Source organism: Diabrotica virgifera, chromosome 5 (assembly GCF_917563875.1).
Source record: "Diabrotica virgifera virgifera chromosome 5, PGI_DIABVI_V3a".
NCBI classification, from domain to species: domain Eukaryota; kingdom Metazoa; phylum Arthropoda; class Insecta; order Coleoptera; family Chrysomelidae; genus Diabrotica; species Diabrotica virgifera.
In genome coordinates, this window is record NC_065447.1 from 155,670,198 (window position 1) to 155,742,286 (window position 72,089).

At 33.7% G+C, this 72,089-nt stretch overlaps 1 protein-coding gene and 1 long non-coding RNA gene across 2 annotated transcripts; one reads left to right on the forward strand and one right to left on the reverse strand.

The window, feature by feature from the left end:
- Positions 1-7,813: 7,813 nt before the first annotated feature.
- On the reverse strand, positions 7,814-49,198 carry LOC126884520 (chromosome partition protein Smc-like). The gene is made up of 3 exons (XM_050650462.1): positions 48,972-49,198; positions 48,739-48,912; positions 7,814-10,892 (listed from the first exon to the last, which is right to left on the reverse strand). The coding sequence occupies exons 1-3, from the start codon at positions 49,013-49,015 to the stop codon at positions 9,500-9,502; spliced, it is 1,611 nt and encodes a 536-aa protein (XP_050506419.1). The 5' UTR covers positions 49,016-49,198; the 3' UTR covers positions 7,814-9,499.
- Positions 49,199-49,822: 624 nt separating this feature from the next.
- Positions 49,823-51,480, forward strand: LOC126884523 (uncharacterized). Its single transcript, XR_007698080.1, has 2 exons — positions 49,823-50,147; positions 51,038-51,480. It is a non-coding gene; the product is annotated as an uncharacterized LOC126884523 (long non-coding RNA).
- Positions 51,481-72,089: the final 20,609 nt, after the last annotated feature.

Genomic DNA, 72,089 nt, shown 5'->3' on the forward strand with positions numbered 1-72,089 from the left:
TATCCATCTATTTCTCCATTACTCTGAAATACCGATCCCAGGTACTTAAAACTATTGCTTTTTACAATCAGTTCACCATCCAAAGATACCTTGTTATCTGTAGTAACTCCTTCTTTAAATGAACATTGCAAATACTCTGTCTTTGTCCTACTAAGTTTTAAACCTTTTTCCTCCAGAGCTTGTCTCCACTGTTCCAGTTTTTGTTATAAGTCTCTTTGACTATTTCCTACTAACACGACATCATCAGCATACATTAAGCACCATGGAATGTTACCCTGTAGTTTCGCTGTTATCTGGTCCAAAATTAATGAGAATAAATACGGACTAAGCACCGAGCCCTGGTGCAATCCTACTTTCACATGAAATTTATCAGTCTCTCCCACACCTGTCCTAACACTAGTCGTTACTCCCTCATACATATCCCTCACAATCTTTACATATTCACCAGGGACTCCTTTCTTATCGACTGCCCACCACAGAATCTCTCGAGGAACTCTATCATATGCTTTCTCAAGATCAATGAATACCATATGAGCGTTTGTTTCTTTACTCCTGTATTTTCCATCACATGCCTTATAATGAAAATTGCATCTGTTGTTGATCTGCCCTGCATAAAGCCAAACTGATTCTCGGATATTTCGGTCTCTTCACGTATCCGTCTATCAATTATTCTTTCCCATATTTTCATGGTGTGGCTAAGCAGTTTTATAGCCCTGTAGTTTGTACATTGTTGTATATCTCCCTTGTTTTTGTAGACAGGTACTAGTATACTGATTCTCCATTCGTCTGGCATTTGTCCAACTTCCATAATCCTATTAAATAAACCTTCTAGCCACCTTGTTCCTGTCTCTCCCAATGCTCTCCATATTTCCCCAGGAATATCATCTGGTCCTACCGCTTTTCCTTTCTTTATTTTTTGAAGCGCTTGAGCCACTTCCTCGTTTGTTATTTCGGTGACCATTGCTGCTACTGTCTCCGTTGACTCTACAGGCTGTCAGTCAAATTCTTCATTTAATTTTATCTCCTAAACATCTAGCTTGATATTTTGTATCAAGATCAAATTTATCCCAATGGGTCCCAATATCACATAAAGCATCACAAATTTCTGCCAAATTTTTGTACAATCACTTTAATTTAAAGCATAAATTTCTCTGGACCGGTGGCTTGGTGGCTGCATGTCTGTACAAGATTTTTTTTGTGTATGCAGATTGTGTAAATCAATACGTAATGTGCCTTCCTTTGAAGTTGAGTTATACAGGATGGCAAGGTCAGTAAATGGGTAAGTGTTGTTTTGACCGGCGTAAAATTGTTGTAACAACTCTAGTGGCGCCCCTTAATTGCTGGCGCCTGTGTGCGCCGCACACATTGCACATATGGATGGCGCGGCCCTGGTTCTGTGGAAAATATAGGGGTGCATTATACAAATTTGTAAATAACACCAGTACATGGATAATCGCTGAAAGGTTTTTTATTCTAGCATAGGCGGTTCAGATGGTATAAAAAGGGGTTTTTTTTAAGTGTAACAACCTGTAATTAAAAAATTTGCAATTGCCCCTAAATGAAACCTATACCAAAAAATTATCCACTTATTTGTGATTAATTGTTCCAGGGTTTCTTCTTAATTTTCATTACAGTTAGGGAAAAATAATAATTTTTTGTAAAAACATGTTTTTTTAAATTTTTTCAACTTTGGGGCGCCACCCCCGCTGGACGGTGGGTGAGAAACATAAGCTGTCGGGAAATAAATAGGAAATATAGTCTCTCTTCATTTTACTATTAAGTACATTTTTTGCAAAACGTACAGGAAGGGCTATGTTTCACAAAAACCACAAATTACTCCCTTTGAAGGGATGAAAAGGGGGGTTCCGGGGCGAAATTTTTTAAGAAAAAGTTAGTCTCATAATAAGCACGCCTTGATATACCAGAAAAAAATAAAACCGGACTTGTATCCATTTTGCAAGGTTCAACCTCTGTTTCCTACACTAATAACAGCCAAAACATTTCTAGTATCACTTCGTGCCCCCTGTCATCATCTGGCAGTCTTAATTTTACCTTATAACCGACATTACAGGGAGAACTTTCAAGTTTGATGTTTTAAGAATTTTCTTCGCTTGCTTTTTAAGACCTTCCTTTGCAAGTGTCCGTTTGACTGCAACAAAATCTTGCCTCTCTGAAATTTGATTAGAAGGTAGTTCTTCTAGAATCGCATTAGATTCATCCAATGATGGTTGCTCAGGTCCTGGTTCTATTATAAGCTCATTTGGTTTATCCACTTCTGTTTGTTACAGAAACAAACTACCTATGCTTATTTTTTCTTGGATTTTTCCCTTCATAATAAGTTGGAGCAAGTTATATCTATATTAATGCAAACTATAAATTGTTAAGGACTCAAGGGTCGTTCTTAAGCCATGTCGTTTTTTATCTGTCTGTTTGGTAACTTTTAAAGTAAAAGTCCTATAATAGAGTCTTGACACCTAATATATAGGTATATGAACCGTATTGGTCTAAAGAAAAAACCTAATAAATTTTGGGCAAATTTGTCGTTACCTAAGTTACAGATACGGATAGAGTGGATGTAGAACCTGATTTGACGCGAAATGTGGCAACAGCGAAATTTTTACTCGTAAGTATAATTCCTCTGAGCAAGGAAAAACCTTGGTATAATTCCTCTGAGCAAGGAAAAACCTTGGTATAAGAATTTCACCCTCCCTCGCAAATACATATCCACCATCAGTAGAATTAGATTTGGACATGCATGTTATCCTGCACATTTATTTAAAATAAACATATTAGATTCGAATATTTGTCAAGAATGTGAGGTTAAAAGTGACTTGAACCACATATTTTTTGAATGCAAAAAGCATAAACACCTAACCAATCACCTAATTAAAAGAATTATAGACCAGAACATCCCACTCCCTGTAAATATTCTTCTGTCACTGAATAAAAAGAAAATTTTTGACTGTTTGGTATCTTTCTTGTCGGATAGTAAAATATTATTGTAATTAGTTATAAGTATTTGTAAAATATGTTTAAAAAATATAAAAAAAAATAAAAAGAAAAAAAAAATAAAAACATGAAACAAAAAAAATGAATAAAAAAAATTAATAATTAAAAAAAAATACTTAAAAAAAATAAAAATAGAAAAATAAAAAAAATAATAAAAAATTAAAGAAAAAATCACTAAGAGGATTTAAACCTCCGCAGGGATGAACTGGGTTGACATCCTATCGTAGTGACAAAAAAAAAAAAAAATACAAAAAAGAATGCATTTATTTTAATATTAAGATTAATATTTTTATTTGTAAAATGTATACACTATGTGTTCTTGATAAACATTAAGTAGTATAATATATTTATATTTATTATAGTATGTACATTAGCTGTAATGAGTAGGTAAATAAGAAGTTAAAAAATTGTAATAATATTATAATAACCAAGTTTCACTAATTGGCAATATCTTTAATACATTTACTTTTGATTGAGACTGGCTGAATGACCATAGTCCAAGCCAAAAAAAGAAAAAAAAATTCCTCTGAGCCAGACACCTTTTTAAACTAATATACAGCTCCTGGACCAAACCATGGCCGATGATAGAAATCCTGTCTATGTTAGGTGGGTGTACGACCGACGACAGCGTTTGTCACCGGCCATGGTTCATTCCGGGAATTGTATTATCTTTGAAAAATGTCGTTACATACTTTTGGAAAAGTGGAAAAGTATCTGCTTCGAACAATGGTTTATATATTTAATCTATTTTAATTCATACAAAGTATACAATAATTTCATACAATTAATATCACATATTTGGAAAAATTGTTGATATATATATTATATCGAGTATACAAATAAAAATGTGTCTAAATTACATATAGTTAGTACTCCTATTAAATCGAAATTTACAGGTGAAAAAACAAATGTTATATATAGATATGAGATAATCAAAGTTAACAACGAAAATCAAACTTCCGAAATTACCAGAAGAATAAGGTTAGCTTGGACAGGATTTGGAAAACTGAGTTGGATCTTGGAAAGCACTAAAATAGTTTACAATCAGTGTATCCTCTCTTCAGGCCGTTTCTTCTGCCAACCAGAGCCGCTTTTAGAATAATGTCCAATTTGTTATGTAACAGAGAACTAAAATTGGCATTGAGGATCCGCCTACTTCGCTGCTACGTGTTCTCGGTCTTACTTTATGGTGTCGAGTCCTGGACTGCGAATAAAATCAATACAAATCGCCTGAGGCTTTCGAAATGTGGAGCTATAGAAAAATTTTGAAAGTTCCTTGGGTGGAGAAGATTCGAAACTCCACAATACTAGAACGTCTCAACAAGACTCTCTCTCTTGTCGTTTCTCCATTGGTCTCTATCTTCAGCAAGACTACTGAGATTCTAAAAATCATCAAGTAGAGAAAGCTAGAGTATTTCGGACATGTAATGAGAATGAGAGACCCCAAATATAGGTTGCTGCAAAATATTATTGCAAGGCAAAATAGCAGACAAACGCAGTGCAGGACGAAGAAGAACCTCATTGTTGAAGAACTTGCGAGATTGGTATTGTGTTGATACAAGCATGCTATTTAGGGTGGCAGTGAATCAAATTAAGATAGCTATGATGGTAACCAATGTTCTGAAAGGACATGGAACATGAAGAAGTATCCTCCCTATACTCACGTACTTACGTGGACACTCACCAATACCAATATGAATAAAATAGTAAAGGCACAAAGAGCGATGGAAAGATCAATGCTCGGGGTGAGACTTATATACAAACACATATGGATTAGGAGCAAAACCAAAGTTAAAGACGCAGAAGAGCATACTGCCAAATTAAAATTGAGCTTCGCAGGACACAATGCTCGACTGAAGAATAAAAGATGGAATCATGAAATACATAAATGGAGACCATGGCTAGGAAGAAGAAGCAGAGGAAGGCCACAAATGAGATGGACTGATAACATTAAGAAGATTGGAGTTTGGAAGCAATTGGCACAAAATTGAAAACACAGGATTGAATTGGGAGAGCCTGTGTAAAAAGTTGGATTACTTAAGGCTGAATAAGAAAAAGCCTGGAAAAGAAACATCAGTCAGTTAAATGAAAAGTTAATGCTACTAAGTAAGTATTTTGCATAATTTTAAATGTTTTCATAAGTATAACCAATAGGGAACTTGCACATTTTTGTTTTACTTATTACATAATGTTCAGTTTCGTTTAAAAATAAGATTTTCAAAATTTCACGCCTTATAACCTCATAATATCTTAGAAGTACAAATTTAAAATCTTCTATATATTTAAATCACTTCAAACGATCAGCAAAGCGCGAGAACTTTTGTGACGTCACATCGTTGTATTTTTGTACTGACGTTTATAATGTCTCATTACAAATTATACACAATTTTGTTTACTTTGGAGTCACAAATTTTGAAGAGATAGTATTGAATTGTGTGTTTTTATTATGGAAAATAAACGTAAATACTATAAAAGTGTTGTTTAATAACATTGTATTAAAGTAGAACCATTAAAAACCCCAATAACACATTTATTAGATTACCAGTCAATAAGAAACGGAGTTTAATAAAGTGGTTTCAAAGGACATTAAAGACATTTTAGTTCATTCTCAAGGTCTTCATGGATGTGAAGCTAATTTTAATGTAAGTATCTGTTGTTTTAATGTAATATAACATATTATGTTGTCTGATTACTAGTTTTTTTAATCAACATAAATATATTTACAATGGGTAAGTTATCAAAGTGCTCTTTAGAAAAACACTTTCCCGTCATTTTAAAAAAAATGTCTTAACAAAACTACTCAAATATGAAAGATACAGTGATGAGCGCGCTAATGACCGGCAAAATAGCACAAAAGATGGAAAACGTATTAAGTTGTGAGATAAAATGAAATGAAACTAGCCGAGCTGGGAAATTTAGCGATAGTAACCTTTTTATTTACATTATATTGATTGTTTCCAAGCTTTACACGTATCAGAGGAGTATATTAACTAAAAGTGTCACTGTGACAGTGGTATTTGCCAAACTCGTCCGATACGTCTAAAGGTGGGAAACGATCGATATGATGTAAATTAATAGGTTAATATCGCTAAATTTCCTTGCTCGACTAGTTTTATTTCTTTTTATCTCAAAACTTAATAAGTTTTCCATCTTTTATGCTATTTTGCCGGTTATTAGCGCGCTCATCACTGTATAGGTCATAGCAACTATCTCTAATGGTTTATAAATCTGAAATACACCATAAATAGACGGAGAGCTAGAGCCGAAAAATCATCGTCATAAGTAATATCGAGTTTTTCCTGTGAAGTGTGTCCATTGTATATTGACAATTATGACCCCTTTCAGGCTGACACCTCAGTGGATACAGGAAGTAGCAAGAAGGGATGAAAGGGGAAAGTTAGTGCAGTCATTAAAGGTTTTCACCTCCTATTTTGTTAAACCTCCATCGATTTGCATGAAAACTGGTGGCTAGTTAGAGCATACCTCAAGAAACAAAACTGATTTGGTGCCAACTTGCACTTTTACCCTGGTGGTGGATACCACCCCTTCCCGCGGGTGAAAACAATTTTATTAAAAATATCCTCACAAATCTATAGAGGGATTTGTTATGTTATTAAAATAAATCAATACTTTTTGAGTTCTTAAAGATCAAATATTTGTCTATTTAACCCATTTAGCGCCAAAGGTGCGAAAACGCACCATTTTTTTGTAGAATTTTTTTTGACAATTCGTTAATTTTTTTTAAATCTTTTTATTTTTTAAGCAACCAGAAGATATAAGTGTAACTAAATTTAATTTTGTTTAATTTCCAAACTCATGCTTTCATCACAAAAATATTTTCTAAATGTCCGACATTTTCAATCCTTCTACACAACTTTATTTTTACTGTAGTAATTTTATTGGCATAACACTTTTGTGGTCAAATAAATTAAAACATTATTTTTTTAACCTATTTGTACAACAATTGTTATAAAAATACAAAAAAAAATTTTTCTGAGTCCTCAAATCTCGTGTTTGAAAATAATGGTTCGATAACGAACCATTGGCGGAAGTCGACATAATATGTTATATTATAGTTATATATTAACTGTCTGATCAGGAATAAGTTCAAGGTGATGCACAGGCAGTAATTTGTTGGGATATTTCTTTATTATGTGTAAAAACACGTACCCACTATGCTTGCGCTCCGAGCTCCTGCAACTGCTCCACATAGTGGACACGTTTGGCGCTCCCGGACTGTGCAATTGTGCGCACTCTGCCTCGGCGCTCCAATCTGTGGCGGTTTATATGTAAGGGAGCGCATACCGTATCGATTGGAGCAGTTGCAGGGAGCGCGGAGCGCAAGAAGTTCGTGGACATAGTGGATGGTTGGCGCTCTCGGACCATGCAACAGTGTGCGCTCCGCCTCAACGGTCCAATAGGTGGTGGTTTATATGTAGAGGAGCGCATGCAGGTCGATGGAAGCAGTTGCAGGGAGCGCGGAGCGCAAGAGGTTTGTGAACATAGTGAATGGTAGGCACACCCTGACCGTGCAACAGTGCGCGCTCCGCCTTGGCGTTCCAATTTGTGTCGGTTTATATGTAGAGGAGCGCATACCGTATCGATTGGAGCAGTTGCAAGGAACGCGGAGTGCAAGAGGTTCGTGAACATAGTGGATGGTTGGCGCTCCCGGACCGTGCAACAGTGCGCCAACGACCGTGCGGCAGTGCCTCGGTGGTCCAATATTACGAACGTAGTGGATTACTTTAGAACTGTACTGATTACCTAACTGGTACCTTTAGAAAGACGGGTATTCTGGTATTCAGTTTTGTTATAATCTAGGGGGGGGGGGGCTACATAAGGGAGGTTGTGTAGTCTTGTAGACAATGTCGATTTGTCGAATTTATGCAACTGGCACAGAGCAAGATACAGGATTGGAAAGTGTAAACTGGAAATATATAAAATAATTTCTAAAAAAGATAAAGGGCCGTTCGATTTGTTTTTGAGAAAGAAGCTGCAGAAGGTGTAGGCAATGTTCTAACCATACTATTTTTGTTTATCAAAACTTCCACACCATTTAAACTCTAAATGTTTTGAGACTTTTCACAAAAAATAAAATTGTGTATTTTAATTTTTATACCTCATTTCCGCCAAAGGTTCGAAAACGAACCATTTTGTTGTTGTGACACCTGCCATTATCAAAGTGTAAAATAATTTTTTTACGAATGTTTAAGTTTATTTTACTCTAATTAATCAAATATATTACATATTATCGCAGTATTTCTTTGCTTGGCGGTTAATGGGTTAAGAGCATAATATGCGTGAAGTTACAGATGATAAAAAGAACATATTAATTAATTGTATGTTAGTAAAATATTATTTTTATATTATTTCGATGTTTGATTGAATTTTTTCTATCAATATAAACTGAATATGCACAGAAACTGCGAGTGTCCAATAATGGGTACATCGACATATTCGAATACATTTTTGCTAAATTTATAATATCGAAATAATATTTTAGTAACATACAATTAATTAATATGTTCTTTTTATCATCCGTAACTTCACGCATATGTGCTCTTAAACAGACAAGTCTTTGATCTTTAATAACTAAAAAAGTATTGATTCACTTTAATAACATGATATAACAAATTTTACTTATAATTTGTCCCTCTATCGATTTGTGGGGTTATTTTTAATAAAATAGTTTTCACCTTCGAGAAAGGGTGCTATCCACCCCCAGGGTAAAAGTGGAAGTTGGCACCAAATCATGTTTATTTCTTGAGGTATGCTCTAACTAGTCACCAATTTTCATGCAAATCGATGGAGGTTTAACAAAATAGGAGGTGAAAACCTATAAAGACTACACTAACTTTCCCCTTACATCCCTTATTGCTACTTCCTGTATCCACTGAGCTGTCAGCCTGAAAGGGGTCGTAATTATTAATATACAATAGACACATTTCACATGCCAAACTCCATATTACTTATGACGATGATTTTTCGGCTCTAGCTCTTAGACTAAAAATGATTACAAGTAAATGAATATCAATGAACCTAATGCATTAATGGTGCACAGTGTAAACATTATAATCATATGACGTCACGACGCCTTTTCGGCTGGCTGCTATAATGTGAATTTAGAATCGTCTTTAGGGGCCAATCGAAAGTCAAAAACAACTTCCTTTTTCTTTATTTTAAATTATGTTCTGTTGTAATTTATAACATAAACAACATCGAATTAACAATTTTATGCAAGTTCCCTATTCTATTCAACAATTTGTACATGTTATACAATGTGACAATATTATAAAATATAAACAAATATATTTACAATTTACTTTTTTTTAACAACAGTTACATTTTACCTGATGGCTGTAATAATTTGGCCCACCACCATAAATACTTGGGAATGCACTTTATTGCGGAAACAACAAATAAACAAGAAGTTGCGTTGTTACCATTTATTGCAAAATAAATTTCTGTTCCAGCACTTTGCAGCAAAAACTTAAACATCTTTATTTTCTTCGCTTTTCAATTCAGCTTTAATTCCATTTATTATTCTGAATGAAGTGTCTTTGAGATTCTTCGCCAAGACACTTTGTACATCATTAAAATTATCAGAACCATCTTGATCAAGTGAATTTAGTATTGATTGATACATACCATTCATAGATGTTTTCACTAAATCAGACAAAATGTTGATGTGCTGTAAATTTTCTTGATGCAAATCTATTTTTTCTAAATCGCTGTTTTGAACATGCATTTCATGTTCTTTTATCTTGTGGTTTAAATTTGTAATCAATGAATTAGCCTCCATATTTGTAGTCTTCGATTGCTGGTATAAGAGATCCAATTCTTCCAGGGAATTCTTTTGAGTCTCTATCAAATTTTCCAGCTCCAAAATTATTGCTTTGTTTTCTTCTACCTCATTTTTAAAGCGTTCTAGATTAATGACTTTACTATTAGCTTCTAAAAGTTTGGTATTCATTTCTGCAATGGTTTCTTTTAAATGAGAAATTTCTAGTGACTTTTCATCTCGTTTTGAATTGTGAGCAGAATTTTTACTTTCTAGATCATAACATTTTTGTTTATACCTTTGCAATTCTGTTTGTAGATTTTCTGTTCTAAGTTCTAATACTTTTACCTTAGAGCTTAAATTACTTGTGCTCCCTTTATTCTGAGTGTTTAGATTATCTAACTTCTGTGCAATTTGATTCAAGCTACACCTTAGTTCCGAATTTTGAGCTAGAAGTACCGAGTTAAGATCTCCATATGTTGGTTGTGAATAGTAAACTTGTGGCACTGATAGTAAAGGTTTTTGGACAAGTTCAGTGCTTACAGATTCAGGTGGATACTGGATTTCTTCTCGTTCAAACTTTTTCACCTTCCGAAATTTTCTAGTTTTGCTTTCATGACTTTCATTTTCATCTGAAATATCTGATTCTAATATTGGCACTGGTTTGGGCACCACTTGTTGCCCCATTTTAGTTATTCTAGACAAAATATTAGCTTTTCTAGTAGAATCTGAGCTATCAGAATCTGGGTAATTGGAAGAGGTTTCAGGTTTAGGTGTGACTTCTGGTTTATTTACCTTTTTCTCATCTTTGCTGTGATTTAAAGTTTCTAGTAAAATTTGGGCACCATAAAATTTGAGAAGATCGCTAAATTCCAATTGGTGCTCTTGTGTTTCAAATTTGACGAGCCAATTCTGTTGATTATTGTCAATGAATGATGAAAAGTTGTCTTTTCGTTGTTGAAAATAAAGCTGGTCACATATTTTAGCCCTTAAAATAGTATGCGTTTTATGTTTATAGGCTATTATTTCATATACTTTTAATTCATCTGATCCAATAATGGCCAATCCATGTTTGCCCACAGGTTTGAAAGTTTTATTCTCCCTAAAAAATACAAAAATGTATCAAATATATTGAACATAAGAACTAAACATAGACTTTATTTATTTCTTTTTATTTAGCTTAATGCCTAGACAGCTAATGACTATTGGTGTGGTACTGCTGATTTCGCAATCAGGTTGTGTAATATTGTAGTGAGTGTTGAGTAAATGTCTTGTTACTTAGTGACTTCATTGTCTTTACAAAGAGACACTAATTGTATCCGAACTTCTGCAGTCCCTATGGTGAATACCGAACACTCTCTATAACGAACACGGATATTACAAGGTTTCTCTTATAACGAGGTACACTAAATGTATGAGATTCCTATTGAACTATAACACCTCTATAATGAGGCATATTTGGTAATAATGAGGAAAAATGAAATCGAAGAATATGTTTCTTTATTAGCGCAGTAAGTAATAGCGTTGATTGAAATATTAATATGGTAATACGTCATACGCACCCAATACATCAATCAACGGTAATAGCTATAAATCCAACCGTCTGTATATAGAAATGCCCAACATCTGTGTTATTATCGAGGCCAGTGTTGCAATAAACTCCACCACCTGTATTAAACTTCTTTCTCATTATCTATCGACCAATATTGAATATTGTAGAAAATTTACAATTTACGATGGCGAAGTCTTATTGTTCAGGTCGACCATCGACACCTAATAAACTACGTAAGAGGCATCAAAACATTTCAATATTATTGTTGTCTGATATAACGAGGTCCACTTATAACGAGGTAATTAGTCCGCCATTTCAGTTCTCGTTATTGAAGGAGTCTACTGTATTTTCATTTATTAATTCTTAATAAATGAAAAATTTCCTACCCAGCTGAGGTTCAAATACACAACCCTTGGATCCAAACTTGAAAAGAAACAGTTATCGTGGTTCCGCCACTTGGCAAGAATGAGTGAAAGTAGAACTGTAATGAGGATATGGAAAGCTCCATCAGATAAAAAAACAATAGAGTCAGGCCAGCAAGAACACAGAACGCAGACATTGGAAATGCTTTTGCAAAAAGAAATATTGGGTGGAGAAAGGCAGAGAGACTAGCTACTGACCAAAAGGCATGGAGACGGGTGATCTCTCTACTTACCTCAACACCGTAAGGTATAAGAGGATGGCTTAACCCCAAACTACAGACAGGGATGTTTCAGGACATAGACTCTGACATGCAGTATGTCATACCGTTGTATATTCTCCTTTGTTTTCAATATGAATTTGTCTTATATCAGTGTATTTGTTTTTTACATAAACTACAGAATGATTCTTCACACTGCTATAGAATAAAATACTGCTCCAAATAAAATAAACTTTATTTAAAAAAAAATTATGAATGCATGCATATTATTCAAAAAATGGTGGAAGTTCTTACAAAATCCTTTATAGACTGAGTTAAAAAAAAATTAAGTATTGGTACTTAACTCAAAAATAGCAAAATAGTGCCTTCCACTTGAAGGTAGAAGTAGAACAACGTCAATCAAGTACTAAAAAGCCATTACCACCAGAGCCGGATTTAAGGCAGTGGGGGGCCCTGGGCAGAATTGGTTTGGGGCCCTACCTCCTGCCATTAAGAAAATTGTTATTATAACTATGGTATACAGCCAACTATAGGCTTTTCCCTTTTAGAAATTAAAAAAAATGTTGATCTACTTTTATGAATATACCTATTTTTAAATAATAAAAACTACAAGATCTGCATCTTGTTACTTACAGTGAAATATTAAAAATAAACATAGTAAAATGTATGGATAAAGTCCGGGTACTTTTCGAGATTTTTTAACTGAAAATTCCTTGACTATGTCGGACATGTCTATGTAGTTGTTTTAAGACACGTACTTAATACTTATTATAGAAAAATGATTCAAACATTTTTGGCCCATCACAGACCGAAGTCGATTTTTAATTAACTTAAATTTTGAGAATGATCTCTCTCCACTGCATTTAGTTAGCATCAGAAGTTTGTCACCACAACGTCGTTGGGAAACGCATCACTCACATTCGTTTGTTTTAGCAGTCAGTACATTTAATGTTCTTTACTTATATTTGATGAGCAGATTTCCTATTTAAATAATGAATTTAAAAATTCTACAAATTATACCAGTTCGACCCCTGGGTTTTCATCTAAATCATTGCTATAAATGTCGGTAAGATTTCAGTTTCTCAAATATTCCTTAAAAGAATATAAATTCTTTAAGTGATCGAAGTGCCGCCACTCAGCGGCAATATTTAGATCTTTGAGAATACGTGCTATTTGTCCTCTATAACATTTCATTCCAAATGATTGAATAAATTCCTGTTTCCAGTCAACACATTCGATTATACAAATCATTTGCATCACTACGAGTTTTAAATTGTTGCTCATCGTCTTCTGAAATTTTGGATAATGCTTCTTTAATCTGATTATAACATTTAACTAGTTTTTTAAGGCGTCACTTCTACTATAGATGACCATCTAGTAGCATTTACTCTTTTAGGAACAATAATATTGCTGCCATGGTCAGCGTTGCTCTCACTTAAAGACGCTTTTACTTTTTGCCAATTTGTAACACAATACTCTGGGTATTGTGATTTATAAAGAGTAAGAACTTGCAAATTAAAGAAAAGCTGGGAGAGAAGTTATTGAGGAGTGGCTTAGCTCAGAGGAACAAATTTAAACGTCCAGAGAGACAAAATCTCAAGTGAGGATTCGGGCTAGCTTTACTACACTGAAGTTTGGCTTTGAGATAGTAATAAAAGAGATATTGAATATAGAACTATATGAACAATGGAGAAAATGGGACCTTTTAACAACACAAAATTAACAAGTTGTATCTATATGTAGAGGAAGTGAAAAATACATATAGTTCATATACCTAGTCCTTCCAATAAATCAAAGAACGCTATAGCAGCAGGACAACACTCAGCTGTAGCGTTTTTAACTAAATTTAGAGAGTGGGCGGTACAATGAATCCACAACGCCAAGATATTATACTAATTTAATTTTAGGCTGAACACAGTGAACACCATTGTACTTTCCACTCATAACTGACGAGTTATCGCAGGACTGTTCACTGCAGTCTGCAGTTTTTCAAATCGATATCATCTTCTTGCAAGAATGTGATTAGAGCAGGGCTTCCCAAAACTTATTCGTACTGCGACGCCCTTGGGACTTTGCTATTTTTTTGCGACGCCCCTCAACCCAACCCGAAAATTATACTTACAAATTTTAGTACTAGCCTAGTAACAGGTTATAGTTAGGTATAACAAAAACACTATTTGAACATTTATAATTTTTATTAGAAACTAGATGACCCGGTGAACTTCGTTGCACCTTATGAACCTTATGGAATATATCTTTTGGTTCTACATCGTATAAAATGAAAAAAGAACAGTTTGTCCAAAAAAATAAAAATAATTATGGGGGGGGGGGGGCAAGCCCCCTTTTTATAAGTTTGGTCGTACCAACTAAGAAAGTCGGTGTGAGCGGCCGTGGAGTAACGGCATATTCGCTGGCCTCATACGCTAGTGCACGTGGGTTCGAGCCCTGCCAAAGTCAAACCATTTTCATTTCCAATAATGACACGAGCCGTCTCACCGTGCCTCGGAGAGCACGTAAAGCCGTCAGTCCACCTGGTCTAGTGTACATCGGCACTAGTTACTTGAAACAGGGTTAAAGATGTGAATGGCGCCGGAACTGTCCGAAAGGATTTCTCTGGCAAAAATGCCATACGATATTATTATTATAGATAGTCGGCGTTTAGTAAATTTCAATTTCCGACTTATTTCGTATGCTTTAAATGATGACGCACGGGTAAAGACTCGCGGACTCAACTGCACATACAAATATTCATTTTTATTTATATAGAAGAGGTAATATTTAGATAGCTGTTAAAAAATAACGGTTGGTGATAGAAAAGTGAAAATTTAGGGTTGAATGTATGTTTTAGTTCTACATCATATAAAATTAAAAAAGAACAGTTTGTCCAAAAAAAATAAAAAATAATTATGGGGGGCAAGCCCCCTTTTTACTTAGTTTGGTCGTACCAACTCAGAAACCTTCCCAGGTTCATGTACAACAACTTTCATTAAGGTCATCATATGATCAAATGTATAGTCTGCGAGTCTATAAGGTACATACATACATACAAACATTCATTTTTATTTATATATATTAAGAACGAAATCAAAACATAGGCACAAAAATAAAAAGGGATATTTATTTATGTACCTAACTGGCTGGATATGTTTGCTTTTTTGAGCACAGCTTATGAAACCGGGGCTTCAGTTTGGAAATTGCCACTCTCATTTCTTTTTCTACGTTTATGTTTGACCTGTACTGATAATAAAACCTTTAATGCAGAAGTACTGATGACATGATATTCATGGGAAACTGAGCTCCAAAAGCATTAGGCTAGAATCACAGGACAATTCTGTCAATTGTTCTTCTTCCTCTGTTGAAAGTGTCGATTGTGTGGATGACTGGAAAGGGTTTCTGACCCAGTCATATTGCTCCAGATCTTCGGGAAAATGTTTCTCAAAGTGTTCGCTCAATGAAGACATTTGTTGCGTCAACATATTTTTTAAAAAGGGATCGAGGATTTCTATCGATTTTTCTTGTAGAATACCTTGTAAATCAGGGAAACAGTCAATTTCTTGATACTCTAATTTTCTCTTCCATAGGAGCAACTTCTTCTAAAACTAAAACCCAGTAATTTTATCTGCCAATTGTAGGATATGAGTATTGTTTCCCTGCAAATACTTATTAAGATCAGTTAATTTCTTAAATATGTCCACAGGTATGCTAATTTATTATAAACTCTGAATTAATAAAGTTTTGCGCAATATTATGCGATTCTGTATGTAGATACTTGTAAAATTAATTGAGAGTTGTATTAGTAAATTAAAGGCATTTCTTCACAAAGTTCTTGAAAAGTCTTGATTTCACGGATCGTGTATAGTTCACCACTTTAATAATGCTATCCATCACAACACTTAATTCAGGTGTAATTTCTTTGCTGCTAAGGCCTCTCTATGTATGAAAAATGTGTCCATTTTACACTTGGAACCTTGGTTTTGATGAGAGCTTGTAGTCCTTTATACTGTCCAGGCATCGCTGTGGCACCATCCGTCCACACGCCTACACAGTTATCCCAGTTAATATTATTTTTAGTCACATATCAGTTTAAAATATCGAATAAAAGTCAGCGCTGACACGCGACGCCCCAGGGCGTCGCGACGCACAGTTTGGGAAGCCCTGGATTAGAGAATTAAATACAATAATATCTTCTGCTTTATGACAATGATTTGGCAAAAATACATTTTCAACCGGAGAGAAACCTTCCATGTAAGGAAATATCACAGTTAATTGATTGACAAAAATTATTCTATGTGAATGATGTGCTGATTTTTTTAAGTGTTGGGCTTTGTGGGGGCCCCCCGGAATGTGGGGGCCCCGGGCAGCTGCCCAGCCTGCCCCCCCTTAAATCCGGCCCTGATTACAACTGTTCTACGTTGAACTAAAACAATCCGAGAATAACAAAGATATATATGAGATCGATTCATTGTTGAACTATAGAGTAATTTTTGAACCGAAACATAAAAAGCGTGTTGTACCTCAGTGCATAAAATTCCAACTCTACGGCCACACCAAAAATGTTTGCTACCTTTCTTCAAGATGTGATAAATGCGCGGGTAACCACAGATCTGATCAGTGCTCTTACAAAGAAAGAAACAACCAGGTGAAATGCGCGCTGTGTGAAGGAAATCACCCAGCAAACTATCGTGGGTGCTTAGTCCACAATGAGCTGCAAAAAAGAGCATTTCCACAACTGAGAAGCAAACCAACAAGTCAACCTGTCCAATCAAACCAACACTTAGTAGTCCCGAATGCAACCTATTGCTCAGGTAGCAACCGCTGGTAATCAAATACCATCAAATATAGCTCTCAGTCCTCAACAATCCACTGACATGCTCGAACTTAAAAATATGATCAAACAATTGGTAGAACAAATGAGCACAATGTTAAACCTCTTAACCGCTCTCATTGCTAAAAAACCCTAAGATGGCAGCGTTTCTAAAACTAGCTTCATGGAACGCCAATGGCTTATCACAACATACACAGGAAATCAAATACTTTCTACACCTTCATAAAATAGATATACTGCTAGTATCCGAAACTCACTTTACACAAAAAAGTTACCTTAAAATTCCAAATTATACTATATATACTACTAATTATCCAGATGGATCCGCACATGGAGGCTCTGCTATTATAGTTAGAAATACAATAAAACATCATAATGCTGGCGAGTACCAAACAAATCATATTCAAGCGACCAATATTGTGGTTGAAGACTGGGATGGACCACTTACAATATCTGCGCTGTATTGCCCCCCACGACACTCTATCACAAACGAACAATTTAAAGATTATTACAATTCACTTGGGAGCCGCTTCATAGCAGCAGGGGACTATAATGCCAAACATACCAGGTGGGGATCAAGACTAATCACTCCGAGAGGTAGAGTTCTCCTAAATATCATAGAGTCAAATAATATGGATTATGCATCAACCAGCGAACCAACATACTGGCCCTCGGACAGAAATAAAATTCCCGATTTGGTCGATTTTGCTGTAGTTAAGAACATCCATAGGTCTAATATAAAAGCTACATCATGCTACGAATTATTTTCTGATCACTCGCCTATACTATTCACAGTTGGAACTCAGGTACTTATTAAAGAAATATCCCCCTCACTTCATAACAGTGTACACACTGGCCAAAATTCAGATCTCTCCTGGAGAACAAGGTGTCTCTCGACATTCCACTAAAAACCAAAGAGGACCTTTTTCTCAAACCAATCAGCGGCCTGGCAGGCAACACCAACAATACAAGATAAACGCATAATAAATGACTGGCCAAAAGTAGTCAAAGAAAAAATTTTGCTAAAGAGAAGATCGAGGAAAAGATGGCAACAGACCAGAGATCCTGCTGATAAGCGTAGATTCAATAGTGCATCAAGGAGTTAAAAAGCTGTTCGAAGACCTCAAAAACCAATCACTTCAGTACTACTTGGAAAATTTAGATTCCACTAAAGATAGCGATTATTCGCTATGGAAAGCCACGAGAAAACTGAAACAACCCCAGAAACCGTCACCTCCAATCAGAAAATCGGACAGAGAATGGGCTCGTAGTGCACAAGAGAAAGCAAGTTGTTTTGCAGAGTATTTCTCCGAAGTATTTACTCCCAATCAAATGAATTCACCTGTGGAAGTAGACGTATTCTCATTTCTTCAACGTCCATATCAAATGAGTTTGCCTATTCCGAAATTTAAATTGTCCGAAGTCATCTTAGCTATTAATAATTTAAACGATAGAAAATCTCCAGGGTACGACTTGATCAGTGGAAACGTGTTGAAAAAATTACCTCTCAAATGCATAAAACTTATAACGTTTACATTCAACGCCATATTATACTTAGGTTACTTTCCTGATCAATGGAAAGTGTCTCAGATAATAACCATTCTAAAACCGGGGAAACCTCAAGAAGAAACTACATTGTACAGGCCAATCAGCCTCTTGCCAATCACGTCTAAAGTTTTCGAAAAACTATTAGTAAAAAAACTCGAACCCTGGATCAAAACTCTAATTCCAGACCACCAGTTTGGATTTCGGCCTCATCACTCAACAATCCAACAAGTTCACAGAGTGGTAAAACATATAAATGCTGGTTTTGAGACCAAAAGGTACTGTTCATGACGTTAGGCAGGCATTTGACAAGGTATGGCATGAAGGACTCCTATACAAGCTAAAAAGGACATTACCGCACAGCTTTTACATTCTTTTTGAGTCATATTTGTCAGGTAGGTGTTATTTTATTAAATACCAAGAAGCGATTTCCAAACTCTATTCTATCAAAGCTGGTGTACCACAGGGGAGCGTGCTGGGACCTACCTTGTATCTCTTGTTTACCGCAGATATACCTCCAACTCTTCAGGAACCACTAGAGGAGAGACCACCTACAGAAGAAATGATGCTAGGAACATTTGCCGATGATACTGCAATCCTAGCCTCACACACTGACCCTATTTATGCCTCGCATCTCCTTCAAGCGTATCTAGACAGAATACAAGATTGGTTTCTGGAATGGAAAATTAAAGTCAATGAAGGAAAATCTATTCATGTTACATTTACAACACGAAGAGGAACTTGTCCTCCTGTAACTTTAAACAATCACCAATTACCATCAGCCAACGAGGTAAAATATCTTGGTATTCATTTGGACAGAAGTCTCACATGGAGGAAACATATCTGGACCAAGAGAAAGCAACTAGGTCTCCAATTCAGAAATATGTATTGGTTAATGGGCCGTTCATCAAGACTATCTCTGGATAACAAATTGCTGCTCTATAAGGCAATACTTATGCCAATCTGGACATATGGGTTGGAACTATGCGGCACAGCCAGTCACTTCAACATCGAAATCATCCAACGCTTCCAATCAAAAACCCTTAGAACCATCACTAATGCACCTTGGTACATCAACAACAAAATTATTCATCGAGACCTTAAAATGAATATGGTACAAGAAGTCATTACAAAATATAGCGCTGTATACATTGCCAAGTTGGAGGGTCATGAAAACCAGTTTGCGCTTAACCTCCTAGACAATTCCCAAGAACAGCGTAGGTTAAAGAGGTTCAAACCACTGGACTTACCATTTAGAGTAAACTTTTAAACTAATTAGTTAGTAGTTATAAAATGTAATTATTTTCTACACAACTTTATAAAAATTGTACTTTGATTTTACCAGTGGGTAAAATCTTTCTTGTCCTTAGTCAGTGTCATTACTTTTGTTTATTGTTGACACTCAACAGATTGCAAAATACTTTTAAATTATATATAAAAAAAATAAAAATTAAAAAAAAAAATTATGAATGCATGCATATTATTCAAAAAATGGTGGAAGTTCTTACAAAATCCTTTATAGACTGAGTTACAAAAAAACTTAAGTATTGGTATTTAACTCAAAAATAGCAAAATAGTACCTTCCACATGAAGGTAGAAGTAGAACAACTGGATGAACTTGCTGCCATACTATATACTGGGTTGGGATAAAGTATGGAACCAAGCAAATATCTTTGAAACGAAAAGAACAATATTTATGAAACTTTGCATGCAAGTACAGTGACGCAAAAGGCATCTGTTGCCATATTTTTTGTTACTATTCCCCTTCCGGTTTCACCGGAAATACCCCTAATTTATTTAATTTAAATGGGACACCCTATATATTTTTGCGGATTTTAAAAGAACTTGTTATTTTTAATTCATAGATACCAAATTTGGCAGAGAAAATTTGTTAAAAAGTGTCTGTAGATAATTTTTTGTATTAATAAAACGTAATAGGAAATAAATGAGTACCATCTATACTATAGACTAAAATTGTTGTTTACATGCACTGCATGACTTATTTGAATTTAGTATAGTAGGTAAAACTGTTACTGAACTAATTGACAGAAATAAGTTGTATTAAAAATGGTTCATTTAAGTGGAAAAGATCGTATTGAAATATTAATGATAATAGGTTATGGTGAATTTTCATTTTTTGGAAGTGAATTTTCCAAATCCATGGATTGGATGTAGAGGATTCATAGAGTGGCCCGCTCATCCTCCGGACCTCAACCCGTTAGATTTTTTCTTTGGGTTATCTAAAATTACGTGTTTACGTTAGGCGACCAACAAGCTTGCAGTATTTGAGACAAAGAATAATAATTGATGAATGTGAACTAAGTAATACGTGGAGAAATCTTGCAAAAAGTGACTCACGAATTTATTTATAGGCTTGCAGGTTGTCAGGAGGTGAACAGCAAACATTTTCAACATTTGAAATTATTTTTTTTTATTTTTAATATCATTGGTCTAACGTAAATAAATTAACTTATTTTTTAACTGTAAAGAGATTTATTTCTTGTTTTAATAGTTTTTTCTTCCAAACTTGGTATGTATGAATTAAAAATAACAAGTTCTTTTAAAGTCTGCAAAAATATACAGGGTGTCCCATTTAAAGTAAATAAGTTAAGGGTATTTCCGGTGAAACCGGAAGAGAGTAGTAACAAAAATATGGCATCAGATGCCTTTTGCGTCACTGTACTTGCATGAAAAGTTTCATAAATATTGCTCTTTTCGTTTCAAAGATATTTGCTTGGTTCCATACTTTATCCCAACTCTGTATATATTTTCAAAAAACCTTTTTACCACATAGTGGTTTCGCCATACTAACGGCGAAAGAATACACTGGACTGCTTTTAAGTATAAAAACATAAACACTGACATGCAGTACATGACACCACAAAAAAACTTTACGTCAACATAGCTCAAAGACTAGATTATACTAAAACTGCAGCAGTTGGGAGCAGGTACAATTACACACCACTTGGAGGTGCACAGATGGTGTTCTAGAAATCTTTTATAAAACAGGTTTTACAAAACATATTTTTATATTTTCGGCAAGGTATGACATACTGCACGTGCATGTCTGTGGTTAAAGGTTCAGTAAGTACGAACTAAACAAGCAAACATTACCGTAAAGTGAGGCTACTTTGTGATAGTGACCTCTGTATGATACAGAGTTAGGATTCATATTATTCATGTTGGTAACAAGATGACTTGACAGCGAGGTGACAGTGACAGGAGTTAGGTGCAGGGTTGTTACTTGTTAGGTTAGCGTTACCTGTGACCGGCATGTAAAAATGTGAACTAAGATACTTGTTAAACATACAATAATTATTTAATATAGTATTGTATTTGTTTTATTTATTACACCTTCCATCAGGCTTATACATGGTGTCAGGTGTGATAATCTTAGCATGGTGAAACCATTTCTTGTTTGGATATATACTCAACTGTAAGCTTGTAAAACGTGAGTATTATTTCTTGGTATCATCATGGAATCCACGTTTAAGCCACCTGAATCTCTAATATTAGACGGGAATATATCTGAAAACTGGCGAAAATTTAGCCAACAGTTTGATCTATTTATGATAGCTACGGACCTAACCTCCAAACCAGAAAGTAAAAAGCTGGCAGTTCTCTTAAGTCTGGTGGGTGATGAGGCATTAGAGCTGTACAACACCTTCACATTTGCCGAAGATGAAGACAGAACAGTAACTTGTGTTAAAAAGAAGTTTGAAGAATATTGTTCACCAAAGAAAAATGTTATTTTTGAAAGATTTAAATTTAACAGTATTAGCCAACAAGAAGGGCAACCCTTTGACTCATTTGTTACAGAACTACGGAAAGCCATTAAAACAACAGAGTATGACCAACAAGACCAGATGATTAGAGATAGAATAGTAATGGGCATACACAACAAAGCAACACAAGAAAAACTGCTTAGAGAGTCAGACTTAACGCTAATGAAAGCAGTTGACATATGTCGAGCGATAGAAATAAGTAAAGACCAGTCTAAAATGTTACAAAATGAGTCATTAATAAACGCAGTTCAACGAAGAGAACCAAGACATGCTCGTGTGTGTACCAGATGTGGATACAATCATGTGAGAGATGATCGATGCCCAGCTTTGGGTAAAACATGTGCCAAGTGTCAAGGGCATAACCATTTTGCAAAAGTTTGCAGAGAAGACCATAAACCTAGTGGGAGCAGTGTGACAAGGAAACCAGAAAGTCCAAGAAAGAGAATGAAAGAGCAGAAGAAGAAAGTGCATCAAGTGACAGAAGCCAGTGAAAGTGATGTGCACAGTTCGGGAAGTGAAAGTGATGGCAGTGAACATCAGTATTTTATCAGGTCAGTAAACTCTAAATGTAAATACAAACTTGGACCAAATATGTGGTCAGCTGATATTTATGTTAATGATAAGCCTGTGTCATTTAAATTAGACACTGGAGCTGAGGTAAGCACTTTGCCTTTATGTATTCTCAAAGAAATAGCCCCAACAGCACATATCCGTAAATCTAATATATCATTAGTATCATATGGGGATTCAAATTTTAAAATTAAAACAGTAGGGAAAGTTACATTAACTTGTGTTATTAAAAATGATAAAAAAGATATATCTTTTGTAGTTGTAGATACAAAAAATCAGGTTCCTTTGCTAGGGTTTAAGGAATGTCTAGAATTAAATTTAATCAAACGGGTAGATTCATTAGTAAGTTCTAAATTTAACAGTTTAAATGATCTAGTAACAAAATATTCACATGTGTTTGAAGGGTTAGGAAAATTTCCAACAAAACACCATATAACCTTGAGGGAAGATACCAAACCTCGAATAAGCACCATAAGACGGGTTCCCCATGCTTTACGAAAACGTTTAAAAAATAAACTGCGTGATCTTGAGGCACAAGGAGTCATAACAAAGGTAGATAAACCAACAGAGTGGGTTCACCCACTTGTCATTGTGGAAAAGCCAAATGGGGACTTACGATTATGTCTTGATCCAAAAGAACTTAATGGGGCCATCAAGAGAGAACACTTTCAAATTCCTTCTGTTGATGAAATTGTAACTTTACTTGGTAGGGGACAATTCTTCACTGTTTTAGACATGAAGGATGGATATTGGCAAGTGGAGCTGGATGATGAAAGTGCAGATTTACTGACCTTTGGTACACCATTTGGTAGGTACCAATTTAATAGACTGGCTTTCGGTATCTGCTCAGCCCCAGAAGTATTCCAAAAAAAGAATTTTGAAATATTTGGAGATCTTGAAGGCGTAGGCCTTTACTTTGATGATTTAATAGTCACTGGTGCCTCAGAAGCAGAACATGACAGGAACTTAAAAAGGGTTCTTGACTGTGCTACCAAATACAACATAAAGTTCAATAAGTCGAAAGTACAGTTCAAACAAACCAGTGTTAAGTACATGGGTCAGATATTTTCAAAGGATGGAGTGAAAACAAGTGATAAATATATCAAAGCAATATTAGACATGCCCACACCAGAGTGCAAACAAGATGTTGCAAGATTTTTAGGAATGGTAAAATATGTAGCCAAGTTCGTGCCAAGCCTATCAAAAATATCTGCCCCGTTAAGAAACTTGACAAGATTGGATGTAGATTGGCAGTGGTCAAGTGAGCATCAGGATTCACTGGATCAACTAAAGCATCTGTTGACTAACTCACCAATCTTGGCAGTATTTGACCCAAAGAAACCAATAGAAATTGAAACAGATGCATCAAAAGACGGACTTGGGGCATGCTTGTTGCAAGAAGGTATTAGACCTGTGGCCTTTGCATCTAGAAGCCTTACAAAAACTGAGCAGCAGTATGCTCAAATAGAAAAGGAAACCCTGACTATTTTATTTTGCAGTAAAGAGATTTCACTACTTTGTCTATGGAACTTGTGTGAAAGTTCATAGTGATCACAAACCACTGGAATCGATTTTTAAAAAAGATTTACAGTCTATTTCCCCGAGAATCCTGAGAATGAGGTTAAAATTATTAGATTATGATTTAGTTGTGTCATACAAACCAGGAAAAACCATGTACATATCTGACACACTGTCAAGGGCATTTCTAAAAAACAATAAAAGATCTGTTGATACAGAGATAGAGTTTGCGGTTCATTCAATTGTCAATGATTTACCGTTATCTGAGGAACGAAAAAATCAGTTTCGACAAGAGACAATAGCAGACCCCCAACTACAAGTTGTTTTTGACTTTATCATCAGTGGCTGGCCAGAGCAAAAATATAAAATTCCAGAGAATGTGAGACACTTCGCCAAAATAAAAGAGAATCTATTTATAACTAATGATCTTCTTTTTCTAGACAATAAATTAGTTGTCCCTTTTTCATTACGAAAGGAAGTTCTAGGATTACTTCATGAGGGACATTTAGGCATAGAAAAAACAAAAGCGCATGCACGCCAAATTTATTATTGGCCTGGTATGGCTATGGTCTATGGATATTGAATCATATACAGAGAGAGTCTGTAATTTGGAATAAATTCAATATCTCAAATACTAATTGTTTTTTTGAAAAATGCTCAGACCCGTCGATTAATATTTCAAATTGTCCTTTTTGACATACAATAATAATGTATACAGGGTGTCCCAATTTGAAGATATGACGTCACTGTTGATTTTCTTAAATGGCAACACTGTCATTTTAATAGCTACTTTGATAGGGTCTGTAAAGTTATACACAACTGCAAAATATCAAATTTTTATTCTCTACTATTTACAAGATAATAGAAAATAACACAGTTATGTCTGTAATTTGGAATAAATTCCATAATTAAAATACTAATTGTTTTTCTAAAAAGTGCTTATAGCCATCGATTAGTATTTCAAATTGTCATTTTTGACATAAAAAAATAATGTATACAGGGTGTCCCAATTTAGAGAGATGACGTCATCGTTGATTTTTTTAAATGGCAACACTGTCATTTTGATAGCTATTTTGATAGGGTGTGTAAAGTTATAAACAAGTGCAAAATTTCAAATTTTTATTTCCTACCATTTACAAGATAATAAAAAATAACAAAGTTATGAAAAACCAGTAATCAAATAATAATTGAATTTAATTATTTCAATTAAGCATATACTCATAATGTTGCCCTCAATTATTGTCAAATTGTCAATGGGCAACGTTATGACCATTTGCTTATTTGAAATAATTAAATTCAATGCTTCAAACTTCAGCTTCAAATTCAAACTTCAGCTTGTAAATGGTAGGGAATAGAAATTTAAAATTTTACAGTTGTGTATTAGGTCTGGATCCCGCGTATGAAAAAAAAGTTGATTAATAGCAAGCTGAAAATTTGTTATTAGCTTAAGGGTGTCTAGTCGGACAAACATTGATATATGGGAACACTGAAACAGGGGAAGTTTTAACTGTGGAACAGGTTAAAAATTTGGAACGGTCAGACCACGAAAACGGCACATGTATTTTGTCCGACAGAACAGACTTAAACTCTCCGAACAGAGATTAAATTCTCATGCAAAAATCAGACTGTTATTTATCACCAACTTGGCGTTTTAATGAGTGGAACATGTAGAATATGTCAAATGAGAGGAATTATGACAGGTGGTAAATAGCAGTCTGATTTTTGCATGAGAGTTTAATCTCTGTTCGGAGAGTTTATGTCTGTTCTATCGGACAAAATAAATGTGCCATTTTCGTGTTCTGACCGTTCCAAATTTTTAACCTGTTCCACAATTAAAACTGCCCCCGTTACAGTGTTCCCATATATCAAAGTTTATCCGACTAGACACCCTTAAATTTTCAGGTTGCTATTAATCAACTTTTTTTTCATACGCGGGATCCAGACCTATATAACTTTACACACCGTATCAACATAGCTATCAAAATGATAGTGTTGCCATTTAAGAAAATCAACAATGACGTCATATCTTTAAATTGGAACACCCTGTATACATTATTATTTTATGTCAAAAATGACAATTTGAAATACTAATCGACGGGTCTAAGTATTTTTCAAAAAAACAATTAGTATTTTTATTATTGAATTTATTCCGAATTACAGACATAACTTTGTTATTTTCTATTAAATTGAAAATGTTAGAGAATAAAAAATTGATATTTTGCAGTTGTGTATAACTTTTACACACCCTATCAAAATAGCTATCAAAATGACAGTGTTGCCATTTAAGAAAATCAACGATGACGTCATATCTCTAAATTGGGACACCCTGTATACATTATTATTGTATGTCAAAATGGACAATTTGAAATACTAATCGACGGGTCTGAGCATTTTTCAAAAACACAATTAGTATTTGAGATATTGAATTTATTCCAAATTACAGACTCTCTCTGTATAAGGGCATGTAAGAGTTGCGAAAAATTTGCTAGAAAAAACCCAAAACAAACCCTATTGTCATATCCACTACCTAAAAGGCCATGGGAAAGGGTAGGGTCTGATATTTTCACATATGCAGGTAGAAGTTTCGTAGTTTTATTTGACGCATATTCTAACTGGTTAGAGGTATTACCCATTAGAGACAAAAGTGCTGAGGCAGTAATTGATGAAATTAAGACAGTTTTTGCACGATTTGGATCACCTGATTTTCTTGTAACTGACAACATACCTTATAATAGTGAAAAATTTAGAAAGTTTAGCAGAAATTTACCTTGATCTTTCGTAGTCCTAACTAGAGTTGCACAAGTTTGACTTGAATGTTTGAACTTGACTTGAGTTTGACTTAATTTCAAATCAAACTCAAGTCAATCCTTCTGACAAATAATTCAAGTCAAGTCAAACTGGTCAATCGTACAGGTTTGAAAATTCAAACTGTTTGTCAAACTAGTTTGAAAGAGTTTGAAAAATAATTTATTTCGTAGATAGACATTTTTAACAATCCACGAGGAAAATAAAATTCCTGTAGCTGGCTGTATACCATAAATCACAAAAAATACAGGATCCTTCGTAAAAGGTATATTTAAAAGACCCTAACAAGGGTTGCATCACAAAACAAAACGTTTTCGGATTAACAAGTAATCCATCATCAGTGTTAAGCCAATAACATGCATGCGTGAGCCACCAAAAAGTTGTGGGTAAAAACCCTTTAAAAGGTATAATACCTTATATCATACTACATATTATGTTTAAAATAGTTAGATGTTGCAAATATTCCTGAATATTACCCAGGGCAACACAGGACTCTAACCCACGTGGATGTGATATGAAAGGGATGAACCTCACATATTGAAAATTGAGTGTCAACTATATCTTTTAAAGGGTTTTTACCCATAACTTTTTGGTGGCTCACGCATGCATGTTATTGGCTTAACACTGATGATGGAGTACTTGCTAATCCGAAAACGTTTTGTTTTGTGATGTAACCATTATTAGGGTCTTTTAAATATAACTTTTACAAAGGATCCTGTATTTTATTTTTTTAAATTTTTTTTATATACTTTTTTGTTGAGATAGACATGTCAGTTGCCAATTAAGATAAAAAATTTAATAATACATTGAGTGCCATATAAATCATCCTTTAGTTCCAATAATTTTAGTATTTGTTTCCTTCTACTCATTTTTAAAAATCATGTACAATAGAACACTGACATTTTCACAGTAAACTATTTTTTAGCACGCACAACAAAATTAAATAAAAAAATACTAAATGAACAGTTTTTGGTTTAACTGGGATCTAGCTATTTTTATAATTTTCTGCTTTTATAACCGATAACAATAAACACCGGCTCCGTCTTCAACGACAGAACGAAAGTCATAAAAAAAGTGAAAGTTAAAAAGGAAGAAAACAAAGAACCTCAAAAATCTGTTTCCGTACCAACCCCTTTTTAAGGATGTTAAGGCCTAGTTCCTTGAAATTTTATGGTCAAATTTGGATTATCTACATTTTTTCAATACAAATGCCGCAGAATCTCGTAACATGTGGTGTGTACTAAAAGTAAGTAAGTCAAGCTGCGTTTAGCAGAAGGGTAGAAGTTGACCTGTACCTTACAAAGCAGACTTTTGAAATTAAAAGTTGTACGGTTGGAATAAAATCAATATTTATACATGAAAAACAAGCTATTGATTTTTATACTCTTAGTACAGAAATGATTAATAAACATTCAAAATTCAAAATATAGAAGAATCACGAAAGGTTCATTTTATGACTTATACTATATTCTTAGTACATAGCACGTTAGACATAATATAAAGATTTTATATAGATTATTTGTATTTTTCAATTTCATAACATATATATATATATATATATATATATATATATATATATATATATATATATATATATATATATATATATATATATATATATATATATATATATTTTTTTTAATTTGGGTTTCTTGGGCTTAGGTTCACAAAGAAAAAGAGATGGCTATGATGTTATGTCATATCATTTAATCGACGTTTCGACAGGAATATCCTTGCCTTTTTCAAGATCATTACGTGACTAAAAAACATTTCGTCAAAGATACAATACCAAAATTTAAGAAAACATTTTGACTTACCCTGCATGTAAAGTTGGCAGTGAACAATAACAATAATAGACGTCACAAAATAAAACAATGTTAAAAACATAGGGACAGACCCACTAGTAGATACGTTTAAAATTTAGGTACTGTGTCGAATTATTGTGATGTTATATCGATGTTTCAAATATCAATCAATTAAATACCTAGTTGCTTCCGCATCATAGGCGTGCTGAAATTTCTTTTGTATTATATTTTAAATTAGATTATAATATAATTTGTTCAGATGTTTGATGTCCCTTTTGTCATTAATAGCATGGTTGTTCTTTTTTATTTCTATAGACTCTAGGAGCTCCCTCTTTTTCTTGTTGTGTTCAGTTTTTAAGATTTTGGTGTTGTCAAAATCGAATTTATGTTTTTTCTCGTTTTCATGTTTTGTGAGGGCCGTTGAGTTTTTTTTATCATATTTGTGAGAACGTATTCTTGAGTTGAGTAGCTGGCTGGTTTGTCCAATGTATATATATATATATATATATATATGTATATATATATATATATATATAATATATATATATATATATATATATATATATATATATATATATATATATATATATATATATATATATATATATATATTTACTCCCAGCGTATGAAGTCAGCCACATATCAAAAGAAACTGCGGTTGAAGTGAGGTCCTGTACAAAGTGAGGTCCAGTATACAGACCTCACTTAGTCAATCAATGTAAGACTTTTTCGTAGACATGTACTGATAGCAAACACTGTTTTTTTACAAAAAAAAGTGGGACCTCACTTTGTATGGTCCACATCAATTTTTAGTTCAGAGATTTTCCGCATAGAGGCGCTGACTTTGGCGTATATTTTCTAACCATGTATATTCTATGCCCTGTTGAATAACTTACGATACACATAGTGAGGACCATACAACTGGCAACATCTGTTCAACCAATCTTTAAAACAGTGGATCGTCAATCGTCGCATAAATTCAAACAGTACAAAAATGTTTAATACTTTAATCCTTTTTGAGAGCGTAGGCGCAAAATTTCGGTCGAGTTCTTTTTAAACGCATTTATTTTTTTCGAATCCTGAGATAACTAATAGGTATTTTTAAAAAATTTAAACGCAAAATAGAAGACTACATTATTCCCGAGGGCAGAAAGTCCCTTATAATGAACACAAAGTTTCTTTTGTAATATATATTTAAAATTAAAAATCAGACTATTTTTTTTTCACTCCAGTGACTTATTAAAATAAATATTATAGAAGTTCTCAAGGACTTTCGACCATGGATAATACAGTAATATTTCTTTCTGCGTTTAAATGTTTTAAAAATACTTAAGGTTTTCTCAGTATTCGAAAAAAATGAACGCATTTAAAAATAATTCGAGCGAAATTTTTGCGCATATGCTCTCAGAAAGGCTTAAAATACTATAAATTTTTGTAATCAGTATTTCAATAGTTATTTATGATATAAGTGTTAAAAGTACACGTTTAAGGCACGCATGTGAAAGTTTGCAGAATGAGCGACAGCGAGTTCTGCAATTCACATGAGTGCCTTAAAAATGCACTTTTTAACACGCATATCATGCAATATTTTTTCTACAAACGTAATTACAGGACAATATCTACAAAAACTTTTACTTGAACTTGACTGACATTCCATTTTTATATTTTTTTGATATTACATCAAAATTGCCTATACGATCAATACGAATTGCAGTGCCATAAAAATTTTAAAGCACTAGTGCCTTAAAGCAGCGCCGGATAAAGGGGCGGGCGAGCCGGGCGACCGCCCGGGGCGCCAGAATTTGGGGGCGCCAAATTTTGAGAGACGCTGATATATAAATATAATATTTGCCCCTATCCGTGGCTCAGTGGTAAGAGCGCCTGCCTTTGGATCGAAAAAATCCGAAAGGTTGTGGGTTCGAATCTCACCAAGGTCGGAAATTTTTCATTTATTATAAATTAATAAATGAATAGTTTCTGTCCTCGTGGGATCGGTTCTCACCGGAGGGACCGCAGACGTTCGGATACAATTAGCGTCTCTTTGCAAAGACAATGACGTCGACATTGCAAAGTAACAAGCCACTTACTCAACACACACACTACTTACACATGAAACTAGGTACCTAACTGTTCAAAATTACCGTACCTACCATGCCAATGGCCATTAGTTGCCGAGGCATTAGCTAAACAAAAAAAAAATATAATATTTTTTACATTCACTATTTTTTTGGACTTTATAGATTATCTTTGGGCTAATATTACTCCTAAGACAATTAATATTAAATAATTGTAACAATAAGAAAACTATTTCTAGCTCACAAAAATTCTCTAATAAAAATAATGCAACCTAAAAATTGTTATGGCTTTTAAAGGTCATTTGTCAGGTAATACCTATCACTTTTATGGTATTACAATGTTATACATACATACTTAAAATACACGAAGATCAGATTTACGAAGTATCAACAAATTTATGAATAGTCAGTGATATTATTATACTGCTGCTTGTCATTATAGCCTCAATGGTTAAATAGTTTTGTCTTCCTGTTCTGTAAACTTTGCTTTATCAACATTGTCGTGTGTCCGTGGGTGCTTTTTCATAATATGAATATATAGAAATTTATTTCGAATACTTTGTACGCGTTAAGATGTTTCACTTTTTGCATAAAAACGGCACGAACGACGTATGAAAAAAAGGAATAATAGATTTTTGTATATATCATAAATTGAACGAGTAATTCCAAAATGATTTGTTATTTGAAATATCTCAGTGGCATACTATGTTTTTGTTTAAAAAAATTCACACCATTTCAACAGTAGATATAAAATTATTAATTTTATGTCAAAAAATGCGCAATAATTACCTCTTAAAACACATCAAATTTCATTTGCATATCTGAACCGGTTTTAGAACAATAAAGAAATCGTCAGTTTGTAAGAAAAATGTCAACACCCCATATCTCGGAAACGAAGTATTTGCTGACATACGCTTATAGAGCAAACTGTCATTATTTTTTCATATAGAATTAACTGTTAAAGTTTGTCGCATTTATTTAGAAACATCCTGTTTTTTCTTGACCACCCTGGATTTCCATAGTTTTTCCTGTATTATTTCACTTGACCGTTATTTTCAGTTCTTTCTGTTTTTCCAGTCCTGCAGGTTTCTTTTCTAATATTGCTTCGTCCATTTTATCTCTAAAAGATTTTCGGGGTCTGTCTCTCTTCCTTCTTCCTATCGGGCTCCAATCTGTTATTCTGTTTATCAACGATTTTGGTCTGCTCTTCTGCCATATCCGTACCAGGTTAATCTCTTTTGTCCTATGTTGTCTATTATCCCTTGAATTCATTACCATTATTTTCTTAATCTCTATGTTATTTATTCTATCCCTTCTACAGCTTCTACTTAGGTATTCGATCTCTGTTGCTCTTATTTTGCATTTGGTTTTCGTATTTTTTATTCAATTTTCACACCCATTATTCAGAATACTTCTTGTCATGGTGTTATATTATATTCTTCTTTTTGTTTTTATACTGATGTTCTTATCCCACAGTACCGGGTTTAATTTTAGTATGCAGCATATTGTTTGTCCTAGTAACTCGATACCTAAAACCATAGCTTGGTTCTATAGGTATCGAGTCATAGAGATAATAAAAAGCTCATGAGATAATAAAAAAAAATAATGAATGATTTTATTTGAATTTGCATAGATGATTGTAAGGCCAAGGATATCACAACGGCTCTAAAAGGAAGAGAAAAAATAAAGATGTACAAGCTCGCGTTTGCAAAGAATATCCGCATGCTATTTTATGCTAAGTGGATGCCACTCCCTCAATTTAGTTATTGGGGATGCAGCTATATCTTGCGCACAATCAACATGTTTTTTGGTCTTGTAGAAGATTTATACACATTAAATGATATAAATGGGTCAGATTAAATAAATTATTAGACGAATTTTTTGCTAAGCAACAACATTTTTGTTTAATTTAGTAGTATTTTGTATTTTGACAACGACACCCGATTTGGGCGTCGAAACGATAATAAAATTATTTTTTTCAATTTAATTGTGGCTTATTTTCCATCTAAATAGTTATTTATACAAATTTTTTACTGGTTGTTGATAATGTGCATTTATCTTTTACCTCGCTTCTTCGTCGCTTGAACTTAAAATGTGCTCGCTATGCTATGCCCTATGTTGGATAAGTTATAAGTAATAACTATCCTACTATTTTTTAAATAAATATATTTTTACATAGTTCTTTATGGTAAAATTTTGATTTTTTCCTATTTTTTTATATTTGCAGTAAATTTGTATATTCTTATATGAAGGGGCGCCAAATTTTATTTTGCCAGGGGCGCTCAGAACCCTAAAACCGGCCCTGCCTTAAAGTAGCATTTTTAACGCACGTATGGAGTTCTAAAAATTGCATTTTTAACACGGTTGTAGAAAAAAGCCTTTAAATGAGGTGTCACATGATGTACTTACTTTCCTATTTAAAAAAATCAAAGTTGTGCCTGTCACCTGAAGAAGAGGGATCGCGTAAAGTTCGAAACATTGACGCTATAATATACTATGATTATTTTAAAAATCGACCTATCAGAGCGTTTTTCTTATGTGCTAAAAATAAATAAGTTAATAAGGGGGGTAAAACTTATTCCAGCGAACTGTATTTGTAACAACCAAGGTAGGGATGGCGGTTGTTGAACAAAAAACCGGTTTTCGGTTATACCGGTTTTTTACTTACGGTTTAACCTGACGGTTATAACTGGTCAAAAAAAGCGGTTGTTCCAAAAACCATTTTTCGGTTTTTTTAATCAGAAGCAAATACTCGATAGGTTATAATGTTAATATAATGTTATATGTTACATACATTTATATTGCAATTCAGTTTGCTCAATTTTCCTCCCGAAAAATTCCCCAACCAATTCAACCTATAAAAATTTTCCCATGTGCTTTCAAATTACCCTAAAAATGGGCGAAAGTACCCCAATCTGGCATCTTTGATTCGTCGCTCGTTGTAGACGGCGTCGGTGTATATTGCGTTGTCAATTGGGATATTCCCAAAACTCCCAAAAGTGATGATCCTACCGATCTACCGACATGTCCCTAGGATCTATCGAGTTTAAAAAAATATCCAAATGACATATTTTACTTAAGAGGAAACAGTAGCGATCAACAGGTAGCGAAAACGCGTTCCAAGATTGCGGCTGTAATTTTGAATATTTTTTCGAGATATGTGGCACACGTATTCGTAATATAATAAAGAATGGCGGTACAGAGCCCAATTTAAAAAATATATTAATATGTGGAAATTACTCTGTAATTAAATACAAAATTAAAAAAACGAGCCTGTGCCGCCACTAAGAAGAACAAAAAAATACATTTTCTTCAAATAAACTTTTTTATCCGATGCCTAGATTTTGTGTCATTTTGGAACTACTAAAATTTTTTATTTCATTAGTAGTTCCAAAATGACACAAAATCTAGGCATCTGATAAAAAAGTTTATTTGAAGAAAGTGTATTTTTTTGTTCTTCTTAATGGCGGTACAGACTCGTTTTTTTAATATTGTATTTATTTACAGAGTAATTTCCACATATTAATATATTTTTCAAATTGGGCTCTGTACCGCCATTCTTTATTATATTACAAATACGTGTGCCAAATATCTCGAAAAAATATTCAAAATTACAGCCTCAATCTTGGAACGCGTTTTGGCTACCTGTTGATCGCTACTGTATCACCTTAAAAATAAATTCGATAAACCAATTCATCATTTATTGCCATCAAAAATTTCAGTAGGTAGTATTTTTTAACACGTTTGTATAATACCTTTCATTTCCTAAGAATTATGTATTATTTAAAAATTACATAATGGAGATTCCTAATCGTATTTCGGTATTCACATTTCATACAAGTCTCAAAGTACTCAAGTATAAACAATTTTTAGATGATTTTGGGAATATCGATTTCAAGCAGATCACTTACCTTTTTATGGAAATATTCATGTGTTTCATAAAAGCTGATGTGACACTTTCGTCCAGTTCTTTATTAGTAAATAAAAGTTGAATTATGGTTGTTTGGGTTAATAATTACTTCGCATATTATTTATAATACATATATAGTAGGGGAGCAAAGTATACTAAATGTGCAGTCACTCGAGCGCTTTGAGGACCTATTGGGTTGTGATTATTAGGTTCTAAAACCAAAAAAGTTAAGTAAAATTTTCCATTTTAGTGGGGACTTTCCATATTTTAATTTAATTTTCCATTTCCAACACCCGTTTTCTCCGATTATAGCGCCACCTATCCGTAATTAGAAAAAACGTTTCGAATAAAAGTTGCTTATTTTTACGCAAAGAATCCAAATCTGAAATAAAAAAAGGAGTTCCTATTTAAGATTTTAAAGTAACCCCCCCCCCCCACCTCCGTGGGGGTCGTGTTTGGTACCATTCGATAGATTTCAGAAAAAATATTCAGAAATTGTAGTGTATTACCTATAAGAAGTTACCGTTAAGCCGGGTCCAGACTATGTAACAAAACATGTTAAATAACAAAGTTTTGTAACTTGTTACAAAATTTTAAATAAACAAGTTTTAAAACACAGTGTTGTATAACATTTTTCTGGTTATATAGCATGTTTTATGTTATCCAACAGATGTCGGTAAACATCAAAGAAAGTTATAAAACCGCACCGCGACTGATCTACACCTAAAAACATGTTATTGAAACATTTCTCTGGCATAGTACCTACGCGAGCAGCAACCGTTGGAGTCATATCGCCTTGTTCATTCTGGAGTGATTGTGCTAGATTTTTCTTTGCTCTGTTCACGTAGGGTTATTTACGCGATGAAATTGTCGAAAGAACTGACTACTCATTTAATTGAGCTATTTCGTAAGTAACGAGTATTATGGGACTGCTATGGGATGAGCTACATTTATTGATTTAAAAAACAAATAAAAAACACGATGAATAGACTGAAATAGAAGTGAAAATAGATACAGAAACTGTAGTTAAAACTAATGCACGGACGCCTATAACTCAAGCCAACAAAAGAAAAGCAGTACGCGGAACCTTAACAGCAAATCGGTGCAAATCAACTCTAAATTTGACATAAATACTATTCTCTACAGAGCAGAGTGTTCAGACATAAAACCTGTAACATTCACTTCATTCGCTACACAGATGCAGACTGCTTCATCAGCTACTCAAACAGGCACTCAATCATACAATATATCTGAGCCTTTCTATTCCGTCTACTACACCTACATCCGCTACTTCTCCAGCTACACCAATTCAAACAGACAGTGACACTCAATCATGAACAGGTGAAGACGATAATACTGAGGAATTAAATTTTACAGAAATGTTATACTTCCTCTCTGAAACAATGAGTAAAAAGGTTAAAAAATATACTTTGCTAATAATATAACTGTTAATCTTTCTCTTACTGGAATTGCATCTCGAAATGTCTTTCCTGCCTATTTTATGGCCGATTTCATTTATAAGAAATTCAAAATCAGAACTTTCTATTCTTAAGAAGTTTTTAAAACTGCCATCACATTTAATGTCTCCTGTCGATGGGTCTATGTTATCTCTTTCCAGATCAGCTAAAAGAGCTGTACCACTACCTATATTTTGCTCGAGCTGCTAATGAAGGACACATCCAAAATATTAATTTAACACGCCGGTGTCGCCTCCACAATATTACACAAGCTGCTGTTGCTATGAAGAGATCCTCCATACTTCTATCTATCAATCGGTTTTAAAACGTCTTGCGACGTTGTCCGATGCCTAATTTCCATGACACTCTATCATCCCATTGGCCCTCTCTAAGATCTCTTGCGCTCATCGCCTTCGTTACTCCCTCTCTCCAAGATTTCTTGGGTCTTCCTCTCTTTCTGCGGTTTGGTGGTACCCATTGCATAATTATTTTAGGGAGTCTTGAGTTATCCATCCTCTGGACGTGTCCGTACCATATCAGCTGTTTTCTTTCTATGTCTGTTGTTAGAGAGCCGTCAACCCCCATTCGCTGTCTTATCTCATCATTACGTATTCTCTCTCTGCGTGACACTCCTACTGATCTTCTAAAAGCGTCCATTTCTACTGCCTCCAGTTTTCTTCTGTTGTTTTCGGTTATCCGCCAAGTTTCTGCTCCGTACAATAGACTGCTTTTAATAAGAGATTCGTAGATATTGTGTTTTCTTCTTTTTCCTATTTCATGATTCCACAGTACGCTGTTTAGACAACCTATTGTTTTTCTGGATTGTGTTATTCTTCTCTTTATTTCTTCATCATCTTTCCCCGTTGTGTCAAAAACGATTCCTAGATATGTGTAATGGTCGCAGGGCATGATGATTTCATTATTTTCTAATGTGATGTTCGATAGTTCGGTACCTATTGGCAGGTATTTTGTTTTTTCTGTATTAATTTCTAGTCCCCACTTTCTATATTCTTCTTGTAATTTCCTTGCCATGTACTCTAAATCATCTTTATCGTTTGCTATAACAACCTGGTCATCAGCAAACTGCAATGTATATAAGCAAATCTCTCCAAGGTCTACGCCCATGCCTCTGCATTTTCGTTTCCACTCTTTCAATGCTTTTGCAACATATATTTTAAATAAGGTCGGTGATACACAACACCCCTGACGTAGACCTTTATTAACCAGGAAGCTTTGCGATAATCTGTTTCCAGTTTTTATTTGTGATGTTGACCCTTCATACAAATTTCTTAAGGCTTTTATTAAGGTGACACTAATATTCGTCTGTCGTAACACGTTCCAGAGTTTGTTTACAGGAACTGTATCGTACGCCTTCTGCAAGTCAATAAACATGAGGTGGGCTTCTTGATTTGTGCTTAATTTTTTTTCTATTAGTTGTTTGAGGCAGAAGATATTATCAGTACAGCTTCTTCCTGTTCGAAAACCGGATTGTTCTTCTTCCTCTTGGTCTTTGTACTCCTTCTCAATGCGGTCTCTAATTATTCGTCCATACAAACGGCTGAATGTACTAGTCACTGATATCCCTCTATAGTTTTCACATTTAAGCTTATCTCCTTTCTTATGGATCGACGAAATATAAGCAATTTTCCACTCGTCGGGTATGGGAGAACCATTTATAAATTGATTTATGCACCAAGTGACGGTTTCAAACAATTTTTGTGATCCACATTTTATTAGTTCGGCTGGGATATCGCCTGGTCCTGGAGACCTACCGTTTTTCAGTTCTTTTATAGCTTTTATAATTTCTGTCACTTGTATTGTTATATCTTCTCCTTCAATGTTAACCTCTGTTGGTGATTGAGTTAAGTATTCGTCCCTATTTTCTGTCAGTAGTTCCCCATAGTACTTTTCCCATTTTTGTGTGGATATTAATTGAATGTTTGTGCTCTTCCTTTCGTTAGTTCTTATTTTATTGAGGAACTTCCATGTTTCTGTACATTTTCTGCCTCCCAGGTAGGTATTAATTTCCTGACACTTCTTATCCCACATTTCTCTTTTTGCTTTTACTGTTGTTCTTCTTGTTATTCTTTTGAGTTCCAGGTATTCATCTCTATCTTTTTGTTGTTTACTGCTCAGCCATCTGATCATCCATACTTATATGACGCAATTTTATATACTACCTAACCTACCAGCTATCCATCTAAAATGCTGCAAAATTTATGCGCATGTTGTTGTTTTGTATTTTGTTATATAGTCTGGATACTCATGCTATATTATAACAAGTTACATAACAAAATTGTACAACAAATTTGTTGTACAACTTTGTTATTAGCATGTTTTGTTACATAGTCTAGACCCGGCTTTAAAAGTTCCCCGTTTCAGGAAAAAATATTGTCTAAGAGCGATAGCCTAGTGACCTAGTGGGTAGACCTCGGATCTCGGATTCGTAAAGCAGAGGTTTCGATTTCAAATCCGGGGTGTGGATCTCCGATTTTTTTATTTATTGTTACTGCATTCATGTCTGTAGACAATGTTGCAATCTATTATGAGCACAATAAAAAAATATAGTAATAAAATAATAAATAAATATTTAAAAAAAAAACAAGAAAAAAAATACAATCACTGGAAGCGAAACTAAACAATACGGAAGAAATATAACAACTGGATAATATTAGAAAACTGATATTATAATATGTAAGCACTACGAGCCTAGTAGGCCCATGGCTTGATGTACTATTCTTTTCCACTCCCTTTTGTCAGTCGCTTTTGTTTCCCAGTTCCTTAAGTTAATTCTTCTCATATCTTCTCTAACTCCATTACTCCATCGTGACCTCGGTCTTCCTCTTCGTCTTTTCCCTGCCAATGCACTAGATAGTACCATTCTGGGAATTCTAGATGGAATCATCCTCTGCACATGGCCCAACCATCTAAGTCTTTGCGCCTTAATTACTGCTAGTATGTTAGGATCTTGATAGAGCTCAGTTAGTTCCTTATTTGTTCTTCTTACCCATTGTCCATTTAAGTTTTTCCCACCGAAGATTTTGCGCAGTATTTTCCTCTCCCAAACTAATAACAACTCTTGATGTTTTTTTGTTGTGACCCATGTTTCAGAAGCATACGTTACTATCGGCCTTATTACGGTCTTGTAAGTTCTTAGTTTTGCTCTTCGTGATATATGTTTACTTCTTAACAACCCATTAAAAGCAAATATAGCGCGGTTGCCCGACATAATTCTCTTTTGTATTTTTTCTTCACAGTTAGGATCTCTTGTGAAGACAGTTCCTAAGTACTCAAATCTCTCAACTTCTTCGAATTTATACTGTGTTCCCTTCGCTGTTGTCATTGTTATGTATTGCCCCCGAACGAATTGCTTATTTGTCCATTCCATATACTTTGTTTTTGCTTCATTTATATACAATCCTTTGGTTGCTGCCCTCTCCTCGAGTTTCATGAGTGTTTCTATAAGTTCTATTTTGCTCCTAGCCAAGATTACCAAATCGTCTGCGAATGCCAAGCACTGATGTTTTTTGTGGTAGATCAGACCTGTTCTATTAATGTTTGCTTCCTGTATAACCTTTTCTAGTAATATGCTAAACATTATAGACGATAATGGATCACCCTGTCGCAGTCCTTGTTTGACCTCAAAGCTTTCTGTTATAGTATTGTTTATCTTGACTTTATCATACTGATAGATCATACTGATATTGTTTAAAAACACTAATAATATTGATATAAAATGTTAATCAATTTTATTTATTGTTATAAGAATCAAAGGTAAATATGATTAGGCGAATGAAGCCTTAGGTTTCGCAGTCAATATCCCAACCACACACACATGTTGCAATCTATTTCAATACGGTTTATAGTACAAACTATACATTTAATATCAAAATAGTGGGATATATTTTTTTAGTTGAGGACACTTGGTCACATTGCATTGTTTCAGGATAAGGTGAAATATCTTCAATAAATGGAAAAAAGCATGTATGTCATATATTATAATACTTTCTATACTCTTAATATGCAGTCTCGTATAAATTTGTAGTGACATGATTTTAAGTATAAGAACAAGAAGCTTGCAACAATTTTCAGAGAAAATAGAAAACTAAAACTATTTTAAAATGATTATTCGAAATAAAACATATGCACATATTCACTGTATTTGCCATCTAGTGGAATAACTGTAAAATTAAGTCAGTAAAAAAGGTACATTAAGTTTAATTAAATTAAGTAAATCATCTTGTATACTAAAATTAAGGTTGGAAAATTGTCATTTCAAAATGAAAATCGACAGGGGCAACAGTACCTATACTAAAATACACTCTGTATAGATAATTATGTCAATGTTAATAATACTGGATAGAGAATTGAATATCCTTTCAAATGAGCTAGCACACGCCCCTCTTCCCTATTTAAAAATAAGGGGTGGGGGAAATGGAAGGGAGGGGGTTGACAAATGACAGATATGTATGTACCGTAAAAACTGTGTTCCCCTTAGATCAAAAGTCGGGCTTTTATATTTATATATTAAGTTCAATATAAATTTCACATAACTGAACTATCACTGTATCCTCCATTTTGATTATTATTGTTCTCAACTAACGCTATTTTCAAAATTCTTGCTTTCCTATCCATCTTTAACGTAAATTATTAAAAAATATAAAACTATTTCTTTATTAACGCTAGTCTCCGATAAGGCTACCGTGATTTAATGCTGAGGTACTAAAATGTTATAAAATTAACAAACAGTACGAGCAAGAACAAAGAGTCCACATCCTTCTTATAACTACAAGTGACTGAAACATCGAAACAATAATAATTCTTACTGTGTTATACAGAAAAAGGCAGTAGAAACGATTAATCTCATATTTATCGACAACACTGTATGGTCCTCACTTGATGAGCTGTAAGGAAATATACACGTAAAGTTGTCCTCATTTTGTGCGCATAACGAAAAAGTATATACAGTCTCACTTTAATAGCTGCGTATAATGGCCTCACTTGGGTGGCAATATACTTGAACCATACGGGGCACACATACGTAATTTTTTTTGTGTATACTCGTCATTTTTTAATTGCTATTTACTTGTCAAGGTCACTATGAAGAGTTGAAACGATTATGTCTACGTTTTCTACCGGTCCTCACTAAGTGCGCGTAATGTCAGGACCTCACTTTGATATCTGTGCATAAATATATATATATATATATATATATATATATATATATATATATATATATATATATAAACACAACATTTTCACTTTAAAAAAATTCCATCATTTTTGACGGAAACTTCAAAATTAATGTGTACATTAATGGGGACAAGACTGTTATTCTGGCCAAACGCTTAGTTTAGCATAAACAGACCAAAGTCGGCGCTTAGTCTACAATTGCGAAATTGTTATGAATGGCAGTTATGGATATATGGCAGTTATGAATGGCAGTTAAGAATGGCAGTTATGAATATAGTCTTGTTATGCAAAACTAAAAACCCTTAATAGACAGAATGTCGCTTGGTTTATTTTTGTTTTTCTTAGTAACCGTTAACGTGACAATAACAGGGATTTTTCCAAGATAGTTTTAGCTATGTGTCACCAGAATCCGCTGTTATCTCGATTTTAAATAAATGGCGCTTGGTCGAGTTATGCATAACGCTGTCCTTTTAAAGAATTAGTTCACTGTTTGTGATTTTATAACGCTGTTCTTTATTTTTACATAATAGAAGTATGTCCCAGGCTACCAAGTGACGTCATATAACGTTGAGGAAACGTCAGTTTTTGATTGAATATAACACGTGTTTGAACATTACGTCATATAGACGTCTTTTGTAGGTGATTTTAAATACGTAAGATTAATGGCGTTAAAATTACGTTTAAAAAACGTTTTAATTTCAGACAGCCTAAGTCTGACGTCACAAAATTGGGAGGAGCTTGCTTGTTTGTATTGACTCCAAACAATTTCGGTTAGGTATAGATAACGCTAAATGTTCATAAGAAATTTCTCATTTATTGTTTACGTGGTCTGTGTCTTGTGTGATAAAATAAGACTTTTCATTTAGATATTTAGTTGAAGAAACGTGTAAATTACTAGATTTTTATGTGTTTTTGCTCAGTGAGTTAGTTTAATGCAGTAATTCTTCTTGACAACTATTTGAGGTTACGTTTATTTGTTTTTAATTAAGCGTTAAATTAAGATATTAGTATGCTGGATAATTTGTTAATAAATTATTTATTAGTTTCATATATATGTTGTTTAAGTTTTGACACAGAAAGTAGGTATATGTAACTAGTGAAAATTCTATAATGTGTAATGGCTGGTACAATCATGCAGAATCAATGATGCTTCTAGCCTAGCGCACAAGCGATCTTAAACAAGTGGTAGTACTTATATCTTCGACACATGGGACGTAGGCCTATAGGTTTCATGTTATGTACCTATTTTTTATACTTTTTTGAAACATCTGAAAGAGGTCATTTTTTGAAAATATTAAAGACGTGGTTTTAACGACGTGAAAAAAACGTAGATACGATTACGTTTTAAAATCGTCACAATTATGACGTCAAATCGATGAGACAAATACACGTGATTTTCAACGTCAATACTACGTCATAAAAACACGTCAATTGGTCATTTTTATGACGTGTTATCTACGTTATAACAACGTCGTTTGGTTGTCTGGTTGCACTTTGCAATTTTCATTGTTTTGAAATCACCTGCCGCAACATCAAATAAATCAGTATATTTATTTTTTTTAATTAATACTGCTTCGACTACAGATTGTTTCTGTTAATTTTTGCAGTGAGAATACCTTCAATATCAGACTCAATTTGTTCTGGTACTTATTCTGAAGCGAAAAATATCCACATTCAGATATTAGGTTTGTTCTAGTAAACAGTCAAACTAGTCAGAAACCGTCAGCAAACAGTTGGTCAGTGAGAGAACATAATACAGTCACCAGTGATATCCCCTCTACTCGCGCTGGTCCACTATTCGCTGATGGTTTCAAACCGTTTGAAACTGATGCTAGAACAAACCTATTATCTCCCAAAGCCACACACTTCAAAACAAACGTAATAAACAAGCCAAACATGGACGTCTAAATATGAACTACAAACTAATTTGCGGAGTAGCAGAATACAGATTCAGACCTATCCAAATAAGTCACAACAAAATCCATACGCTCTCAATTAGAATTGGAAATAAACACGTTGCCAATATGACATTCAAACTTCAAACTGTTTGAAGAAGTTTGGTTTCAAGTCAAACCTAAAGATATCGAAATCAAGTCAAGTCAAACTTTTTTACAAAAAAAGTTTGATTTTCAAGTCAAGTCAAGTTTGTTGAATAAAATCAAACTAGTTTGACTTGATGCATCTCTAGTCCTAACTATCCACGTTCAAATGGATTAGCAGAAAAAGCAGTCTCAATTGCAAAAAACATGTTAAGGAAAACCATAGATGAAAGAAAGCATGCAGACCTTCAGTCAGCATTAATAAATTATAGAAATTATCCATTAAAAGGCATGGGATACTCCCCATCACAACTTCTTAGTAGTAGGAGATGTAAGACAAAGGTTCCAATTTCAGTTGAATTGTTACATCCATGTTTGTGTGAAAATGTTGAAATGAAAATGAAAGCTAAAAGAGATTTAAATGAAACAACTTTTAATAAAAATGCAAAAGTATTGAAGCCGTTGGACAGAGACATGGATGTAACAGTCGTTGATCACCGTAATAACACCTGGAAGTCTGCAAAAATCTTGAATCAACATGAATCACCTAGATCATACATCCTGGAAGATGACACTGGAAACTCTATCAGAAGGAACAGATGTCACATAAGATCATCAGCAAATAAACATGTTGTAGACCTTGGTGATGATCAAATAAAGAGTAACCACTACCATCATTTGGGTGGTGATGTTAATGTGGGTCATGAATTGCCAGACAATGAGGGTATTGAAAGTAGGGACCCTCAATCAAGAGAAGTATTAATAACTGACAATCGTACACCTGAAATGTCAAATTCTACTAATACTTACTGTACAAGGTCAGGGAGACAAATTAAAAAACCTTGTAAGCTCAACCTATAAAGAAAAAGAAAAGAGGATGTATGATACAGAGTTAGGATTCATATTATTCATGTTGGTAACAAGATGACTTGACAGCGAGGTGACAGTGACAGGAGTTAGGTGCAGGGTTGTTACTTGTTAGTGTTGTTCTGAAGCTATTTTCTTGTGGCATTCTTATAATCAAGTATATTCAAATGGGAAATAAGCCACAATTTTACCTAAAAATGATTTTATTAACGTTTCGACGCCCAAGTCGGGTGTCGTTGTCAAAATACAAAATAATTCTGTTACTTGTTAGGTTAGCGTTACCTGTGACCGGCATGTAAAAATGTGAACTAAGATACTTGTTAAACATACAATAATTATTTAATATAGTATTGTATTTGTTTTATTTATTACACCTTCCATCAGGCTTATACAGCCTCTAAAGTTAAACTTATTAACTTGGCAGAGCCATTAGAAATACTGGAATAATTAAAATGTTTTATTTCAATAGTAGACTATATTCACTATCTAGGAACCAATTAGGGATTCCAATGAACTGTCAGTGGTGGTCGGTGGATGGCTAAACTGACATGGCCATAGACACAGTTAAGGGGGGTGGTCATGGCGTATGTAATGTTTACATTGAATATTGACAAATTTGTAAAGAATATCCTGTTTGGTTTTGTTTTTTTGTTAATTGTGTAGCGAAATTTGTGAAATTGTGATAGCAAATTAAATATGAAGTGGTTTAAACATTCGATACGCCTATGGATGACAGTTTCGCCATCCAGCAGCCATATTATATCACGTGATTTGGAATGCCTAATAACCAAAGTGCCTAGTGCAACTTCGCTCGTCATGCCACAGCTGATTTGATCATCGTCAAAACAGGTAATTTTAGGTTGGCGTGAAAACTTTTACTTTTGAAGAATTTTTTGAAGATATTTCTACCAAAGTAAATATATATTTTAACACAATATGTTACCTCCATTTAACATGAAAATGTTGTCTGTAAAAAATGTACGGGTGTTTCTTTGTGCCACAGTTAGAATTCCATATAAATATCGCCACAGCCTCCTATAGCTTACAAGCCGTGAAATTAGAAAATTGGCAACGTTGAAGCTAGTCCGATGGTAGTCCATATTTACTTTGTTTACATTGGGAGTTTATGCTAATTTTGTTAATTTTTAGTGTATTATTGGTGAATTATTTGATTAAAAAAGAAAAAGTATGTACCTCTTATGTATATTGTAATATTTGTGTGATTACTAATAATAAGATATAGTACAAACTGTTAAATTCACAACCACAACATCCGTTTAGTAACTACAAACCCCATCTCGATAAGTGTTAATTAATTCATTGGTACAGGTACAATTAATTCATTTTTCTTTTAGATCCTTTATTATAACACATTAAATTAGAGATGTCGAGACACTGCAGTGTACCAAATGGCAAATCAAAGTATGCAACTTACTTTAAAATATGAACAGGCCCAAAGTACATTCTCTTTTCCCAAAAACGATCACCTTCGTAATTAGTGAATTAGATCTATTAACCGTGAAAATTTTACAGTAACTGCTAGTTCAGTGGTATGTAAAAAACATTTTGATTCGACCAACATATTGAAACTGACTTCTTTACCGAAATTTGTCATACCCGAAGTTGAAAGAGAACGCAATTCCAATTCCCAAGCATTTTTGAAAATCAACCTTCATATTTATTTAACCCAAAACCACCAACAAGAAAAAATCCTGAAACTAGATGTGCTGAAATAAGTCTCTGGGAAGAAAATATTGTAAAGGAATTTGAAAACGAAGACCTTATCGTAGCTTTCAATCAACTTGTACAACATGTTAGTGAGAAGATTGAGTTAAAAAACTGACAGATAAAAGTTGTAGAAGAAAGGATTTGTAATACATTATTAAATATTGACAGTCACTGCAGTGATGAGTGCATATAAGTTATTTTAAACATTAATATTACGAATTCAAACGAAGGAATTACTTGTATCTGTATATATGAAGGACAGCCCACTGCAACCTCAGGATTTAAAATGGATTTTACCATTTGACTGTATATTATCGTGCTGGTCACAACTAGAAAATCTGCTATCCAGGTATTCTTTTTGTTTGAAAGCCTCAATGACAATAATTTTAAAATTACTAAAATATGTAGTGAAATTGACAGAGTGATAGAAAATACTGATATAGATAAAATAAAGGGAACTTTGGCTTTTGTGAAAAATCCGTTATTGTTACTAACAGAACAGTTCTTTTTGCTCTTACCATATATAATCAGACAACGTCATGTTATATCATTCGTCAGTACTTAAATTTGCCCACTAAAAGATATTTACAAATGATTACATCATCTTTTCATGTATCTCCTGATGATCAATTAAACAATTAGAAAATAATTAATTGTCATATGTGGCATCAAATTTGAATGATCTAGGAGTTCTTTATCACTCACAGCAAATTACTGGAGTTGCTGCCAACAATGATAAACAATTAGCCAAAACTATTGTGACGTTAATGTCATGCTTCTGTCATAAATATGTCGTATAACCCATATAAATAATAATATAAATATACGACACATGACGGAAGATCGAAACAAATGAGAATCGTTGAAAAGCTCTATTATCCTATTATTATTTTTGTCATTTAAAATGCCAATACAATGTATGTATTTATAAATTTATTAACACACTGAGAATAATAAAATCAGACACCAATCTAATGTATTTTTTATTTATAAACTTATTAACAAACTGCAGTGCAGTAAAATAAAATTATCAACATTAACCTTATTGTGAATTATATTTTAAAACAAACACGCACACACAGAATTTTGTTGTACTAGATTTGCTCCTGGTTGAAAATGTACTGCCACAGTTTTGTTCTATATCAATATCAATAGCATCTTCATTTGCTAGTATTTCAAGGTTTTCTCTATTAACTACTGCAACAGAAGAAGAGGTTCAGATGACCAAGACATGAAGACTCAGGGATCCACAACAGAAGAAGTTCAAAGGAGAGCGTGCAACAGTGGAACATCAGTGAAGAAATTAAATATATTAAGTGAATGTATTATAAATATTATTAGGGCAATAAATGTATTTATTTTTATTTTATTTTTTTATATTAACTACCTAGACTTTTATATATGAGCCATTCTACGAACATACGCCTGTTTTGGATTACTTCGACAACGAATATTTTACTGTGCAACATTAGAAGTACGAAAGTAAATGGCGCTAATAATTGGCTCCAATAAACAACAATGTAATTTGCAATTTACTTTCGTTCTTCTTATTTTGCACAGTAAAATATTCGTTGTCGAAATAATCCAAAAGAGGTGTATGTTCGTGGAATAGGCTATATTAACTTTCTGCCTAGTAAATCTGAACTAGCCTTTATTATTTTTTGAACAAAAGGTAACCTGCATCTGATTCCACATGTCAAAATAATAGAAAATGTGCTTTCACTAACAATTCTTAAAGCAATTATTAATTATACAGCACTTTAACTGCTGGCTGAGGATTCTGCCATTGTGTCATTGGGTAGTTGATGACTGGATATTCACTCCCCTAATAATACATTGTCCATAAATTCCTCATTTTATATACCCATACTATGCAAAAGTATTTAACAACTTCTAAAATAGCTATTTCTAATTGTACTGCCATCAAATACTATGGACTCTGCCATGTAATAAGAGGATTATTAGGTTGTAAGATGATTGTGGTATTCTTCAAATCACAAAATAATTAAATTTAACGTGTTACTCCTTTCACTGATCTTATTTTAATTTTAACTAGGATCTTATTTATGGGTCAGAACTGGTCACTTGGTCAGAATCTTCTAGGATATTTTTATATTATACATACATATTCTTAATGTCCTTTGTCAAAATAAAAGTTAAAATACGTTTTCGATAATTCTCTTTTATTAGACATGTCGTTTATTTTTATTTAAAGGATCTTTTAACTTTGTTTTCGCGATAAATAACTCTCATTATTCTGCTGTGCTGATGGGACTATCGGACTACCTTAAACAGCTGTTGCGGTGTTGCCTTTCTTAGTTCACGGCTTGTAAGCTTTAGGAGGCTGTGATATCGCAGAAAAACTTATGTGTCACAAAGAAATCCCCACCCATGGGGCGACTTTGTGACAACTTTTTTTGACATTTTCTTGATTTCTATACCATATAGCGCATTCTAGTTTTCACTGAACATACAGGAAATATTGATCTTTCAGGTGATATTTTTAAAATTATAATAAACCAAAAGTGTATGTACTATATCATCACAAAACCTAAAAAAGCCTCAAAGTAGCCTCACTTTACGGTATATTTTATATTATTCATTTACTTAAATTCACTATGAAACAATACCTACGATTTCCATAAAGAAACAATTTTTATTAACAAGACTTTTGATGAAGTAGACTGCTTTTCGGTATTTTGTTGGATTTTCGACTGATTTGGTTGTTTTGGAGCAGTGTACATTAAGCTATTATTAGTTTCCTCGTTTTCCAGTGTAAGAGAACCAAATAAAGATGAAAGTTTAGAACTAAAAAGAAAAATTAAGATTATGTAAAATTAATTTTTATTTGTTTAATATAAAGTTACCTATCTGAGGGGATAAAATCGTAATCATCTTCGTTTTCCAACATTTTTCTTATTAGGTATTTAAATCTAAAAAATACTAGTTCTTAACCTTAATTCCAAAAAAACTTGTTATTGTTGTGACAGCACTGACAGCTCAGCTTATTCTCAAAGAAATTCATCCACTACTATATAGACAACCAGTAAACTCTGGATCCAAATGAAAAAGAGTAAACACTAGCGATCATCAGGTAGCAACAAAATATAACTTCGGGAGATAGTATCATAAACTTTAGCAACAGTGGTAATCTTTGAAATTATCTAGATTAATATTTTGACAATATCATAGTCGCGCTAAATGGAAGTACATAATAGGAAACGATTTTATTATTAATAAATAGATATTTATAAAAATAAACCAAATTGGGTGAACATTTTATGTTAAGATATGTATTTAGAAAGGTATTTGCATGAAATATCTAATAATAAAACAATAATAAATAATAATTTTTTGTTGTGAAGCGAAACAAATTTCGATTTTCGCATAATTTTGGCACGGTTTTAATACACTTTTTCTTGGAAGGTTTCACTTTATTTTTCGTTTGATTTATTTTTTCCATTTTGTTAAACTATTGATAATATATTTTTAGAATAAAAAATTAAACCAAAACTTTATATACTCGCATTAGAATTCGAAATATTTTTCGCTGTGTCTAGGTACACGCTAACGTGTACGCAAATAAAAAAGTTAGGTACACGCGAAACGTCATCAATTCAGTGACCTCACTATTTAGCGTGCACTGTTTCTGGTTTTTTGCATACACGCTAACTTGAGCCGCGTGTATGCTGTGGTATTTAAGTATATGTATTGGGATAGACCGTAATCGTACCCCCTCCTAACTGCCAAAGTGTCATGGCCGCCGTCGGGACCTATTGTGCTGACATTTACAATGTTTACATATAGAAAAGTTTGTTTTTTTCTGCTTATAATGCCGTTTTCTAAAGATATTAGTGAACAAAATCGATTTGCTAACAATATTTAATATATTTTAAATGTGCTAAAATTGGATTCAACAGCAAAAGTCGCATAAATAACATATAAATAACGAATTTGTTTACCTATTACAAATGGGGTTATGTGGTTGTAACTGTTTATTTTGGGAATAAAATGAAAATGATCAATTAAACGACTGGAAAACTGTAAGTATTACAATTAAAACATGTTTATCCTATCACAAGAGTTCACTTCATTTTAAGAAAGCTCATTATTATTATACAATAGACATTTATAAACTGCCATGTACTTTTAAGGTTACTTTTGATCTGTTTTCAAAGCTTATGATTAAATGTTACCTCTTTATTAATTAGATTTACCAACAAAAGATGCATGATTAAGGCCAAATGCAATTCCTTTGCTAAAGTCATAAAAAAAATACCAATACAGTTAACAAAAATATATTAAAAAGGTCTCTCAAAAGACATGAAAATATACAACTCAAAAAACTAGAGAATGTAAAGAAAGCCAGGTTATTGGAAATGGAATTCCTGTTTAATTGAAAGCCAGTAAAGTAAACTATCCAAGACTTTTCAGAATCAAATGTGTCAACTTGTAAAAACGATTATTCTGACATTTTTAGTAAAAACCAGATTATCCTCAAGAAAAATTCTGTTTTAAGTGAAACTCGAAGTCATATATATGTATAAATATTATGTTGTGAATGTGTCATCTTTGAATGAAACAAATTTTTTACCTAAACAATTAAATGTATGGATCTAATTAAAAAGAATGCTGAATCAAGTACAGTTATAGAAATAGAATCCTTTGAACTTCTAAATGTGATTGTTAAAAGTGTCGACATAGCTACTGCATAGGGATTCGAAAGGGATAGACTTGTTATGAACACACTTGATCATGTACTTCTTACTGTTATAAAGTTGAAACAAAACTTATTTTATGCTTTTTTATCAGTCACTTTTAATTGTGTATCAACTTTACTTGGTACATCGTGCAAAAATTGCTAAAAATGCAAACATTATATTTATTTTCTGTGTTGCTTTGGATACTATGATTGAATGTCTTCCTCTTTTAGATAGTGAAGTGAAGAACATCTTGAAGTTCCAAGATGAGGTAAATCGAAATAATTGTATGTTAGAAGGACAGAGAATACGAAGAAATGTTATTGCTGCATATTTAGTGTAGTGAAATACAAACTTCAAACATTATAATATATTTTTTGATTTCAAACATTTCATATGATTATGAAAGAACATCTTCCTCTTTAAAACAATGAAGAAGTGAAGAACATAATAAAGTTCCAACGAAAATGATTCCAGATGAGGAAAATCGAAATAATGGTTGTATTTTACGTGTATAGAGAATACGAAGAAATGTTATTGCTGCAAACTTAGTGTAGTGAATTAAAAACTTATTGTCAAATACAAATCAATTTATTTCATACTTTTATAATATATAGTGATATAATTTTATGTGTTCAAATAAAAATATTAATAAATAAAATACAATAAACACAAATCATGTATATCTTACAATGAATTACAAAATCAAAAATTAATTACAAAAATATCAAAATAAATCTAAAATATTAAAAAGTGACCCATAATTTTTATAGTACCTACATACTTTGGTTGGTACTCTAATAATTTGGAGATCCATTAAAGTTTGTAGATGGAAATTGCAGGTATCTAAAAAATATATAAAGTAACTCAACAATCTCTTTTCAATTAGGGTTGCAGTTGATAAAGATGACCCTTGCTCGGGAAATCAAATGTATCTAAAAAAAAATTAAGTAACAGCTTTCTAACAAAACAATCTTAGCACGAAATGGAAACAAAGATACTGGTAAGTATTAAAACATTTTTTGAAAAATCTTTCTGAAAGTGAAAATAAAGACTACTCTCTATGGGAGCAACTAAAACTGGGTATGCTTTACAAAAAAATGTATCCAGAACAAACTTCTCTATAAGGCAATACTACTACAAGTCTGGATGTACAGGATTTAAATCTAGGGAACTGCCAGTAACACAAATATGCAAAGACTACAAAGATTCCAATCCAAAGTCTTTCATGATGTCTGATTTTTTAGTACCACTACCAAATATCACGCTAAACTTAAAATTCTTACAATTCTAAGTTAGCTTGAAGATAGCTTGAGTACACATAGATAGATCCAACCAAATAAATAAAAACATTTAATGTATGTAAAATGTCTGTTAGTCTTCTTCCACTTGCAGAAGATATTTTCAGTTGTTTGTGCCACTGTGAACTTAAGATGTCTAATATTAACCGATGATAAATTTGTGAAAACTGATTTTAAATATTTAAAAACTTTCAGAGATATTTAAATTTTCGAAACATCTTATAAAAGAGTGAAAAATATTCAGAGACACCTTACAGCCATAAACCAGTAAAACTAAAATATTTAATGTTTTTGTATAAATTAATATTAATATTTATGAACTTTTTAAATATATTTTTAAAAATTTTATGATAAATGAAATGTTTTTGAGTAAAGGCAATATTTTTTTGTATGGTAATAGAAAAGATTAAGATTTGAAATCATATACAGCATCACATTTTATAAATTATAATCTTTTTATTATAAAAATAGTAATATATAATTATAATACTACAATCACAATAAAAATGCACTAGAAAAAAACAAACACAAGACATGATGAATGTTATGAGGAGCGCTCTCAAATCATGATTTACAAAGTTTATACATTGTAAATCATGATTCGGGAGTGCTATTTGTATCATTCAACATGTCTTGGGTTGTTTATTTCTATTGCATCTTTATTGTGAGTTTAGTATAAGAGAATTACAAGTTTTATGTTAAATCTTCTGAAAAAAATTTTTGTTAGGTATCATGTCACTCTTACCAATTTTATCCCATAAACACTTTGAAATAATACATTTTTTGTAACATAAGCAATTTATATGTAACTCTATCTTTAATGAAACCCTTCTTTATTTTTTAGTTCCATGACTGTTATCAATTGTTGGATATCATATTGGCTACCATATTCGCTATTGTGGCTTTATTGACAGCAGCTCTAACTAATGATGATGGAGTCGATTTTCCATACTATGGTCTTAGATTGTTCAGCTATGATTGTGAGATTCTACCAGAACCACATTTGCCTTGGATCTTTCTCTGAATTGTTAAATGCAAAAGTTCATATTTTTTAGGGTGTTTAATACCTATGTATTATCAGGCTGACTGCCACGGCGGGCGTATACGCCCGCTACCTAATTCTCCCAATATGCCCCGGCGGACATATACGCCCGCTATGCCCTTGACTAATATATGCTTGGGCGTATGGGCTAAAAGTGTTAAAAGTACACATTTAAGGCACGCATGTGAAAGTTTGCAGAATGAGCGAAGCGAATTCTGCAATTCACATGAGTGCCTTAAAAATGTACTTTTTAACACACATATCATACAATATTTTTTCTACAAACGTAATTACTGGACAATATCTGCAAAAACTTTTTTCTACAACCGTGTTAAAAATTCAATTTTTAGCACTCCATACGAGCATTAAAAATGCTACATTAAGGCACTAGTGCTTTAAAATTTTTATGGCACTGCAATTTGTATTGACCGTATAGAGACAATTTTGATGTAATGTCAAAAAAATATAAAAATGGAATGTCAGTCAAGTTCAAGCAAAAGTTTTTGTAGATATTGTCCTGTAATTACGTTTGTAGAAAAAATATTGTATGATATGCGTGTTAAAAAGTACATTTTTAAGGCACTCATGTGAATTGCAGAACTCGCTATCGCTCATTCTGCAAACTTTCACAATGCGTGCCTTAAACGTGTACTTTTAACACTTATATCATAAATAACTATTACTTGAACTTGACTGACATTCCATTTTTATATTTTTTTGACATTACATCGAAATTGCCTATACTGTCAATATGACCTGCAGTGCCATAAAAATTTTAAAGCACTAGTGCCTTAAAGTAGCGTTTTTAACTCTTGTGTGACTCTTGTATGGAGTGCTGAAAGTTGCATTTTTAACACGGTTGTAGAAAAAATAAATTTTATATATATTTTATCTAAAAAAGCATTTAAGCACTTAAATATTTTTTCAAAAATAGAATATTTTTATGAACTTCTTTAATTCTTTTTTATTTTAACTTTAATACAATCTGTTATCATTATAACAATATGACAGATATAAAAAATGACACAGTGGGAACTACACTCAGGGGTGAGAACTCTTTACATATTTATATTAATTTAGTCTACATTACCATATTTCTGACTTTTTTACAAATGAGTAACTTCTATCTTCTTCCCAATGGTGTAGAGATCTGTAACATTTCTTAACCCTTTAGTGCCCTAGTTTGCTTCAAGGCGGACCATAATAAAAATTTCCATGCTTACTATTTAAGTATTTTATAGCTGCAATACCGAAACCAGCCTCTGGACTAGATCAGATAAGCATCCAGCTTTTAAAAGTTTGGGCGATCAGACAGATTTTTACCCTATAATTTTTCAGTTTAGCGTGATATTTGGTAGTGGTACTAAAAAATCGGACATCATAAAAGACTTTGGATTGGAATCTTTGTAGTTTTTGCATATTTGTATTACTGGCAGTTCGCCAGATTTAAATCCTGTACATCCAGACTTGTCGTAGTATTGCCTTATAGAGAAGAAGTTTGTTCTGGATACATTTTTTTGTAAAGCATGCCCAGTTTTAGTTGTTCCCATAGAGAGTAGTCTTTATTTTCACTTTCAGAAAGATTTTTCAAAAAATGTTTTAATACTTACCAGTATCTTTGTTTCCGTTTAGTGCTAAGATTGTTTTGTTAGAAAGCTGTTACTTAACTTTTTTTTTAGATACATTTGATTTCCCGAGCATGGGTTATCTTTATCAACTGCTACCCTAATTAAAAAGAGATTGTCGAGTTACTTTATATTATTATATTTTTTAGATACCTGCAATTTCCATCTACAAACTTTAATGGATCTCTAAATTATTAGAGTACCAACCAAAGTATGTAGGTACTATAAAAATTATGGGTCACTTTTTAATATTTTAGATTTATTTTGATATTTTTGTAATTAATTTTTGATTTTGTAATTCATTGTAAGATATACATTTGTATTTTATTTATTAATAATTTTATTTGAACACATAAAATTATATCACTATATATTATAAAAGTGTGAAATAAATTGATTTGTATTTGACAATAAGTTTTTAATGCACTACACTAAGTTTGCAGCAATAACATTTCTGCGTATTCTCTATACACGTAACATACAACCATTATTTCGATTTTCCTTATCTGGAATCATTTTCGTTGGAACTTTATTATGTTCTTCACTTCTTCATTGTTTTAAAGAGGAAGATGTTCTTTCATAATCATATGAAATGTTTGAAATCAAAAAATATATTATAATGTTTGAAGTTTGTATTTCACTACACTAAATATGCAGCAATAACATTTCTTCGTATTCTCTGTCCTTCTAACATACAATTATTTCGATTTACCTCATCTTGGAACTTCAAGATGTTCTTCACTTCACTATCTAAAAGAGGAAGACATTCAATCATAGTATCCAATGTAACACAGAAAATAAATATAATGTTTGCATTTTTAGCAATTTTTGCACGATGTACCAAGTAAAGTTGATACACAATTGGACGGCGTTATGCATAACTCGACCAAGCGCCATTTCTTTAATATCGAGATAACAGCGGATTCTGGTGACACATAGCTAAAACTATCTTGGAAAAAATCCCTGTTATTGTCATGTTAACGGTTACTAAGAAAAACAAAATTAAACCAAGCTACATTAATCCACTTACCATTAAGCAACCAAGAAACGAAAAACTTTGAAGCCATTTATCTCAAAACTATGTTTTGGCGCTTGGTCGAGTTATGCATAACGCTGTCCAATTAAAAGTGACTGATAAAAAAGCATAAAATAAGTTTTGTTTCAACGTTGTAACAGTAAGAAGTACATGATCAAGTGCGTTCATAAAAAGTCTATCCCTTTCGAATCCCTATGCAGTAGCTATCTCGACACTATCAACAATCACATTTAAAAGTTCAAAGGATTCTATTTCTGTAACTGTCCTTGATTCAGCATTGTTTTTAATTAGATCCATACATTTAATTGTTTAGGTAAAAAAATTGTTTCATTCAAAGATGACACATTCACAAAATATGACTTTGAGTATCACTTAAACAGAATTTTTCTTAAGGATAATCTGGTTTTTACTAAAAATGTCAGAATTGTTTTTACAAGTTGACACATTTGATTCTGAAAAGTCTTAGATAGTTTACTTTCAGGCTTTCAATTAAACAGGAATTCCATTTCCAATAACCTGGCTTTCCTTACATTCTCTAGTTTTTTGAGTTGTATATTTTCATGTCTTTTGAGAGACCTTTTTAATATATTTTTATTAACTGTATTGGTATTTTTTTTATGACTTTAGCAAAGGAATTGCATTTGGCCTTAATCATGCATCTTTTGTTGGCAAATCTAATTAATAAAGAGGTAACATTTAATCATAAGCTTTGAAAACAGATCAAAAGTAACCTTAAAAGTACATGGCAGTTTATAAATGTCTATTGTATAATAATAGTGAGCTTTCTTAAAATGAAGTGAACTCTTGTGATAGGATAAACATGTTTTAATTGTAATACTTACAGTTTTCCAGTCGTTTAATTGATCATTTTCATTTTATTCCCAAAATAAACAGTTACAACCACATAACCCCATTTGTAATAGGTAAACAAATTCGTTATTTATATGTTATTTATGCGACTTTTGCTGTTGAATCCAATTTTAGCACATTTAAAATACATTAAATATTGTTAGCAAATCGATTTTGTTCACTAATATCTTTAGAAAACGGCATTATAAGCAGAAAAAAACAAACTTTTCTATATGTAAACATTGTAAATGTCAGCACAATAGGTCCCGACGGCGGCCATGACACTTTGGCAGTTAGGAGGGGGTACGATTACGGTTTATCCCAATACCGCGAGTGTCAGAGAGTCAGAGTGTTGGAATTTGTCTAATCGCGTTGTGTTCACATTTTAATATTGATTAGTAAAGAGTTTCTTATTTTTTATTTGTTTAGTGTTTTTCTTTTAAATTAACTATGGAATGTGGACAATTATTTAGTTCTTTTAATGAGTTTAACATTATTTTAAAACAGTATGAAAAAGATAAGAGACAAAAATTCATGATTAACGGTAGCAGAAGTATTATAAGATAAAAGATACATGGCGATTGATTATAGTGTGATAAAGCTCAGTAGACCCGCTATAGTAATAGATAGCAATAAAAGTTAATAACAAAAATTGTAGCAAACTTTCAGCTTCATATTACAAAATTAGTTAAAATGTCACAGAGCGTTCGATAACATAGTGGCAGACCAAACTTATGTTTTTTTTAAATGGAACACCCTATATTTTATTTTATGTTCGAAATCTTCTTAACTTCTCCATCACAAAAATATAAAGATTTATTATGTCATATAGGGTATTTACAATGTTATAACATATTTTCTATGAAAATGAAAATCGTAACAAGTTCAATTCCCTGTATAAATAGAAATAAACACAACAGCATTGGTTTATAGTTTATAAACTGGTATAATTAACTTTCGTAGTAAACAAATCTTTAACAATATTTTGTACATTTCATGTCAACTAAAATTTATTTCGCTAACGCGAAACCTCTCTATGATCCCGATAGAGAGCATACTTACTTCAGGGATTTAGCGCCCCTGTCCACGCGAGCTCCTGGTTTTTTCCTCCATTTCCTATTTAGAGGTAACCAGGCCCCAACCTCAGTATTATCCTATCCAAACCCCAAATTCCTTCCCTAATATCCCCTCCCACCCACCAACCCGTCTGGCCAGCGTGGTGGGTTATGGCCAAAACCTCCACAAAACAAAAATGTCGGTTTCAACAGATATACGGAAGATACCCCAGGTGGGTAGGAAGTTTATTCCACAGTCCCACACCGATATAACGGTCTGCCTCGAGGATTCTGGGGGAGGCAAGTCGACATTGAAAAAGAAGAACAACAAGCAACTCCATATAGCAACTTACAACATCCGTTCCATGGCAAAAGACGAAAAACTCTACGAACTAGAAGAGGAATTAGGGAATATGAATTGGGATATAATGGGACTATCAGAAGTTAAAAGAAGGGGTGAAGGATATGTGGACTTACATTCAGGCAACAGGCTCTATTATAAAGGCAATGAAGACTATACATACGGTGGAGTAGGTTTCTTAATCAACAAGAAGAGAAAATCACAAATTCAAATAATTGACAGCATCTCAGACAGGGTTACATACATGATTTTAAAACTAAATCCAAAAACCAAATTAAAGATTGTGCAAGTTTATGCTCCAACTGAAAAGGCAACTGATGAAGAAATAAATACTTTTTACGAAGATCTTAAAACAGCTATAGACACCAACAGAGAATCCAAAATAATAATAATGGGAGATTTTAACGCCAAAATTGGAAGTAAGATTGAAGACTCTGAAAGCAAGATTGGAAATTTTGGATTCGGCACAAGAAACACCAGGGGAGAAAAACTTATGGAATTCCTGGAACAAGAAAACATGTATGTTATGAATACCTTCTACAAAAAGAAACCAAACAGAAAGTGGACATGGGTTGCACCTAACGGAACCACCAAAAATGAAATAGACTATTTTCTCTCAAACAACAAAAGAATATTTGAAGACGTAACAACAATCAACAACGTAACAACGGGTAGTGACCATCGTATAGTTAGAGCAAAAATAAATATTAACATGAAAGAAGAGAGAAAAAGAATATTTAAAAAAACAACGCGAATAGATGCCTTTAAATTAAAAACAAATGAAGAGCAATTCCGAGAGGTCTTAGCGGATAAGTTCAAATATGATCCATCAAATAATCAAGATGAAATTGACGAAATTAACAAAAACATCAATAAGAACCTTCTCGAAGCCGGACTAAAGGTCGCAAAGAAAACAAGTACTAAAGAAGACAAAATAAGCAACGAAACTAAACAACTAATGACGGAAAGACGACAACTACTAACGCAAAACAAACGCCATACTCAAGAATACATAGAACTTAATAAAACAATTAGAAAAGAACTAAAACGCGACTTACAAAAATGGAACGAGAACTTAATAGAGCGAGTCATTGAAAACAACAGAGGCTTAAAATGTCTAAGACCGGCACTGGGTGTTCAAAAAATCATCAAAATTAAAGACGCCAATAGTAAGGAAGAGAAGGACAAATATAAAATTACAAAAATAGTCGAAGACTTCTACAAAAGCTTGTACAGCTCCCAAAGCCAGCCTAATGAATCAACAAAGGTGAACATCAAAAGAAAAATAAAAAACGTGGGATCAGAAGTACTACCAAATATAAAGGGATTCGAAATAGAAAGAGCTTTAAAAGAACTAAAAAATAATAAAGCTCCAGGACAGGACGGTATAATTGCTGAGCTCTTGAAAACAAGCAAAACAGTAACAATCCCTATACTAACAGAGCTATTTAATAAATGTCTTCATAATAGCAAGATCCCTAAAGACTGGAACGAAAGTCTAGTAATACTTTTACACAAAAAAGGGGACAAATGTGACCTACAGAATTATAGACCGATATCGTTGCTCAGTCAAGTATACAAACTATTCATGAGAATTATTAACAACCGGTTGACCTACAAAATGGACAATTACCAACCAGTGGAACAGGCTGGCTTCCGCAAAGGATATAGTACATCAGACCATCTGCTGACAATGAGAACATTGATAGAGAAGGCAAATGAATACCAACTACCCGTATTTCTTGCCTTCGTAGACTATGAAGAGGCGTTTGATAGCATCGAGATGTGGGCCATAGAACAAGCTATTAATAATTGTAGAATAGATTCGAGATATAGACAACTAATACATAATATATATGAAAATGCAACTATGATAGTACAACTAGACGAAAATACAAATCCCATCCCTATTAAGAGAGGCGTGAGACAAGGAGACGTAATATCGCCAAAGCTTTTCAACCTAGCACTAGAAGACGTCTTCAAAACGACAAATTGGTCAACCTATGGCATTAACGTTAATGGCAAGAAGCTAAACCACCTCAGATTCGCTGACGACATTGTGATTATAGCGAGCTCATTCGAGGAACTGCAAATTATGATGGAGGAACTCGCAGGCAGCTCCCAATACGTCGGCCTGAAAATGAACATGAAGAAAACAAAAATAATGACAAACACAGATGACCCCAGACGCATAACTATAAATGGCAGTGAGATAGAAAAAATCCAGGAATATATTTACCTAGGCCAAATCCTGAAACTAGACAAAGAAAACCAAAGTGCGGAAATTAATAGAAGAGCAAGACTAGCATGGGCAGGATTTGGAAAACTTGGTTGGATACTTAAGAACCGCAAAATACCTCAATATTTGAGAACCAAAGTGTTCAACCAGTGCATCCTTCCTATCATGACATATGGGTGTCAAACCTGGACCCTAACCAAGGCAAATATGAATAAACTAGCCACAACACAAAGAGCTATGGAAAGAGCAATGTTAGGTATACGACTGTCAGATAAAAAGAGGAACGACTGGGTAAGATCAAAAACAAAAGTCGAGGACATAACAACAAAAGTTGCCAAACTTAAATGGAGCTTCGCAGGCCACACTGTTAGACAAAAAGACCAACGTTGGAATGCAACGATACAACATTGGAGACCTTACCAAAGTAAACGACCGAGAGGAAGACCACAGATGAGATGGGTTGATGATATTAAAAGAGTAGCCGGAACGAATTGGAAATATGTTGCTCAGGATAGAGACCGATGGAAGGAGTTGGGAGAGGCCTATGTCCAAACGTGGACGATAGAAGGCTAAGAAGAAGAAGAAGAACGCGAATATAATACTTTTATATACACATTGATTTATTACATTATTATTAAGTTTGAAACATCTGAATAGTTCTGCTTCCCTTCCCCTCTCCTTAATAACAAATATTTTTCTATCAAACAAACAATAAACATATCTAAATATGTAGCGTGTACCAAAATATAAAGTCACTGCGTACGCTAAATAATGACGTCACTGGCTTGATGAAATTTAATTCGCGTGTACCTCACTTTTTTATTTGCGTACACGTTAGCGTGTACCTAGACACAGCGAATATTTTTACGTAAAATATACTTACAGTCGGAAAAATGAAAGAATAGGGCTTTTCATCGATTGTCATTTGTTTCGAGCTTCTGTCATGTGTCACATAATATTAATATATCTATGTCATACGTCTTTGGTTTGTATTGATATGTCACAATTAACTACAATCTATAGGGCTTTTCATCGATTGTCATTTGTTTCGAGCTTCTGTCAAGTGTCACCTAATATTAATATATCTACGTCATACGTCTTTGGTTTGTATCATGGTAAATACCAATAACGTATGACGTAGATATATTAAAATTATGTGACACATGACAGAAGCTCCAAACAAATGACTGTGAATGAAAAGCCCTATTCTTTCAAAGAGGCCAACAACTTATACAACAACAACAAATATACAGTACTACAGTATTTTTACTACAAAAGCGATATTACGTAGGTCAAAATTTTTGACGTAAGAGAACTGTCAAAACATTATAAACGTGGCAATAATGAAAAGTCACATTCTAATGTTTTGACAGTTCTCTTACGTCAAAAATTTTGACCTACGTAATATCGCTTTTGTAGTAAAAATACTATAGTCAAAAGTCCGTACCCCCTCGTATCTTTTGAATGGGTATACCGGGTATACCTATAATAGTGAAATTTGAAGGGAGGAAATAAACGGACGTAAGCTTCTTAACTAGTCATGACAGGCGACGTAATAGTGACAGATGACTTTACAGCGCCACTGTGACAGATAATTTTAAATGGGACTTTAGGCAAGTGATACCTTGTTTGAAAGGTATTGAAAATAACTATTCAGTCATACTAATTTTGTTTGAGTTTAAGCTAATTTTGATGAATAAATGAATAAATATAAAATTGTAGTTTTGCATTTAATTAATAAAAATTCAAAATTCCGCCTATGCATACGTGTCAAAAAGGTTGACGTTGACATAAAAACTACCAGAGAATTGAAAAACGTAAACTTTTTTAACAAAAAAACCATAGGCGAACATTTCAACTTTTATTAATTAAATGCGAAACTACAATATTATATTTATTTAATTTATTCACCAAAATCAAAATCAACTTAAACCCAAAACAATTAGTTTGATTGAATAGGTATTTTGAATACCTTTTAAACGAGGTATCACTTGCCATAAGGTCCCATTTAAAATTATCGGTCACAGTGGCTCTGTAACGTCATCTCTCACTATTACGTCACCTGTCACGACCAGTTAAGAAGCTTACGTCCGTTTATTTCCTCCCTCCAAATTTCACTATTATAGGTATAACCGTTCAAAAGATACGAGGGGGACCTAGATTTTGACTAGCACTGTATAATAAATTAACTATAGTATTTTTACTACAAAAGCGATATTACGTAGGTCAAAATTTTTGACGTAAGAGAACTGTCAAAACATTAGAATGTGACTTTTCATTATTGCCATGTTTATAATAAACATGGTCACATTCTAATGTTTTGACAGTTCTCTTACGTCAAAAATTTTGACCTACGTAATATCGCTTTTGTAGTAGGTAAAAATTCTATATCAGTAAACATTACTTTCCTATGAAACAACAATAACGAATTCTTAAATTAACACACTAGTGCACTGACCAGATATCGATAAAGATGACAGAACAGATTCACGAACAGATTAGAGAAAATCTGACGCAGCTTTGTCAAGATAACAGTGATAGTTTCTCTATGTTGCCTAATTAGTTATTTAGTTATAATATGCTCGATTTCTTGTTAGAAATAAAAAAAATTAGTAGTTCCAAGATTACACAAAATCTAGGCGTGGGATAAAAAAGTTTATTTGAAGAAAGTTTATTTTTGAAGTTATACTTCTTTCGGCGCGATTTCATTGAGGGTGAAATTTTAATAATCTGGGCGCATGCGCACACCGATAGTATGGTATTAGTCGTTATACGGGCTCTGATTGGGCGTTGAAATGATCTGTCAATCAATATGGAGGTTATCGGTAAACAAAAATATTGTATATATTAGTTTTTATTGTTGTGAGGACAGAAATAAAATTAAATTTATAATTATAGTGACTTTTTAAATAGTTTTGAAAAGCCGCAGGTACGTAATTCTAAATGTTTTAGTTGTATTCCAAGAAAAAATTCATACCTATCTATTTGGAAAATGTAAAAAAATAATGTAGTTACCTATTAGTAGGCAATGCTTTAATTTACATAATCTGATTACGAACAAACTTTCTACAAATCATTATCTAATATGTATATCGTTTTCTTACTCTATATTTTGTTATATTTTAATTCGACAAAAATCAAACTAATAATTTAATTAAATTCATATAAACAAAATGTCAAAAAGTTTATGGTGTAAACGTTTAGTTTGTGTATATTCCCACATGACGTATACGCGAAGGTGGTCCAGTTGGAAATCGCTACGACATTCGTGCGGCGCGATAGACGTGAAGTGGGTTCAAGCCCCAAGCAAGTTGTTATTTTTTTATTTTTTTTTTTGTAGATTTTATGATTGTAAGTATATTATTATATAATTTTGTTCAGAAAATACGTACTTAATTAAAATTTTTGGCAACAATTATTGTTCAGAAATCATTTGAGGCATTTTTTAATGTGTTTGTGTGTGTTTTATTCTTTTATTTTTGTAATTTTTGGTATTGTTTTAATAAAATTTTTTTGGAAAGTAGTAGAGAAACTGTTTAAAGTACACCCACCGGCAAAATTAGCCGAACACCTTAAAAATGGGACATGTTTGATGTCTTGAATTTCCTAAACCACTGGTCCGATTTGAGTGATTCTTTAAGTATGTTATAGCATTATTATTTGAGAATATCGAGACAGGTAAATATTATTTTATACCGGGTGTACCAATCATACTCTGTTTTTTTTTCTTAAAGTTTGGAACACCCTGTGGAATATTCTAGCATATGTAAAATATTAAAATCAATACTCGATTGTAGACTTAGGCTTTCTTAACATTTTCCTTTTTGATTCATTTACTTATCTAAGATAATAAAAAAGTTATGGGCGTTAACAACTATCCATGTTTTTCATCAATAAATCCTCATAGTAGGGGAGGAAAGTATACTAAATTTGCAGTTACTCGAGCGTTATGGGGACCTATCGGATTGTGAAGAGTATGTGCTAAAATCAGAAAAAGGTTAATTAACTTAGGTTTTCCATAAAGTGGGGGACTTTTCATTTTTTAATTTAATTTTCCATTTGAAACAATCATTTTTTTTTCGGTTTAACACCCTGTGGAATATTCTAGCATATGTAAAATCTTAAAATCAATACATACTCGATTGTAGACTTAGGCTTTCTTAACATTTTCCTTTTTGATTCATTTACTTATCTAAGATAATAAAAAAGTTATGTGCGTTAACAACTATCCATGTTTTTCATCAATAAATCCTCATAGTAGGGGAGGAAAGTATACTAAATTTGCAGTTACTCGAGCGTTATGGTCGTATATACGTCTATCCAAAAATTCGAAAAAATGTGTCGAGTAAAAGTTGCTTATTTTTACGTAAAGAATCCAAATCTGAAATAAAAATTGGGGGCTCCTATTTAAGATTTTTAATTAAATCCCCCACCCCACCTCCTTGGGGGCTCGTGACACCCCACGTAGAGGGGTGGGGGGTAAATTAAAAATTTTAAATACGAACCCTGCGATATTTCGCGAAATGAACATGAGATCGTAAAACTGCAAAATACACCTATTCAATATTTTTCAAAAATCTACCGAATGGCACCAAACACGACCCCCCACGGAGGTGGGGTGGGGGGTTACTTTAAAATCTTAAATAGGAGCCCCCAATTTTTATTGCCGATTTGGATCCTTGACGTAAAAATAAGCAACTTTTATTCGCAACATTTTTTCCAATTATGGATAGATATAGATATTTCCTATAATCGGAAAAAACGATTGGTGGAAATGGAAAATTAAATTAAAAAATGGAGAGTCCCAGACTTTATGGAAAACTTAACTTAACGTCTTTTGGTTTTAGCACCCACTCTTCACAATCCAATAGGTCCCCATAACGCTCGAATAACCGCAAATTTAGCATACTTTCCTCCCCTACTATGAGGATTTATTGATAAAAAGCATGGCTAGTTGTTAAAGCACATAACTTTTTTATTTTCCAACATAAGCAAATGAAGCAAGAAAGAAAATGTTAAGAAAGCCCAAGTCTACAATAGAGTTTTAATTTTAATATTTTATATATGCTAGAATATTTCACAGGGTGTTCCGAACTTTAAGAAAAAAACACAGTATGATTGTAACACCCGGTATAAAATGACATTTACCTGTCTAGCAATAATATTATTACACCGATATTCTTAACTAATAAGGCTATAACATACTAAAAGAATCACTAAAATCGGACAACAGGATTAGGAGATTCGAGACATCAAACATGTCCCATTTTTAAGGTGTTCGGCTAATTTTGCCGGTGTGTGTATATTGATTTCGTTGAAATCATATAATAGAAGTATAACTTCTTACGTGAGTACAAAGTACACACATTCTTTTTTTCTTCTTCTTAATGGCGGTACAGGCTCCTTTTTTCAATATCTTATTAAGTTATAGAGTAATTTTCACGTACTAACATATTTCTGAAATTAGGCTCTGTACCGCCATTCTTTATTATATTACGAATATGTATGCCAAATATCTCGACAAAATATTCAAAATTAGAGCCGCAATCTTGGAACGCGTTTGTTGTTACCTGTTGATCGCTACTGTAGCTTCTTATGGGTATATGGGTAACACCCGTGGCGGTAATCGATGGTGTCACCCCAAATCCTAATAATAACGATTGTTAACGAATGTCCGAGAAACGTATGTTTTGAATAATGAAAAGCTAAGAATCTTAAGTTAATGAAATTGCAGTAAATAGTATTAACAGTTTATTTATTGTTTGTTTTACATTATGTGAATCAATTTAAATCAAATGATTAAATGATTATATCAAATGTCACTTATAAATGTTTAAATTGAGAAAATTACTGTAAAAATGAATAAAGCACCTTAAAAGTCATGATAAGGTATGTGTATACAATATCGCCATGTTAAGAAAAATCGCACATTTGTAGGATTAAATATTAAAACAAAGAAAACACCAAGTCGTCATTTTATGGCATGTACTATATACCAACAAATGATGACCTCTTAATTTGATTATCCTAATTATAACTAATTAATTAGGGCCGTTTTAAAAATAACGTTAAATGGCGATATTGTCAACCCCTGTTTTCAATATCGCCAGGGGTTACATTTTAGCATAGGTTTATTTTTAATATGGAATAAGGAATGGAAATGGGTAATTAAATAAATTTTACACCAAAAATGTTTTATTAACGATCCTTATGAACAATAAGGACATATGTATGCTGCAATTATGTCGTCTTTTGTAAGTCCCAGGCACTCATCATGCATGTAGGATTTGCACGTAACGCAAGGACGCATGTCGGCCACTCGATCTTCTTTGAAAGCTTTACATTACAATACAAACTTTCATCCTTGCTTTTGTGTTCGTTTCTTCGTATTTCAACTTTCCTAGTTTTAGAATTTTTCTCAGACACTTTTGGTGTCAAAGTTTTTTCTGGCACGAAGTCAGTATTCCTATTGAAAAGGTCTTTTGTGACGACCTGTACGCGACTATTTAATGCTGCCTTTTTTCCTTGTACCATACTTATGTACCATTTCAGGTGTTTGAAGCATTTCATTAAAGGATACTTCTTTAATTGGCTCATATTCGTCATCTTCAGATTCATTATTCTCATCTTCATTTGCTTCAGACTCATCATCCTCTGAATCACTACTGTCCCTTAATTCAGTTACCGGAGGTTTTCTACTAACATTTGATGGCCCTGGGGGTGGAGTGATGACTCTAACTGGTTGCTTTTCATTATTTTGCAGAATATCTTGTAGTCCTGGACCTTCAACATTCTTGTCTTCTGTTACTCTACTTGGGACAAATGCTTATGGAGGCAGAATGTCCGAGTTATACGGATAAATACCTGTAACCGAGAAACCAGACTTTATGTTAGATGGAGTCATACATTTGTCCCAAACTATAGAAAAAAATTATTCCGAAGCGTTGTTTTGTGATGGACCGTTCCTTATACCTTGCCCAATACTTTAAAACTTCCTCATCCCATTAATGTTGGAAGCTACGAAATACCGCCTTATCCATCATGATCATTCACAATGAATTTGTTCAGTTTTTGCGCTCTTGCTGGGTTCATGCTTTGAGCGCGTCTGTTTCTTATTTGTGGATGTCTAATTAGGAATCCTTTGAGCCAAAATCGCCCAGCCATCATATAATCTTTGTTAAAGGGAGTTTCGATATTGTTGGTGTTGCAAAAATTAAAAACACAATGCCGCAAAACTTTGGCTGTTAGTGGATATCCTACTTCAGCCAATCGAATTATTCTATTGCATAAATCTTCCTCTTGATTATTCGTAAGAACAGATTTTCGTCCCATGGAACATTTTGAGGTAAGATGTTACTTTAAATATTTCCTTAAAGTACCTCTGGGCACCTGAAACTCCTAACTTGCTGAATTAACGGATTGTCCATTTCCAACAGCTAATATTGCATTTTGCATGTTTTCTTCCCTCCATTTTCCTCTAATACCTTTATTTAGTTTGTTTGGCATAAGTATTCTTAAATAAAAACATTTATTATCATATTCTGTAGTGACTTTGTAATTGCTAGTAATATCGCCAAGAGTGATAACTGATTTGACAATATCGCCAATGGCGTTATTGCAAACCATTAAGAATGGCGGTATTACCAACAATGACGTAATTTCTTTTCGTGAAAAAAGCACCGGTAAAAATTCATAGAAAAAAATTATTTTTGTATTATCAGCAATGGAAAGGATCCCTATCAACTTTGTAAAAATGGACAAAAACACTTACCGGCAATTTGAGCCTGGAGCAGCTAACCAAATACTAGAACTTTTTATAAGAAACAACTCACAATATTCCAGTGGCGGTTAAACGACACATGAAACTAAAATTTTAGGTTATAATCATATGTGCTTCTACCACAACACTAAGTTCATAGTAAGAAAAGGTACCCCTAACGCCATATTTACGCAAGTAGCCTGACAACAGAAATATAGGAAACTGGCGGAATTGCAAACATGGCGATATTGTATACACCTACCTTAGTTCTCATATAAAACGAAGTCCCGCCAGAAGAATCCCATCTGAAGTTTTTCGCAATCCTTTGTTGAATTCTATTAGAGATTTTCATCCGAGGTCCGATAAACAAAATTTAACGTTTAACTGAATTAGTGGGAAGAGGAGCCCAAATTGAAGACAGATGAGCGAAACAGACTATGTAATACCGTTTTGTAAACTTTAAGATAAATTAATGTTGTTTTATAATCAAAATTTAACCCTCACGCACAAGTTGTAGTCCATGTGACTAACAACTTCAATGAGAACTTGGGTTTATTATTATGTACTAATTGCTACAAATAAACCTTATCCAGATTCATGCAGAAAGCTGTACTACTCGCAACGGCCAGAAGTGTACGAACATTTTTGGGAGATACACCTGCATACCAAGTCACCTAGGGCTCGATAACATGGAAAGAGTCCCACCAGAGCTCAATCCTTTTCATATCGTAGGTATCTGGGATGAGTCAATTTTCCCCTTAGAGGAAATACTACAATCCCCCACTACAAATAAATTCTATTATCCAGATTTAGCCATACGGCTCACACTCCCTCTAAGGGGGAAATTGACTCATCCCAGATACCTACGGTATCAAAAGGATTGAGCTCTGGTGGGACTCTTTCCGTGTTATCGAGCCCTAGGTGACTTGGTATGCTGGAGTTTCTCCCAGAAATTTTCGTACGCATCTGGCCGTCGCGAGTAGTACAGCTTTCTGCATGGTCTTATAAAGGTGTTCATTTAGACCCAGCTTTTTTATGCTTTCGAGGAGGGTCTTCGGAATGACTCCAGTAGTAGACATAATAATCGGTATCGTCTGGGTACTTTGCATTCTCCATTGCCTTCGTATTTGAATTTCCAGATCTCTGTACTTGGCGATCTTTTCAGTAAATTTACTACGTAGATTATTGTTGTTAGGTATCGCCACATCAATTAGTGTTGTTTGTCTTGTTAATTTATTAACTAGTACGAGATCTGGTCTATTATGTGCCACTGTTTGGTCTGTGAGCACAGTGCGGTCCCAGTATAGCTTGTAGTTGCCATCCTCAAGCATACTCTCGGGGACGTATTGATAATACGGGAGATGGTCCGTTTGGAGAAGTCCCAGCTTGATAGCTATCTCTTGATGAAGTATTTTTCCTACTGCGTCATGCCGTTCCTTGTATTCAGTTGCAGCAAATGCCTGGCAGCCCCCTGTAAGATGTTGTATGGTTTCTTGGGCTTGACATCCATATCGGCATCTGTCGTTTTGAACCTGAGGGTCTTTGATGATATATTTCAGGTAATTTCTGGTTGGTATAACCTGATCCTGAATGGCCAGTAATGAACCCTCCGTTTCAGGGAACATCTTTCCTGCTGTCAACCAATAGTTCGACGCTGTATTGTCGACATAGTCTTGGCTGACCTCATTGGGATATCGCCCGTGCAGAGGTTTACCCATCCAGGCGCGCATTTTTTCGTCTTTAGTGAGATGGTTTATGCGCATTTCTGGTTCCCTCAGTTTGATCGGTGTTGTGTCATCTACTGCGCAAATAGCGCGATGTAGAGTAGATGTCTCAGCTTGCATCTGAAAATAAGATCTTAAATTAGCAATTTGTTTATCTAATTGCTCACCTATATCCATAAGTCCTCTTCCTCCTAGATTCCGTGGTAATGTCGTTCTTTCTACTGCACTTTTAGGATGGTGTTTTTGTGCCTTTGTGAGGTGTGTTCGTACTTTTCGCTGAAGATTTTCTATATCTGTTTTTGTCCACTTAACAATACCAAATGAATAGCTAAGCGCGGAACAAGCGTAGGTGTTTAGTATGTATGTATACACCGTTCTTACATACATACTAAACACCTACGCTTGTTCCGCGCTTAGCGTAGGTGTTTAGTGCCTTAAACAAATTTTTACTGTTAAGCTGTGAACGAAGCAGCTGTTTTATCCTTCGTATAAACTCAGTAGTTATCTCAGTTTTCATTTGCTTATGGTCAATTTTCCGCGCCTGCTTTACTCCAAGATATTTGTATATATCGTTTTCACCCATGGCCTCGATGTTCTGGCCATTTTGCATATCGAATCCACCGGGCTGTATCTTTCCTCTGACTATATTTAAAACGCGGCACTTGTCTAGTCCAAAGTGCATATTAATATCATTAGAGAATGTTTCTACTGTTTTTAGCATATCTTCTAGATTGTCTCGAGTACAAGCCATTAATTTCAAATCATCCATATACAACAGATGATTAAGCTTCGCTATTACAGTATTGTTGTTTTTAATGCTAAAACCTGAGTCAGTGGAATTTAATAGCTGTGATAGAGGGTTCATAGCCAAACAGAACCACAATGGACTCAGCGAGTCTCCTTGAAACAGGCCCCGGTTGATTGCGATATTTTCCGTTTCGATATTGTTTTCACCAGGTATTTGGAGGTGAATTTTAGTCTTCCAACTTGTCATTATATGCCTTAAAAAAGTCACTATGTTATCATCGACTTTGTATATTCTCAATATATCTATAAGCCACTCATGCGGCACTGAATCAAAGGCCTTTTTATAGTCAATAAAGGCAGTAAAGAGGTTCCTTTTTTTGGTGAATGCCTGGTTAGAAATGACTGAGTCGATGATCAGTTGTTCTTTGCAACCCATAGAACCCTTAGCGCATCCTTTCTGTTGAGGCTCTATGATATTGTTTAGAGCACAGTGTTGGTAGATACGCCGGGTTATACAGGATGTGACCAATTTATACAAAGTTGGAAGACAAGTAATTGGGCGGTACTTGGCTGGATCTTGGGTGTTATTTTGATCCTTCGGTATTAAATAAGTGGTTCCCTGAGTTAGAAATGATGGTATTTCCTGCGGGTTAGAAATAACATGATTAATTAATGTTGACAAGCACTCATGAACACTCCAAAACTTCTTAAGCCAGAAGTTCTGAACTCCGTCTGGTCCAGGAGATTTCCAGTTATGAAGCTCTTTGATGATATTTGAGACCTCATCGGTAGTGAATGGTTCGTAGTTAGCTGTGACATAGTGGCGACAGTTGTGCGTCGTATCTTCTATCCAGCCAGCATTGTTGTTAAGAGCAGCTGGTGTGGAGAGTTGATTTCCCCAAAACTCATGAATCTCTTCTTGGCTTGGGTAAGACTTGTCGACACTTTCTACGGTGGAATTGAGTTTTCGGTAGAACGCCTTCTCAGAGTTCTCAAAAAGTGCATTGTCACATTTTCGGTTGTTACTAACTTTATACCTTCTTAATCGACCTGAATAGACGGAGAGTTTTTGTTTTAATGTATCCAGACACTGTTGGGCTGTGTTATTTTCCGGATCGTATCTCGAGTGTCTTGCAGTACTCCGCATTATTTCTTCAGCTCTCTTAATGACTTTTCTACTTGTTACACCTCTTATATATTCTGTTACTTGACCAATATCCCTACGCAGTAATTCAATTTTTCCGAGAAGTCTTTTTTCCCAAGGTGCAGTCCTGTTACAAGTCCTTCCGTTATTAGTACCCCGTCTTGTTCTGATCTTAACGCCCATTACATTAGCAATTGCTATTGCTGCACAGTAGATTAGCATATGCAGATATTCCAATGAGTGGGCTTCTACGACATAGTTGGGTAGGACTTCAGTGTTCACAATTTGTAACAGCGCACCTAGTTTCTTACAAGAGTTTATTCGTGGTAGCGGTGGTCTGCTAAGTGGATTTGTTCCATTAAACTCTTGTACAGCACGAGCCATTTCGTTTGCTAGACTATCG

Excerpts from the sequence above, each read along its gene's own strand:
- LOC126884520 (XM_050650462.1), bottom strand. The coding sequence starts at position 49,015 with ATGTTGGAAAACGAAGATGATTACGATTTTATCCCCTCAGATAG. Across the intron at positions 48,913-48,971 it reads GATTTTATCCCCTCAGATAG|TTCTAAACTTTCATCTTTAT; the intron begins GTAACTTTATAT and ends TTTTCTTTTTAG. Across the intron at positions 10,893-48,738 it reads ATTGTTTCTTTATGGAAATC|GGAGAATAAAACTTTCAAAC; the intron begins GTAGGTATTGTT and ends TGTATTTTTTAG.